This window comes from Nicotiana tomentosiformis, chromosome 1, assembly GCF_000390325.3.
Source record: "Nicotiana tomentosiformis chromosome 1, ASM39032v3, whole genome shotgun sequence".
NCBI lineage: Eukaryota > Viridiplantae > Streptophyta > Magnoliopsida > Solanales > Solanaceae > Nicotiana > Nicotiana tomentosiformis.
In genome coordinates this window covers 138,788,160-138,860,248 of record NC_090812.1, presented here as the reverse complement: position 1 = coordinate 138,860,248, position 72,089 = coordinate 138,788,160, and the positions used below count along the sequence as shown (strand labels likewise).

The 72,089-nt window shown below is 39.3% G+C and overlaps 1 protein-coding gene across 1 annotated transcript; it reads right to left on the bottom strand.

Annotated features, from left to right (window-relative positions):
* Nucleotides 1-16,082: 16,082 nt before the first annotated feature.
* On the bottom strand, nucleotides 16,083-69,588 carry LOC138910520 (uncharacterized). Its single transcript, XM_070201765.1, has 4 exons — nucleotides 69,475-69,588; nucleotides 28,018-28,677; nucleotides 19,981-20,007; nucleotides 16,083-16,226 (listed from the first exon to the last, which is right to left on the bottom strand). The coding sequence occupies exons 1-4, from the start codon at nucleotides 69,586-69,588 to the stop codon at nucleotides 16,083-16,085; spliced, it is 945 nt and encodes a 314-aa protein (XP_070057866.1).
* Nucleotides 69,589-72,089: the final 2,501 nt, after the last annotated feature.

Below are 72,089 nucleotides of genomic sequence, written 5' to 3'. Positions count from 1 at the left end.
GAACAACTGGTACTGGTTCTATAGATGGAACCTCCACACTAGAATCACTGATATAGGCCAAGTAAGATAGACACCCTTTCTCGACCATACGTCGGGCCTTCATATAAGAAATAAATCTGATGGTAGAAGGGCTAGGAGTCCCCCTCCACTCTAATCGAGGCAACCTCGACATGGCTAAGGTCACTATCTTGGCGTGACAGTCCAATATAGCGTGATAAGGTGACCAATCCATACCCAAGAAAACATCAAAATCTACCATATTAAGAAGTAGAAGGTCTATACTAGTCTCAAGACTCCCAATACTAACCACACACGAGCGATAGACACGATCTACAACAATAGAATCTCCCACAAGCATGGACACATACACATGTGCACTCAAAGAATCACGGGGAACAACAAGATATGCATTAAAATAGGATGACACATAGGAGTAAGTAGATCCCAGATCAAATAGAACTGAATCATCTCTATGGAAAATGGGAACAATACCTGTGATAACAACGTCAGATGACTCGGCCTCAGGCCTAGCTAGGAAAGCATAACATCGGGGCTGGCCCCCACCACTCTGATCTACTTCTCTGGGACGACCTCTAGCTGGCTGGCCTCTACCTCTAACGGCCTGACCTCCACCTCTAACGGCCTGACCCCTACCTCTAGTTTCCTGACCCCTGCCCTTGGCTGGCTGAGCGGGCGATGGAGCAACCGGTGCCGGAACCATGGCATGAGAACTCTGTTGTCGCATGCCGCCCAATAATCTCGGACATGACCTCCAAATGTGCCCAAAACTACCACACTCAAAACACCCATCCTACTGATGTGGCTACTGGAACTAAAGCTGACCCGAACGAGCAAGATAACCACGGTGAGAACTCTGAATCGGAGGCGCACTGATAGGAGCTGATGGTGCACTATAGGCTGGTTGCCCAGAATAAGGCACATAAGGACCACGACCCTCAGAAGCACTGCGAGATACCTGAAGCGATGAATGAAATGGCCTGGGAGGATGGCCTCTACCAAAAGCACCCCTGCCTCCAGATGAGGCATCATTGAAACTACTGGAATGATAGGGCCTCTTATTTGACACCGGCCCCCTCTCCTGAGCACGAACCAACTCGATCCATCTGGCAATATCAACGGTCGTCTAGAAGGAAATATCACTCCCTATCTCCTTGGCCATCTGAAGCCTGAAAGTGTAAGTGAGCCCATCAATAAATCACCTCACTCGCTCCTTCTAAATAGGAAGTAAGATAGTGGTATGGCGAGCTAAGTCCACAAATCGAGTCTCGTACTAGGTGACAGTCATACCACCCTGCTGAAGTCGCTCAAACTGCGTGCGATACTCCTCTCTCAGGGTGACAGGGATGAACTTCTCCAGAAATAGCTGTGAGAATTGATCCCAAGTAAGTGCAGGCGACCTAGCTGCTCTAGTCAACATATAATCCCTCCACCATCTCCAGGCGGAACCAGTCATCTGAAAAGCGGCAAAATCGACCCCACTGGTCTCAACTATACCTATGTTCCACAACACCTCATGGAAACGGTCCAGAAAATCCTGTGGGTCCTCAAAAGGTGCGCCACTGAAATGAACAGGAAAGAGATTAGTGAACTTATCCAACCTCAACATAGCCTCAGAAGACAAAGTGGGCCTATCACCGGCCTGTGCCGCAACAATTGGCTGAACTACCCCAATTGGCAGGGCTGCTGGCGTCTGTTACTCGGGAGCTACCTGCTCCGGGGTGTGTGTAGCGGGAGTCTGTGCTTCTCCCCTAGCCCAAGAGACGGTTGGTGCCACCAAAAAGGTACCAGTCTAGGCCACACTCTCCATAAGGCCCACCAAACAGACTATAGCGTCCTGAAGCACTGGAGTGGCAATGAACCCCTCCTAGACATGAACTGATCCGACGGGAACATTCTAAGATGGAACCTCCTCCTCCTCCTCAAAATCCACCTGGGTCTCCACTGCGGGTGTTGCTGCTCGAGCTCTGGACTGAGCTCTGCCTCTACCTCGGCCTATGGCGCGACCTCGGCCTCTGCCCCTAGTCGTAGCTACCACTGGGGGCTCTGGCTCCTGTCCGGCAATAGATGCAGTGCATGTTCTCGCCATCTGCGAGAGAACAAGAATAGAAGGGTTCAATTATCAATGATAGAATAAAATCACACGATAGAGTAAGAAAGAAGTGATATTTTTCATAAACTCCATAGATTCAGGAAGATAAGTACAAACGTCTCCGTATCGATCCTCCAGACCCTACTAAGCTTGATCGTGACTCGTGAGACCTAGGTAACCTAGTGCTCTAATACCAACTTATCACGACTCGGAAATCTCACCCCCGGGACCGTGATGGCGCTTGCTAGGCAAGCCAATGTTAGAACGGTTTATCCATTTTTAAAAGTTCATATTAAATAATAATAAAGAAACCAAAATAACTAAAATAAATTCTTAAGTAAAGTGCGGAAAAATTTAACAATTGAAATATCTAATACAACCCCGAATCTAGTGTCACAAGTGCACGAGCTACTAGAATACTACAAATAAAGGTTTGGATAAAAGTAAAGTTGTCTGAAAGAAAAATACACATCTAAGATATAGGAGGAGGGGACTTCACGGTTGCGAACGCCGAGCAGCTGTACCTCAAGTCTCCACACTGATAGTCAACCCAAGCAATTTACTGACCGCCGCTGGGACCGACTCCAAAATCTGTACAAGAAGTGCAGAGTGTAGTATGAGTACAACCGACCCCATGTACTCTGTAAGTGTCGAGCCTAACCTCGATGAAGTAGTGTTTTGGCTAAGGCGGGTCACTTACAATATAACCCGTATGCAGTATAATATAATGTCAGAAACGGAAAATACGAAAACAAAATAATGAAGTTAACTCATGAAAATAACTCAATCTTCAAAATGCCAGAAATACCAATCCTTAGATTCTCGTATGAAAGTACCGAAGCCAATACAACACAATAAGGGATAGAAACACATAAACTGTTGCGGCGCGCAACCTGATCCCACCATACAATGTTATCCTCCCTTATTCCACCATATATATATATATATATATATAAGTAAATATATGTTGCGGCGTACAACCTGATCCCACTATATAATCAGAATCAATATTGTAATCACCCTTCTTTCACCATATAAACCCACCCTTATTTCACCTGTTGCGGCGCTCAACCCAATCCCACCATATCAATATAAATTCACCCTTATTTAACCATATTATTCCACCCTTATTTTACCTGTTGCGCGAAATCCGATCCCACTATATCAATACAAATAAATCAATGTGTGCAAGTAATTTAACAACTCAAATCATAAGAATCTCTACGGTTAACGAATATGGAGCAGAACCAGGAAGGAAGTCTCGTGCCAAATTGAGAATTCACTATAATTACTATTAAGCAGTAAGACAAGTCAAGTAAATGATAATTACAGGGCGCAAGTAAGTCAATTAAGGCAAGTAACAATCAATCATGGAAGCATGGGAGAATCTAACATTTTTAACACTAGAATAATAATTGATGAGTAGCAAGTAAAGGTAGGGAAGCATTTAAAGCATGTAACAGTTAAGACATGGAATAAAATAATTAATGAAATACGAAAAGTAGGGAAACAAGTATTTTGGCGGCGTATATACACTTTTCACCTCGCGTATACGCTGCTACACATGAATTTCACATAGCACATAGCTCAAGGGTTCCTAATTTCCTCAAATCAAGGTTAAACCCAACGCTTACCTTGCTCCGCAAGCAAATCAAAGCTCTATCGGGGCCTTTCCATTAAAACCCGCCTCCAAACCAATTGAATCAAACCAAAATCGACTCAATAACATCAAATAATGCTAGGGAATTAAATTACAATACATAAAGTTAAGATCTTTACACTTTTCTCAAAAGTCAACACCGGGCTCGCTTGGCCAAAACTCGAGATTCAGCCCAAAACCCATTTAACCATTCACTCCCGAGCCTTATTATGTAATTAGTTTCGAAATCCGACCCCAATTTGAGGTATAAATTCAAAATTTAAAAATATTCCTAATTCTTCCCAAATCCCTAATTTTCTACCATGAAAGAACAAAGATTGAGGCTAGAAATTAATGGGTGATGATAGAAATGGAAGAAAATAAGTTAAATTATACTAACCTATGAAAGGTTAATGAATTTGCTCTTCCAAATCGCCTCTAGGCCGAGCTCTAATGAATAGATGATGAAAAATAGGTAAAATCCCGTGTTTGGAAATATTTAAGGTCTAGGCGTCAGGCCTTCTTTACGTTCGAGAGCCAGTGCTCGCGTTCGCGTAGAGCAAATCACCGATCCCCTCTCCCCAGGTCCTCAACCGTCCGCGTTCGCAAAAGGCTGCACGCATTCGCGAAGGGCAACCCCCCAAGGCTTCGCGTTCACGTACATGCCAGCACGTTCGCGATGAAGAAAAACTCCTCCAGCCCATATTACACTTCTCGATCGCGAAGAAGAAAACACCAGATGACAGCAGAAGCCAAAACCAGAAATTTTCTTAAGTTCAAAAACATTCGTAGCCCATCCGAAACTCACCCGAGCCCCTCGAACTCCAAACCAAACATGCACATAAGTCCCAAAATATTATACGAACTCGCTCACGCGATCAAAATATCAAAATAACACCTAGAACTACGAATCGGACACCAAAATAATAAAATTTTCAAAGAAGCTTAAGAACTTTCATTTTAACAACTGGACGTCTGAATAATGTCAAATCAACTTCGTTTTGCCCCAAAATTTTCATACAAGGCATAAATACAGTAATGAACTTATACCAAGTTCTGAAAATAAAATACGGATCCGGTAGCAACAAAGTCAAACTACAGTCAAACTTATTAATTCCTTAAATCTTTAAGATTCTAGTTTTCAATAAATTGTGATAATCCGGACCAGGCCTGCTGACTTTGCAATTGCGAAGGGGTAAGTCGCAATTACGACATTAGACCACCCCTTGTCACCTTCGCAATTTCGAGGTAGGTGCTCGAATTGCGATAATAGAGCACTAGCACACCAGCAATTCCATTTTCAGTTCAAAGCATTCTAAAACGCGTCCGAAACATCCGAGCCTTCGGGGCTCCAAAACAAACTTTCACACAAGTCTAAAAATATCATACGAATTCGCTCGTGCGATCAAAATAAAAAATAACATCTACAATTACAAATCGAACATCAAAATGCATGAATTTCAAAGTAAAAAGTTCAAGAACTACTAGAATTGCAACTAAGCATCTGAATCCTATGAAATCAACTCCAAATGATACCAAATTTTGCAGACAAATTCTAAATAACATAACAGACCTATTTCAAGTCCCAAAATTAAATTACGGACCTGATAGCCAAAAGTAAGCCTACGGTCAAACTTCTAAACCTCAAATTGTCAACTTTCGGCAAAACAACACAAATCAACCTACGAACTTCTGAATTTGATTCCGTGCAGACGCCCAAGTCCAAAATCACGATATGAAAGCCATCAAAATACCGTTCCGGGGTCGTTTTCACAAAAGTCAACCATTGGTAATATAAACAACTTAGGCTTCTAAACCAAGAATCAAAGGGTTCAAATCAACCCAAAATCTTTTCGGAACAAAACCAATCAACCGCGAGAGTCATAAAACCATAAACACACATGTGTGAAGTATCGAAAAAGGAAACGAGATATAATTATACAAAATGACTGGTCGGGTCGTTACTCATAAAATCAAAGAAATCTTCTTTTTGCCAATTACTTACCATAAAATGATTATTATTCTGGTAGATTTAACTAATTCATTTCACGCCATGAAAATTAAAGTCCTTTCCTTTTGGTGATATTTTTTTCTACCATATATCCTCAATCTGGTCTAACCTCTTATGCTAAAGTGAGTTGATTTTATAAAAGGGGTATTGAACACCATTCTACATTATCTATATCTTGCGGACTTGCTTTTCTCAAATCTTATTACAATGACTTGTTAGTTTCATTTTAGTGTTTATTCAGAGATTCTATCATTGTAACATGTTGCACAATTCTTTGCAAGTTTTACTAAGTTTATTTTATTTTAATAACTTATCTTCCATGTCATGTGACTCCATTAATGGTATATAATCAAAATTAATATATCTAATAACATATAAACTTCCTTAGAAAAAAATTACATTAGTAATTTCGAAAGAATTTCATTATATTAATCAAGAAATTACCTTAGTTTACATGATTTATGCCAAAGAGAACATTTGTATTGAACCTATATCTATTATAATGTCATGGATACATATATATTTCGCGTGTGTAGTAAGGTTCATGTATTAAAAGTTTTAGACATATAAATTTTTGGCAGGTATAAAAAGTCAAAGAAAATAATTAAAGATATATATAAATATGTGACTCTTTCAGAAATCTTCGTTTATGTATACGAATAAATCGATCTCAACAGTTGAAATGAATCAACTCATGATTAAGAAGTAGCCCAATATGAAAAAAAAAAAAATATATATATATATATATATATATATATATATATATATATATATATATATATATATATATATATACACATACACACATACATATATGTGTGTGTGTGTGTCACAACCCCAAATTCTCACCTAAGGTAGTCGTGATGGCACCTAGTCTCTAAGACTAGGTAAGCCTAACATTCATGAAAAACTTAACACAACTAACAAACTAAAATGATAAAATAACCCGAATAAGCTCGTAATAACCCCAAATCGGAAACATCAGTAATAAATCTCAAAACCGGTAGAACTGAATCATAAGCTCTACAAAAATAATCTAAGAATCTCTAATACAATATTGTCTGGGCAAAAGATAAATTGTAGTAAAAGTAATGACTAAAGGTGACTCCAAGACCTGCGGACGTTGAGCAGGTATACCTTGAAGTCTCCGGAAAGATAACTGAACGATCATTGGCGTCTGGCACGGGCAGATGTATCTGGATCTGCACAGAAATATGCAGAAACATAGTATGAGTACACCACAACGGTAACTAGTAAGTATTAAGCCTAACCTCGGTAGAGTAGTGATGAGGGCAGGCCAAGACACCTATTAGGATAAGAACAAGTGAACATAGTATTGTATAGTCTAATAATGAAAGTGATGAAACAATGACAATAAAGCAATACAATAAGGTAAGCTAACAACGAAAATTAAGGCGGTAAAGGCAACAAGAAGTGAATACATGATGAGAACAACAAGTAATCAAATACAGACTAATAGAAGTAAGACAAAGAAGGAAACAACAACAATCGTTCAAACAATAAGCCTTTTTAATATAAAATATACAACAAGAATCACAACCGAGGTACCACGCCTCATAGCCTCATTTTGAAATTCACAATCACAACCTTTCCTTATACCGCCGCGTGAGCCTTACATTTAGATTTTTTGAAAATATTTTCCTGAAATAGCTACACGCACTTTAGCCCCCTTATGTTATCGCATGGCTTCAAGTAATTCCCTTACTAGCAACACACACATAAATTCTCATCTTATGTCGTCGCATGCATATTTACCCATATCCTTATATCACCGCATGCACATCAATATCACAACACAATAACAACTTGCACCACAAGTGCCCATATACCACAACTTGTCAAAATCAACAATACTGAAGTTACCACATCATATAGCTCACAGCTCAACCACAATGCGATCAAGAATCTCAAAAATAATAAAATGAGTGATAATTACTCAACAAGAAAAGATATCTCAATAATCAACAACTTCAACCTCATTATGATAATAGCTTTCATAACTTCAACTTCAATTACTAAAAATGAAGGTATTTTCATGAAATGACAACTTGTTATAACAACTCCAAATAAGAATAACTCGATAATGAAGGAGGTAACATGACAATAAGAGAGATAGCAAAGACAATTAAGGCATATAAGAGCATGTATGACAATAAGGGATAGAGAAAGTGATAGCAATATCAAGTAAAACATGTAAGCAAAAGTTAACAATGGAAGATATAACATGATATTACAATTTATAATTAAATGCATGAAAGAGTCTAAGAGTCTAAACTGGTTAAAATACCACATATAAGCTCGTGTACACATCTTTCACATAATCCAAATAACACAAATCAACCCAAGTCCTAAGGGATATTTCTCTCACACAAAGTTAGGCAAGATACTTACCTCAAACAAGCTAACTAAATCCACTAATAAGATTTTTCTGCGAAAATTTAACTCTAAACGGCTCAAATCTAGCCAAAATAGCTTAATAACATAAATACAAATCATAGGAAGCGATTTCGAAAAATAAAGTTGCAATCTTCAAAGCAAATCAAAAGGTCAACTCAAAAAACCAACCCCGGGAGAGCACCTCGGAACCCAACCAAATTTAGAAAATCAGAACACCCATTCTGATACGAGTCCAACCATTCCAAAATTATATAATTTCGATCTCAAATCAACCTTCAAATCCTCAATTTGGGGTTTCGGAAAGTTTTTACAAAGTCCCCCAATTTCCCCAACTCAAATCACTAACTAAATGATAAAAACAATGATGGAATCATGAATAATAAACAAATCTGAGTCAAAAAAACTTACCACGATCCAATACTTTAAAATCCCCTCCAAAATCATCCAAAACCGAGCTCTCTAACTCAAAATATAAAAATAAGATAAAACCCTCGACTCAATCCTTTTCTGCCCAGTGATTTCCGATTTTGCGGTCAAATTGGTGCATCTGTGGAAAATTGATCGCAAATACGGCTTCCACTTAAGCCAAGTGGGCCACTTCCGCGGTGCCGCACCTGCGGCCATACCATCGCAGGTGCGATTGCATTAGAACTCAGGAGGCATTCAAAATCCTCCAAGTCCAAAATGAATCCGGATTCAATCCGACTCACATCCGGGGCCCCCGGAACCCCGTCCGAACATACCGTCAAGTCCCAAAATATAACATGAACCTACTCGATGCCTTAAATCACATCAAACAAGATCAAATCTATGAATTTCATCCAAATTCAAGCCTAATGAATCAATGAACATTCAACATCTAAAACTAATGCCGAATCATATCAAACAAACTTTGAATGAGATAAAATTTTGCATGTAAGTCCCAAATAATACAACGGACCTATACCAACTTCAGGAATCACAATCCGAGTGTGATATCAATAAATTCAACCCTCGGTCAAATCTATTAACCTTCCAAACCGTCAACTTTCCAACTTTCGCCAAAATGCCTCAAACCAATCTACGGACCTCCAAATCAATATCTGGACATACGCCTAAGGCTAAAATCACCATACAAAGCTATTGGTACCATTAAAACTCCATTCCGAATTCGTCTAGACAAAAGTCAAACTCTGGCAAATTCTTTCAACTTAAACTTCCAACCTTGGGACTAAGTGTCCCAATTCACTCTAAAACTCACCCGAACCCAAACCAACTGCCCCCGGCAAGTCACATAATCATTATTGAACATAGAGGAGGTAATAAATAGGGAAACTAGGCTAAAATACTCAAAACAACCAATTGGGTCGTTACATTCTCCCACTCTTAAAACAAACGCTGTCCTCAAACGAGTATAGAGACATACCTAAAGTGCTGAAAAGGTTAGGATATTGGCTACGCATATCATGCTCAGGTCTCCCAAGTCTCCTCCTCGAGTGGTTGACCCCTTAAGTGAACCTTCACTGAAGCAATATTATTTGACCTCAACTTTCGGACCTGCCTATCCAAGATGGCAACCGTCTCCTGAACATAAGTCAAATCCTTGTCCAATTGGACTTAGCTGTAATTTAACACATGGGACGGATCACCATAATACTTTCGGAGCATAGAGACATGGAACACCGGGTGAACCGCCGATACATTGGGTGGCAATGCAAGCTTGTAGGCCACCCTCACTCTCTCAAGGGTCTCAAAAAAACCAATATACCTAGGCTCAACTTGCCCTTTTCCCGAACCTCATCACACCCTTCTGATAGTAGGCTATAATCTCATATTTTAGTCGTTTATTGCACTCTAATTTACTATACTTTACTTGTGTTTGAGCTTTAACTGGTAGTGTTTTGCACTTATTGTATGTTTTATGTCTTGTAGGAGTGGTTTCGAGTGATGTCGATGTTGTAGAGATAATTTAAATAATTTGAAGCTTTGAAGTCTGAGTAAAAGCCCAGAAAATTAAGTCGGAATCACGTTCGGGGGTCGAGGACCAAGTCTGGATATCAAAAACTGAGAAAACAAAATTACTCTAAGAAAAATTCACTACCGCCCCGCGCCATGCGTAGCGGGGCGCTAGTGCAAAATTCCTGCAAAGTGAAAAAATCAGCTCTCTGGATTTCCCCACTAATGCCCCGCCAGTGCAATATTTACAGAGTAAATGTCCTTTTTCGGTAAGAAAAAGGTGATTTCGTCTGGGCCCGACCCTACTTGGTATAAATACATGGAAAATATTATTTTCTGGACTTTTGACACATATTCGACCTAAAGAGGCTAAGGAGGAGTTGGAAGAACATGAGCACATAGATTTCATCATTCCTTCCTCACTCAAGACCCGAGTTTGGATTGAATTTATATTTTCCATTACTTTAACTATATTTGTGATGAATTTGTCCATATCTATGGAGTAGTTCCCTTTAGGGTTTGATGGATTTGGTGTATTGATGATTGTTTGTGGATTATACTCCAGTTTTATGTATTGAAGCGTTTTTGGATGATTTAACTGTTGCATCTATATTCACTTGTTCATGTAATCGGGAGAGGCATAACTTGTGATATTTTTGCATTATATTGTTAGTTGAGTTCATTAATTCTTCTTAGTAATCGAAAGAGGCTAGTTGAATCATTGATTAACCCTAGTTTGGAGAATAATGGAAAGAGGTTTTCCTAAATACCAATCCACTACGCATTCTTGCATATCTTGACGTGCTTAAATTGGTTCATCTCGTGAGGTTAAGACGTAATCGAGAGATGAGTTTTAGCTGAATGTTTGAACTAATAATTGAGTGAATACAAGAGACTCACTTAAACATTAGAAGTGAAGTATCTAGAGTTAGATCTCAAATAACTATCTTGCACCTATCCTACCAACCCTTATTTTTCCCCACTGATAACCTTCTTTGTTTCGATTGTCATTAGTCAATAGCTCTAGAGTCTTAGTTAATTTTAGTTAGAAATCATATAAATCTCAATTGTTGATCATCATGAATAGCGATCAAGCTAGAAACTACAAGAATATTGTTTAAATCCAATCCTGTTGATACAATATTATACTATACTATATTTGACTAGCGAGCATAATTTAAGTGGTGAAGGAAAAACCAAGACTAGAGCTGTGGTAAACCCATGAGAAGGTGTAATAAAATTTGGAAAAAAATCAAGTTGAGTTCTAGGTTTATTGGTCCACTTGAAGTGTTGGAGAGAGTTGATGAGGTAGCTTATTGGCTTGCTTTGCCTCCTAGACTATCATGGCCACATTAGAGTTTTTATATGTTTCTATTCTTCGGAAGTATCATGACGATAAGTCTCATATTTTAAACATCAGGACAATACAATTAGATGAGAATTTGACCAATGAAGAAGAGTCAGTAGCTATTTTGGAAAGACAAGTTAAAAAGCTAAGGGCAAAAAAGATCGCTTCGGTGAAAGTGCTTTGAAAAGGTCAACCGAGCAACAAGGCCACTCGGGAGATAGTTAGATATGCGGAAGATATATTCACACTATTTTGACACTCCATGTACATTTTTATACACGTTCGAGGATAAACCTTTACTAAAGATGTGGACAATATAACGATCCAACCGATCGTTTTGGGCTCTAGGATCCCATTTGAGACTTTAAGTAGGTTCATTTACTATTTTATGACTTGCACAATGAGGGGTTCGGGTCACGGGAGGTTCAGGAATAATTCGAAGCACTTAGTTCCTAACTAGAGCCTTAAAGTTAAGAGAGTTGACTAAAAATATTATTTTGGGTAAACGATCTCGCTTTGTGATTTGAAAGTTCCGATAGGCTTGTATGATAAATTTGGACTTGTATATATGTTCGGTTGAGCACTTGAGGGGCTCGGGTGTGATTCAGACATATCTTGTGAAAATTTGGTACTTGAAGAACTTAAGAAAGTTTATATTTTTGTTTGGATCTTAATCCTTAGTTGTGATATTTTCAAATATATTTTGAGCCCTTTGATAAGTTTGTGTAGGATATACGAACTAGTTCGGATAATTGTACCGGGTCTTTAGGGATCGAGTGAGTTTCAAGGTGTTCGGTGGATTATTCAAAAAAGGGAAAACTATAGAAAACTTACAGCAGTAATTGAAGTTGGGTGGACGCGAGCGTCCCCCTTGTTTGTAGAAGTTAGGCGGACGCCAAGGGGAGGTGACGCGTCTACTGTGGCATCAATGCCTAAGCAAATTTTTTAAAATTTCTGCTTTCTTATTTAAGATTCCATTTTGTACATAGATTTTAATTTATTATTGTAGGAACTACATAATACAATTTTTGCAGATTTGTTTAGCAGATTTAATCTACATCATTAGGTAAGCAATCCTAACCTAGATCTATAGCTATAACTTAAATCTAACATTGATTTTGACTCCAAATCAAGGTATCTAAAAGAAGAAAAGAAGGTATTTGACTTCAAAGTTAAAAAAGTAAATTTTAAGTTTTTGAACATTGATTTGGACTAGAATTTGAAAACTAATCACACTACCCACCTCGTAGTGTCCCGCCTCCCCCCCGAATAATAGGTGCGGCGGTTAGGCATAGGTTCCGTACGATCTAGTATAAGTGAACTAGATAAAACGAAATCTTTCAATCAGACCTATATTCGCATTTGAATAATACCAATCGAGATAGATTTTTCAGGGACTGACCTTTCTGGATACCGCTCATCCAGGATATGTCTGCCGACTTCACAATGCTCGTCGGGAGGCGGAGGTGAACAACAAGGACTCTCTCTCATAGCCGATATCCCGCCCTTCTTCACATGCTCCGTGACAACGGCGGTACCCCGAAACAAGGGGCCGGTCTTCGTCATGATGGGGTATCCCGATCCGTATGCCACAAAAATTTAGGGAAGCCTTTTTCTTAAAATATTTGGATTTATGAGGTTATGGGTCAACGTGATCTGGCCCTGATCTCGAATTTTGACCGTGTTGACCTGAGGTTGACTTTTTATTTATTATTGGAATTTGACTCCTATAGCTTTATTTGACTTTATTGAGTATGTTTTGGCTATATTTTGGATATTTGGAGGCTAGAAATAGAGGAAAAGACATTTTGGAAGGTTGAACTACTTCAGATAAAATAAGTATTGTAGCTAACCTCGACTTGAGGGAATTTTCTTAAATATGACATGTGTGCTACATGCTATATTTTTTGGGACTGGCGTATATACGAGGTGATGAACGTATATCCAGGTACCATGGTTTACTTATGTCCAAGATAGTTTCTTAAGCTCTTTTATGCATTGTTTGATTGCATGCCTCTACTTGTTGTGAATTCTATCTGTTGTATGACTATTTGACCATCTTATCTATGCTAGAATAATATTATAGACATCCTTCATAAGCTAGTTTAACATTATAGTTTTCATGAGCTTGCCTTAGTCGTACACTGTCTTTTTATATGCACCATGTTAGCATATAGACCTAGTTGTTAATTTCTTATTATACCAATGAGTCTATTTGGACAGGCAGATTTATGTTCCTGTGTTGAGACTTCTGTTTGAACGTGTTGATTCACATTCATATTATGAGATATTATTCGGGTGTATGGATTTATGTATCGATTGTGTGTTGATATGCTTCCGTCCCTCTAGAGTCACTGAGCACCAGAATCCCGCCGACAGTGTGCGCACAAAGTTTGAACACCCGAATTTGTGTCGGGCACATGAATTTGTATCGGTTTAATTAGAATCTTTATCATACATAAATATTATACTCTTGTTGATACATCCCTTGTGAATGTTATTTGATGCTTATTACTTTGTTATGTTATTTCAAAGTTCCGCACATGATACCTGAAGGAACATGAATCATTTCTCATCCTTTGACTGTGCTTAGTAGATATGTTATTTATTGTTGTTCCTTCTAGTATTTTTTATGATTATGAATACATAGGTTTATGAAAAGTGAATATTCTTGTTAAAACCTCGACACTATTTTATTTGGGTTAAATTTGATACTTACTGAGCACACGATAATTTTTACACATGCTATACTTCTATATATTTTTTTATAGATTTTGACCCCGAGTACGAGCGGGACTTAAGTTTGAGTTCAGTAGCTAATCGGTCGAGAGACTCGGGGAGAGATCCTTGTCTATTTACAGCACCTTGGAGTCACTTTCTTTCATCTATTACTGTTATTCTATTCAGACATTGATGTATTTTAGAGATTTATGTATTTGTTACTCTTAGCGGTCATGGCGTTATGACACCCGTTTCAAGGAGGTGTTCATGTTTGATTCCATATTTGTTATATCAAATTTAGACTTATTTTATGATAATTGCTCTATTCATGGATTATCTTAGCTTTTACATATGTTATATCTGGGTTTATTTGTGTTGGTTCACTTAACGGGTTAAGTGAGGTGTCATCACAATCATGGTGAAATTTGGGCAGTGACACAATTCCAACATGAATATAATTGCTTTGTCTCTTGAATCAAGTATGTATCTGCAAACCGTTAAAGTACAAAAATGATCAAGTTATTAACTACCTATTGAAGCTTTCACAAAGGTTATTCAACAGCATGTCGCATTTGCCATGTGGATTGAACAATGCTCTAGCCCATGATTAAAATGGCCTTTCAGGATGATCAAACCATTTTCTTCTATCTCTATCTTCTTGTTCAAGTTATGCACCCTCGTCTCCATAAACCCATTTTAGAGCTTGCCGTTTGGCTTTTCTTACCTTATCTATGGTGATTGTTTAATTGAGGCCATCCTTCACTGTTTGAATCAACCCACTGACACTTCAAGTTGGATCAATTCTAAAAATATTAAAATACTTCTTTACAATCCATTGAGGTGTTATATGGTGATTGTCAAGTACATTTAGACCTTTAATTTATGCTCTAGATTCAAAGATTAAATTTGAATTGTAGGATCAGTACTACTTACGCGACTTGCATAAACTCTAAGGGTCGTTTGTTATGAGGTATAAGAAGGTATATTGCTGGTATAAAAATTTAATATCATCTTAATACTTTATTTGGTTAGCAAATCTGGTATAAGTTATTTCGGGATTAAACTTAGTACCGGGATAACTTATACCTTGTAGAGGGTGGGGTAATTAGTGCCGGGATAACTTATACCTTCTTCTTAGAAATTATGCAATTGCCATTTTTAATATAACATACCAAACAGTGAATAAAAAACAATCTCAGAATAACTAATCACAACATAACATATCCCGGCATAAGCCGTATTCAAATCAAACGAACCCTAAATGGACACTCAACATCTTTCAACTCGCATACACTAATATATCTTTATTGGTCATGATTTGATTTGAACTTTAACTGCCTCCTATTCTTAGTCCCCCAATTCTTACAAGCCTCCTTAAATTCCTTAAAACTACAAACCTTATTCCTAGTTCTGAACTAGGATTATTCTGGTGTTTTTCTTAATCGAACTATTCATCTACGTTGCTCGGGCTCTCCAAAAGTGTTGTCGCACCCGTATCGGATCCTTCAAAAATGCACTAACTTTAGAGGATCTGACACGCACCCAACAATATATTTGAAGAGTCCAAGTAACATAACTACTCATATGTGGCCTCTTCCTCGTTTTCTGAATTAGTACCCCCTCCGGCAGGGCAGCTCAATGCACTAAGCTCCTGCTATGCACGGGGTCCGGGGAAGGGCCGAACCACAAGGGTCTATCGTACGCAGACTTACCCTGCATTTCTGCAAGAGATTGTTTCCACGGCTCGAACCCGTGACCTCCTGGTCACATGACAGCAACTTTACCAGTTACGCCAAAACTCCCCTTCTAATACCCCTCCGGCAATTCATCAAATTCTGCGTAATCTAAATCAACATCATTATTCATCATTTTCCTCTAGGTTATAGTCAGGATCACCGAATCATCCATCGTCTACCTCACCCTCCCTAGATTCTACTACAGTACTCTCAATCACCCCTTCTACATTGTCCCCTCCTTCATCGTCACTATTACTATGAGAATCTTCACAAAGGAATCGTCCAACAGTCATTCTGCTCAAAAGGTTCTGAAATTGTAACATTAAGACACTAATTTATAAAAACAGGAATAACACACAACAAAGCAAAATTAATACTCCCTCCGTCTCGATTAATGTGAAGGTCTTTGTTATATAAAGAAAGATTTTTGAAACTTACAGTATAAAATAAATCATAAAAGATTGTGTGACTAAAAGTAATCTAATTAAGTGTAAAAAGAGAGCTTTTAAGTTGAATTGTTATTAAGTATAAAAATATATCTTTTTTCTTTTAAACTGACTAAACAGAAAGAGTTTCACGTAAATTGGGACGGAGGAAGTAATAACTTAACAAAAAATATAAAAATTTAAGCGCAACGCTTAAAAAATAGTAATCCCCAAATGAATCCTTAAAAAATCCTAATACCCCAGCAACAATAAAAGATCCTAAGATCCAATAATAATAAAAAAACTCTAACAAATATTTTTTTTTTTAAATCTTGACCCACATCTCATTTATCAGTAAAAAATATAATGAAACAGCACATACAAATAATTATATCATAACCAGACAACAAAAATTATTTATTAAAGTACCTATTTTAGTTGAATATATTCGACTTTGTAGAGTTACAAAAGAAAAGGAAACAAATATGAAAATGAATATTTATTACTACTACAGAAGTATTAATTGGAAGAACATGTGTTGGATAATAGAGTTAATTACAATTTATATTTTATTAGAAAAAAACAAAACTATGTACTGAAAAGAAAATTATGAGATAGCATGTGCGTTGTGATCAGAAAATATAAGGACAAAATACTTTGGTCTTCAGTCTGAGAGAAGAAACAGGAGACAGCTAAAAAAAACTGCTGGCTGGGGAGCTTGTCTTTTTTTTTTTCTTTTTTTTTAAATTGCAGCCAATGAATTTTATTAGTTAAAAGAAAGTTAAAGCAATATTGGGCAACTTTATTCCGTAAAAATTTTAGGGGCATCCTATTTGGTTGCCCCGTTAAATTTATACCCATTTTTAAAAAATATTAATTAGTATCCAAAGTACAGATAACTTCAAGCATTTTGCTCCTCCTCCTCTTCTTAGTCGCAATTAAAACAAAGGTGACAATGTATTTACATGATGCTTGTGAGCAGGTTTTAAGGTGGTTTATGATATTTTACAATATTAAGCTATTGTGACACTCCTTTCTTTGCTATTATTTAGGGGGTTTTCTTCTTTTTCTTCTTCTTCTTTTCTTCTTCTTCTTCTTTGTTATATTTGTTGTTATTTTGACAAATTGATGATTGAGGTTTGTTCTTTGTGATATTTGTAGGTTATGTTTTAAATTTGAATTCATTTAGAGTAGATTTAGGTGTTGAATTGTGTGTTGAATTGTTGCAGTATGAGAACAAATTTCTATTTCTAGGCAATTTGAACTTCAGATCTATTTGACCTTGCATAAAAATATTGGTTGTACTTCAGACTTATTTGACCTTAAGAGTATTTTAAGTACAATTTTTTTATTTTATACCTATTTGACCTTAAGTGCATGAAAACATCTGTTGCACTTCAAACTTATTTGGCCTTAAGTATATCTTAAGTGCAACTTTGGCACTTTAGACTTAATTGGCCTTAAGTGCATCTTAAGTGCAACTTTGGCACTTTGTACTTCAGAGTAATTTTTTTTCTTTAACTTTAACCCTGATAAGTCTGAAATTAATCATAAAGTGACTAGACCTACAATTTTTTGTGCAAAATGATTACTTTAATGGTGATTTCAAAACTGGATAGCAAATGCCCCCTTTATTCCTCATCATATCCAGGGCCAAATATGCGCAAGACCATCACATAATGCGGGGGAAGTGCACAGTTAGCTACTAATTAGAGATGCATTTACTCTTTAGCCACTGTTTAAAATGTATTTACTCTTTAGCTAGTGTTTTAATAAACTTTTACTTGCCCGGACAAAAATACCCTTGTGCTAGACATGGTGTCCTTAACTTCATGAATATTGTATAAATATTAAGGACAAAGTGTCCTGAATTAGCACCTTCTGTTTTAAACTTTAGGACATCATGTCCTTAACTTAATATGTGCAGTGTAAATGTTAAGGATATGGTGTCATTAACCTCATGAGTGTTGTGTAAATATTAAGGACACAATGTCCTTAACTTCATGAGTGTTGTATAAATATTAAGGACAAAGTGTCATATATTTTCACCTTCTGTTATTAAACTTTAGGACATCATGTCCTTAACTTCATACGTGCAGTGTAAATATTAAGGACACGGTATCCTTAAATTCATGTATACAATGTAAATGTTAAGGACATAGTGTCCTTAACTTCATGAGTGTTATATAAATATTATAGATATGGTTCGCTTAATGTCCAGAAGTTAAGGACATTTCAGAAACGTTTGTCCTCAATATTAGATTCCTAATTCAATATTTCATGACATTTAGAAAATTATATTCTAACGTTTACTTGTTTCGCTTAATGTCCAGAAGTTAAGGACATTTCAGAAACTAAATTTGATTCTCGTTTAATCCCACAAAACAAACTCAAGTAAGGAATAGAGCTTCCCAATAACAGTAAAAACAAATCTCAGTAGCTAATTTGATTCAATTTTCACGAAATCAACAAAGCCCGGAAGATCGTCTTCTCCAAAATCGGCTTCGCAAATTTTCGACAAACCCTAGAAAATTAGATCACTAAATGGTCCAAATCTGTAGAATCAATTCATAAAGGTGTTTCCCAACAAATATTTTGAACCCCCAGTTGATTTCGAATATCCAAATTTTTAGAGAAGAAACGAGAACTAATTTAGTGCTGGAGAGAAGCGAAAGTTTTGAGATTTTGATAATGAAAAATGGTTTAAAAGAAAAGAGATGAAGGAAGGGTAAAAACATCTATTCATATTAATTATAACAAAGTAGTGACTATATATGCTCCGCATTGAAATTACTGGCTAAATACTAAATAGCATCTTAAAAACTGGCCACCCCACGCCATTTCCACACATAATGTCGGATTACTGGAGCCCAATATTTAACATCGCAGTTTTATTTTTCCGCCCCTAATGTATATATATTGAATATCTGGCGTGGGAGCTACGCCGATATGTTCAATGGAAAACCCAATTCTCTTTTCTGCCCCTAACGTTATTTTTTATTCTAATGTAGTATTATTGCAAGGACGACTTGATCTATTGATTTTCTGCGACATTTTGCTGTTTTGAGCGGTTCGCCAGAGTGGATTTTTTAATTTAGGGTTCCTAATTAATCTCTGAACTAGAAATCTCATGGATCACTGCTTTTCTAGTTAATTAGTTCTCGTTATTTCGATGATTTTTTCCCATAAAGTTTGTCAGAGTTTGAAGTATCGTTGTCTATGTTCTAACATGGTATTAAAATTAGATATAGCAAATAATTAAAACACATGAAAATCTTCAAAGAAATGTATTCTAAGCAAATACTCTCTCCGATCCAAAATAAATGTTGGTGCTAAATCAATTTGGTTCAAAATAGGTGTGACTTATGAAACCAAGAAGACATTAAAAACCTTTTTTTTAATATACTCTTATTCCAATAAATGAGCTAAAAAGTCCAAAAGAATTTAAAGGATAATTTGAGGAGATAGAAGAATATCTTAGTCAAATAACATTTATAATTAATGTTATTAAATGGTTTTATGTCAAATTAAACCTTAGCCACTTAACTAAGCTCTAATAAGCTACAATTATGCGAGCGTGAAAGGGAAAAGGAAAATCCAAATAGTGCATATACACCTAATACCCTAGTTAATAAACCGGAAAAGCCCTGGTTTCTTCCTTCAACTGCAAGGAAACAAAACAAACAAAAAAAAAAGAAAGGAAACTTCCTTTAACTGCCAACATTTACTGCATACTGCAGACCAGAACATGCAATAAAACCAAATGAAATCTGCTGCTTGTGGCGTTATCGTGTCTACCTAAATCTGTGTCCCGTGACTACGCGATTCCTTTCTTGCAATCTGTATACGGGTGAAATCGGATCCATAAGCCGGCCCGGTTCCCGATAAAATAAATCGAGTAAGGAACACGATGATAAGGAACCGGAATCGAGGTAAGGGACTCATCGAGTCAGGCACCGGGAGCACGACGCCTGCCCTCAAGTATTTCGAGGTCATGACCCCGGGATCGGTCCAAATCCCAAAATGACTTCGGAGAGCATTATTGGGCAATCGAACACGATTAACGGAAGGCCGTAATATCCGTGACCAACTGGGTATCATGCACGGATTTCAGCACGTACCCACGGGAATCCAGTAATCAGTTAAACGAGAGATTTTTACCTTTTATAGAATTGTACTTAGGGTAAAACTCCCATACTATATAAAGGAGAGTGTGATTATTCATTGAACATATTGTAATACGCATCCCAAAGCAATATACTATTATTTTTCTATTATTCATAGCTCTTACGTTGTTGATTAGTGTTTCGTTATTATAAGCTCAGGATCGAAAACGGATACCTTGTTGAGGCTTCCCTCGAGTCCAGAATCATCCCCCCTTATTTTCAAGCGGTTTGATAATTACATCTCTTGCTTGTTTATTCTAGCAATCTTTACCGTTTGTATTGAATAAATCCACGTATCCTTAAAACCACTTACAAATTTAATTGTTATCCATTTTTTAAAGTAAACAGTTTGGCTCCCACCGTGGGGCTAAGGATAATAGTGGCAATTTGATACAAATTTTCATAACGCACCCTATTTTACACTTGTGCTTTGAAGTGTATTTAATTTCAAGTCAAAGTTCAAAATGTCGAACTCCCAATCTGCCCCTCTAAACGTAGATACTGAGTCCGGTCATCATGGCGAGAACAATGATATGGTACCCAGTAACGAGGTGCCCCCTGTCAATCCCAACGGAGTTCCGGCCGTAGACCCAATCGACGCTAACTCACATGTGGCCATCAATGCGAATTTGCCTATCGATCCTGAGAACAGCGTTCGCGGGAAAGTCCGATCGGTAGCCCAAAATACACACGATGGTAAAAGAGATGGGATCAACTTACGAGTGATCTTCGAAATTCTACAGGCTCAACAGGCAGCGATAGCCCAGCTGCAGAACCAGAGTCGCGCCCCCAGCAAGGTTGAGCCCGAGCCGCCCCAGGAAATCGCACGTAGAAACGAACCAGTCACGGAGAGGCCGAGTGATGCTGAACCCGGGACTAACCCCGAGATCATAAAAATGCTCGAGGAACTGACAAAACGGGTAGAATCGGGAGAAAAGAAAATCGAAACCAATGACAAAAAGGTGGAAACCTACAATTCCAGGGTCGACCAAATCCTAGGAGCACCACCGATATTGAAGGTCCTGGGTTCCAAGAAGTTTGTTCAAAAACCTTTTCCTCGAAGCGCAGCTCCGAAGCTAATCCCGAAGAAGTTTCGAATGCCCGAGATTCCTAAGTACAATAAAACAACCGACCCAAATGAGCATGTGACCTCCTACACGTGCATCATCAAAGGGAACGACTTATAGGATGATGATATCGAGTCTGTCCTGCTGAAATAATTCGGGGAAACTTTGTTGAAGGGAGCTATGATATGGTATCACAACTTACCCCATAATTCTATTGACTCGTTTGCAATGCTTGCAGACTCCTTCTTGAAAGTACACACCGGGACCATCAAGGTAGAGACCAGGAAGTCTGACCTTTTCAAAGTGAAACAGAGAGATAATGAGATGCTCAAGGAATTCGTGTCTCGGTTTCAAATGGAACGAATGGACCTGCCTCCGGTCGCGGATGATTGGGCCATTTAGGCCTTCACCCAAGGACTCAATACTCGAAGCTCATTGGCTTCACAGTAGTTGAAGCAAAATCTTGTAGAATATCCAATTGTAACTTGGGCTAACGTACATAACCGGTATCAATCAAAAATTAGGGTCGTAGATGATCAGCTTGGGGCCATTTCCGGGTCCATTTATCCCGTCAGAGCTATCGACAAACCCAAGAGAGACATTGCTCATGAACCGAGATCAAATAGGGATTGGTATCAACCATACAATGGGGACCGAATAGGTAAAGGGTCTGGACGAAACCCTGTGAGAAGTGAAAGGAGAAGCGATCGAGGTCAAAATAATCGGGGACTCATGAGCAAAAGCAGTTTCGACAGGCCCATCGGGCCTAAGGAAGCGCCAAAGTTATCGGAGTACAACTTCAACGTCGATGCTAATGCCATCGTATCTGCCATCGAACACATCAAAAACACTAAGTGGCCTCGACCTCTACAGTCCGATCCAACCCAAAGGGACTCCAACCTAATATGTAGGTATCACGGCACTCATGGCCACGGAACAGAAGATTGCTGACAATTGAGAGAGGAAGTAGCCCGGTTATTCAACAGAGAACATCTCCGAGAGTTTCTAAGCAATCGAACCAAAAACCATTTCAGGAATAGGGGACTCTAATAAGCAGATCGAGCAGGAGGAACCTCAGCACGTCATTAACATGATCTTCGGTGGTGTCGACGTCCCCCAGGGGCCGATGTTAAAGCGCACCAAAGTGTCCATCACTAGAGAAAAACAGACTCGAGATTACGTTCCAGAAGGAACCTTATCTTTCAACGACGAGAACGCTAAAGGCATCATGTAGCCACACAACGATGAACTGGTAATATCTGTACTCATAAATAAATCTCGAGTTAAGCGTGTGTTAATTGATCCAGGTAACCCGACCAATATCATCAGATCGAAAGTTGTAGAGCAGCTGGGTCTACGAGAACAAATTGTGCCTGCTGTCCGAGTTATAAACGGATTCAACATGGCATGTGAGACCACTAAAAGAGAGATAACACTACCAGTGAACACCACCGGAACTATTCAGGAAGCAAATTTCTATGTGATCGAAGGAGATATGAGATACAACGCTCTGTTCGGGAGGCCGTGGATTCACAACATGAGAGAAGTGCCCTCGACAATGCACCAGGTGTTGAAATTCCCAATGCCAGGAGGGATTAAAACAATTTACAGAGAACAACCGGTCACAAAGGAGATTTTTGCGTTCGACGAGATGGTCCCGATATCCGCACCTTCGACGCCAAAGGATCCGAGTTCGGTCGCCAAGGTAGAAACCAAATAGCAATCACCGACACCGGCTCCGACCGAACCGGAGAAGCAGAGGAAGGGTGAGGACAATGACTATGTAGTTCCCAGGTTCTTCATAGTCCCCGATATTCCGACGCCACCAAATCAACGGTCGAAGAACTAGAGCAAGTCATATTGGTCGAGCACCTGCCCGATCGTAAGGTATACCTGGGCACGGGGTTAAATCCCGAGCTCAGAAAAAAACTCATTAAATTCCTTATGGATAACATAGATTCTTTCTCTTGGTCCCACCTCGACATGACAGGGATATCGCCGGAAATAACTACTCATAAGCTGAGCCTGGATCCAAAGTTTCACCCGGTCAAACAGAAAAGGAGGCCTCAGCCCGAAGTCAAGCATGCATTCATCAAACACGAGGTATCAAAACTTCTTAAAATAGGGTCCATTCGGGAGGTTAAATACCCGGATTTGTTAGCAAACATAGTGGTAGTCCCTAAAAAAGGGAATAAATTAAGAATGTGTATAGATTACAAAGACTTGAATAAGGCATGCCCCAAGGACTCTTTCCCTTTGCCCAACATCGATCGCATGATCGATGCGACGGCCGACCATGAGATCCTCAGTTTTCTCGATGCCTATTCCGGGTACAACCAAATTCGGATGGACCCGAGCGATCAGGAAACAATGTCGTTCATCACTAAGTACATCACCTACTACTATAATGTGATGCCATTTGGACTAAAAAATACCGGTGCCACTTACCAATGCCTAGTAAATCGGATGTTCGAATAACAAATAGGAAAATCAATGGAGGTTTACATTGACAATATGTTAGTTAAGTCCTTGCGAGCAGAGGACCATTTGAAGTATTTGCAGGAAACCTTCAACATATTGAAGAAATACAATATGAAGCTGAACCTGGAGAAATGCGCATTCGGAGTCGGGTCCGGGAAATTTCTCAGATTCATGGTGTCTAACCGGGGAATCGAGATCAACCCCGAGAAAATCAAGACCATAGAGGACATTACCGTGGTGGACAATGTCAAGGCCGTTCAAAGGTTAACCAAGAGCGTAGCTGCTTTGGGCCGATTCATTTTAAGGTCCTCTGACAAGAGCCAGCGGTTATTCTCGTTATTGAAGAAGAAGAAGAATTTCTCATGGACCTCGGAGTGTCAACAAGCCTTGAAAGAACTTAAGCGGTACCTTTCGAGCCGGCCTTTACTTCATACTCCAAAGGTAGATAAATAGTTGTACCTGTACTTAGTAGTATCCGAGATAACGGTAAGTGGATTTCTAGTCCGGGAAGAAGAAGATACGCAATTTCCTATCTACTATGTTAGCAGGACTCTAGGCGAGGCCGAAACTAGGTATCCTCACCTGAAAAAATTGGCGCTCGCTTTGCTAAGCGCCTCTAGGAAGTTAAAACCGTATTTTCAATGCCATCCCATATGTGTCGTGACTACTTACCCGTTGAGGAACATAATTCATAAGCCCGAACTCTCGGGACGATTGGCCAAATGGGCCGTGGAAATCAACGGGTACGATATCGAATATCGACCCCGAACCACCATCAAATCTCAAATTTTGGCAGACTTCGTGGCCGACTTCACGCCAACACTAATACCCGAGGTTGAGAATGAATTGTTGTTGAACTCGGGGACCTCCTCCGAAATTTGGACCCTCTTTACGGATGGTGTCTCGAATGAAAAGGGGTCCAGCCTAGGCATCGTGTTGAAGCCACTGACGGGTAATGTAGTTAGGCAATCTATTAGAACTGTAAAATTGAATAACAACGAGGCCGAGTATGAGGCCATGATTACAGGTCTCGAACTGGCTAAAAGCATGGGGGCTGAGGTGATTGAAGCTAAGTGTGATTCCCTCCTTATGGTGAACCAAGTCAATGGAACATTCGAAGTCAAAGAGGAACGAATGCGAAGGTACTTGGATAAACTACATGTGATGTTACATCGATTCAAGGAATGGACTTTGCAACATGTACCTCAAGATCAAAACAACGAAGACGATGCTCTTGACAACTTAGGATCGTCGGTTGATGACGATAAATTTAACTCGGGAACAGTCGTACAACTCATGAAATCGGTAGTGGAAGAAGGCCATGCCGAGATAAACTCGACAAGCTTAACCTGGGACTGGAGAAACAAGTATATAGATTATCTAAAGACTGGAAACTGCCCTAAGATCCTAAAGAATCGATAGCTCTGCACACGAAGGTGGCTAGGTTCAGCTTGTCCGAAGACAACACCCTATTCAGGAGAACATTCGATGGCCCACTAGCCATATGTCTGATACCGGGAGATACCGAGTATATTTTGAGGGAAGTTCACGAAGGCACCTGCGGGAATCATTCAGGTGCCAAATCGTTAGTTCGTAAGATACTCAGAGCCAGATACTACTGGATCGACATGGAAAAAGACGCAAAGGAGTTCGTGCAAAAATACGGCGGATGTCAGAGACATGCACCGATGATTCATCTACCCGGGGAGCTGCTACATTCGGTCCTGTCACCATGGCCATTCATGAAATGGGGAATGGACATCGTTGGCCCCATGCCATGGGCACCCGGTAAGGCTCAATTTATATTATTTATGACAGACTATTTTTCTAAATGGGTGGAAGCCCAGACATTTGAGAAAGTCAGGGAGAAAGAAGTTATTGACTTTATTTGGGACTACATAATATGCCGCTTCAGAATGCTGGCCGAGATCATGTGCGACAGTGGGAAGCAGTTCATCGGCAGTAAAGTGAGTAAATTTTTCGAGGACCATAAGATCAAAAGGATCCTATCGACACCCTACCACCCTAGTGGGAACGGGCAGGCAGAGTCTACGAACAAAACCATAGTCCAAAATCTTAAGAAGAGGTTGGCTGACGCCAAAGGGAAATGGAAAGAAATTTTGCCTGAAGTCCTATGGGCATATCGAACGACCTCAAAATCTAGTACCGGGGCCATCCCGTTCTTGTTGGTCTATGGTGCCGAAGCGCTAATACCGGTCGAAGTAGGGGAATCGAGTCTCAGGTTCCTATACATGATCGAAGAGTCAAACGATGAGGCCATGAGAACGAGCCTGGAACTGTTGGACAAGAGGCGCGAGGCCGCCCTCGTCCGGCTGGCCGCCCAAAAACAACGGATCGAAAGGTATTACCACCGGAGAGCCCACTTCAATATCAGGGACTTGATGTTAAGAAAAGTGACACTAAACACCTGGAACCCGAACGAAGGCAAGCTAGGACCGAATTGGGAAGGTCCATATCTAATTATCGAGATCACTGGCAAAGCATCATACAAACTTGAAGCAGGGAACGGTGAGCGACTACCGATTAACTGGAACGTGACCCACTTAAAACGGTACTACTGCTAAGGTACGACCCCATTCATTCTTTTTCTTTACATATATTACAAATTGAACTAACACTTGCAGGCAACGGCCAAAGAATGATGCAGTTATTAGGACTGAAAGTACGCGTTGCACTCTTTTTTCCTTGAACCGGTTTTGTCCCAAATGGGTTTTTCGGTAAGGTTTTTAACGAGGCAACAGTAGATCGTGCTAACTTAGAATTGAAGACCGGCTATGAACCAGAGTCAAGGATCACATCAACAGTATCCGATCCCTCTCTACGATCGGCCTCGAATATTGGGGGCCATCACCCTCGCATAATGATTTTTGCAAGGAAGGAAACTTTGTACTCAACAGTCCGGGCTTAGTGGATAGGATTTATTGTAAGGGCCAAACGGTCAAATAAACCGTGCCCACATAGACCACTTAAGCCATAACACGAAGCTTGTACACATTCACAATTTTGTATGTTGCGCGCAGAAATGAAGGAAAGTTCCTACCTTGTAGATACATATTTTATCTCTTAAAAACTACTACATTTTGTTCTTTAAGGACATCGGGGCCAAGGGCCACCTCTGTCCAGATCCAAAAGATCAATCCCACTCGGGGACTGTCGTCCAAGGAAAACTCAGGTGGATCGGGCTGTCAAAGCCCGGAGGCACAAAAAACTATTAGGTAGTGCCCAAAATTTAAAAGCTGCGGCCTCCCCCACCCCGGGACGGTCGTCCTGGGCAAGCCCGGGCGGCTCGGGCATTGAAGCCCGGGGTAATAAGCCTATTGGGCAATACCCGAACTTAAAAGGCTATGGCCATCCTAGAAAAGGCTCGGAGACGTTCGAAACCCGTAACCAAAACATAAGGCCTTCAAAATTTCCAAACCGGTTCAAAGGCTACCCTCGGCAAAATTATAATCTAAAAACTTCTAAGTAAGCACTTTGGGGAAAGTTTTCGGTCATACCAAGCCCCCAAGATTTCTAAACAAAATCACATAGAGAATAAGCCTTGTTCGAACCTCCAACAAGACCTTATTACTACGTGCTAAGACATTTGAAATCTTTGCAATCGTAAAGAAAAAGCCAAAAGAAACAAACTTGAAAACTGCCAAAGGGAAAAAAGAAGAGACTTATATATATATATATATAAAGATTTTTACAAAGGCCAAACGGCCTCAACAAAATATACAAAAATACAAAAACAAAGAAAAATCTACAAGGCGCCTAAGCCTAATCTTCGCCGGAGCCCGCCTCGTCACCGGGACCGTCGGGGTCTTCTCCGCCCTCGAATATGCCAGAACCCTCAAATACTTCCTCGTCCTCGGGTTATGCTAACTTCTTGGCCTTAGCCTCGAGCCTCTTAACGTTTTTGATCTCGGTCGATAAGTCGAAACCCCGGGCATGAACTTCCTTGAGAGCCTCCCTTTGGGACTCGCACTTCACGTAATCAGCAATAACTTTCAGGCGGTCCTGGGCTGCCTCAGCGTCAGCTTTGTATTGGGCCACCATCTCTTTAGCATCGGCCCTGGTTATTTCCGCCACTGACTTGGCTGCTTTAAGCTCTTCGGCAAGGGTATCCCGTTCAGCAACGACCGAGCCTAGTTGAGACTGAAGGTTTTCGATTTTTTGGGACCGGGCCTCAGTTTTCTCCATCGCAGCTCGAAGTTGGACTTCCGCCGAGGCCAGGTTCTCCCGAGCAGTCTCATTTTCCGAAGCCAATTGGTCCATTTTGCACTTCCACTCCTCGACCATGGCCTTGACCTCGTCCATCTCGGTTCGAAGCTGGTCGACCCGATCAACCTTCTGCTGGACCTGCGGGTTTTGACCGTTAGTCGCTATGCATAACTTGCCATCACTAACTTCAAAGATCTTTACCTGTTCCATTAGGTCGGCATGTTCTTTCTGAGTCGTGTCCAACTCAGCCTGGAGATTCTTGACTTCCCCTTCACGTTGCTCGCTGAGAAGATTATACATATTCCTCTTCTTAGTAATCTCTTTGACCTCGGCCTCGAGTTGGCTAAGATCATCCCGGTACCGGAGAAAGGTTTCATAATGGAGCATCGAGGCCTGCAAAATGTGAAAAAAAGAAGGCATTAGAGTCATCAAAAACCCGAATTTGAAGATAAAAGAGTGTGATAACACCTTACCCGGTTCAGCGTCTGTTGTGCTTCGTTGAACAAGCATGGAGCATCCACCTCATTTATTTTTGCTTGGTCTTCTTCATTTACTAGGCACCGGAGGTAGCTAGCTACCCCGACAGGGGAGAAAAGAACTAGGGCATCCTTTGGGATGGTGATAACAACTGATCGCTTCCAGCCAGGATCTGTACTCGGAGCGGGGAACCGGTTGATCAACCTCGGGTACGAGTTCGGCCCACCGACCTCCGAGGATGGACTTTTCCTCCGCACCTCTAAGTCACCCAACCCGGTAAAGTCTTACAAGGCTATTGATTCAACACCATCAAAGAAGCATCGGAGGGGATCGTCCGCTCCATGAATCCATTCATTGGATCGCTCCTTCGTTGCCCGGGATTCATTAAACATAGAATTTGTGAACGAGGGCAATCCTAAAATATCTATAACACCAGGCAGAGCAGAGCCGACGTCTCGAGAGATCTCGGTCCTCACTTCGGCACCAGCCTCATGAACTTGAGGGGATTAGCCTCTGTCGTTTCCCCCTCGGCTGCCATCCGTTCCTCGGGGACAGATGGCTTCTGGGCCACAAAGAGCTCGTCCTCCTCAGGCTCGTCCCTGAGATGGAAGAGTGAGTCCAAGCCAGGCACTCGGGAGCTGGAATGTCACGACCCAAAATCCAAACCGTCATGATGGCACCTAACCCAACCCGCTAGGTAAGCTAATTAACAAAATAACATAATATAATAACACTGATGTGAATCAACGATGAGATAGCTGAATTTTATACAACTCCATAAAGACTGGTAGTATAAATCATGAGCTTTTAAAATTTAGAATTTACAATGTTGTTCTGAAATAAAGTACATCATCTGTTTGAACTATAAAGGAACATATTAAAATTCTAAAGCTACCAAGATCAAGTGGCAGCTATGACCGGAATGCAGGTACATCTTCAGATCCAACTCCCACCATGCACAGCAACATCAGTATCTAACATCTACACGCAAGGTGCAGAAGTGTAGTATGAGTACAACCGACCCCATGTACTCAATAAGTAACAAACCTAACCTTAGGTTGAAAGTAGTGACGAGTTGGGACAAGGGTCAGAGTCCAACTCCAATAACCAACAACAGCATAACAATAATAATAAAATGGTACGTGAAAATAACTCAGAGGTAAGATGCTCAACTAGTTCAAAGTTACGGAAAAATAGGCATGCTTTTCAAGTATTACAGTAAATCCCAAATCCTTCACCGAAAATATGACGAGCGCAAAACTGACACTTAAATTATGCTCGCTAGTCAAAGATAGTATAGTATAATATCGTATCCACATGGATTGGAGTTAAACAGTATTTTCATAGTTTTTAGCTTGATTGTTATCCAGAAGAATCAACAATCGAGATTTATATGATTAATAACTAAAATTAACTAAGAAATCTAAAGATATTGACTAATGACAATTGAAACAAGTATAAGAAAGGAAGTTATCAGTGGGAGAAAATAGGGATTGATAGGATAGGTATAAGATAATTGTTGGGATCTAACTCTAGACAATGCACTTCAAATGTTCAAGTGAGTCTTTTGAATTCACTCAATTATTAGTTCAAACGTTTAGCTAAAACTCCTCTTTCGATTAAGTCTTAACCTCACGAGATGAACCAATTTAAGCATGTGAAGATATGCATGAACGCGCGGTGGATTGGTCTTTAGGAAAATCTCTTTCGATTATTCTCCTAACTAGGTTTAATCAATGATTCAACTAGCCTCTTTCGATTACTTAGAAGAATTAATGAACTCAACTAACAATATAATGCAAAGATATCACAAGTTATGCCTCTCTTGATAACATGAGCAAGTGAATATAGATACAACAATTAAATCATCCAAAATGCTTCAATACATAAAACTAGAGTTATAATCCACAAACAAACCTCAATACACCATATCCATCAAACCCTAAAGATAACTACTCCATAGATATGGAGCAATTCATCACAAATAAATTTAAAGTAATGGAAAACATAAATTCAATCCAAACTCGTGTCTTGAGTGAGGAATGATGAAATCCTTGTGCTCGTGTTCTTCCAACTCCTCCTTAACCTCCTTTGGTCGAATATGTGTCAAAAGTCTAGAAAATAATATTTTTTCATGTATTTATACCAAGTAGGGTCGGGGCCAAATGAAACCACCTTCTCCTAGTCAAAATAGGACATTGGCTCTGTAACTTTGCACAGGCATGCCGCATGGGGAAACGCGCCATGCAGGGAATTAGTAGGGAAATCTAGAGCACTCAACTTCTGTCAGGCAGCCAAAAAGACATTGCTGCGTCGCACAGTGCGTCGCAGAGTGCGTCACATTAGTGCAAATTTCTCAGAGTACGGATTTTGCTTGCGTTTTGACATCCAGACTTGGTCCTCGACCCCCGAACACGATCCCGACTTAATCCCTTGGGCTTTTACTCAGACTTCAAAGCTCCAAATCACTCGAATTAATTCCATAACTTCTACATAGCTCGAAATCACTCCTACAAGGCATAAAACACACAATAAGTGCAAAACGCTATCAATTAAAGCTCAAAACAAATAAAGTCCAGTAAATTAGAGTGCAACAAGCGACTAAAATATGAGTTTATAGCCTACCATCGAAAAACCAAAAGCATATGAATAAGTATGAAAACTATGATTTTTCCCAAAAAGCCTTTCAACAATAAACAAGAAGTTTCTTTTTTTCCAGATAGCATGAGGAAAACACATCGCCATGCCTACATGTCATTAAACAGGTGAAATCATGAATGTCACCAAAATCGGGTAGCATGAGGAAATGCATCTCTATACCTATATCTCAAGTACGCATGTCAAATGCAATGCATCTCAACGATGAACTCATGTACTCACGCTCTCAGAATACTCAATCTCATTGTCTCATATTCTCACTCATCATGCTCAATACTCTGCACACTCAGTCACTTAGTACTGTACAGGGGAGATCCAACCTAAATGCATATCAACCCAGGCATATCCAGCCCAAAGATGCAAATAAACTAGGGCAAATCTAGCCCAATGCAAATGAACCCAGATGCAAATAAACCATGGCAGATCCAACCCAATGCAAATGAACCAGGGAAGATCCAGACCAAATGTAAATGATTGCCAGCAATTGCGCCAATTGTGGGTGTGCAGACTCCGGAGGGGCCGATCCAGCCCAAGCGCTATAATAAGCCAAATCCTGGCATGAATTAATAAAACCTACTGCGGCGTGCAGCCCGATCCCATAAATATCACTCACAACAGGCCCTCGACCTCACTTAGTCATCAATCTCTCCAGTCTTTCGGGCTCACAACACTCCTGCTAAGTATCCCTAATCAATGATACGAGATGTGACAATATACGATAACAAAGACTAAGATATGATATGAAATAAGGAATGCGACTGAGCACATAACTGCAATTAAGCAAATAACTCAACAGCAAAGAACAATCACTGTGGGTCCCAATAGTACCAACATATGCCCTAACATGATTTCTAGCATGAATTAGAGCTCAAGTGCTCTAACACATGGGGTACAGTAAAAATGTTCAAATAAAATAGCTACACAGTTCCATGGGATTGACTAAATCATAATTTACATGGTGCACGCCCACACGCCCGTCACCTAGCATGCGCGTCACCTCAACATCAATCACAAAACACTTAATTCGGGGATTCATACCCTCAACACCAAGTTTAGAAGTGTTACTTGCCTCGAACAATCCAAATCCAATACCAAGCAAGCCAAGCGATGCTCCAAAAATTCCATCCCGCGCGTACCGACTTCCGAAGGGCTCGAAACTAGGCAAAAGAAACTCAAATACATCAATTAATGCCAAAGGAAACAAACTCAGTCAATAAAGGTCGAATCTTTAATCAAAAGCCCAAAATCGACCCAAAAGTCCAACCCGGGCCTGCGCCTCGAAACTCAACAAAACTTATAAAATCGGACAACCCATTCAATTATGAGTCCAACCATACTAGTTTCACCCAAATCCGACTCTGAAGCGATGTTCAAAACTCAAAAACTCACTCTATGAAACTTTAGGCTAAAACCCCTAATTTCTCTTCATAATTCATAATCCAATTATCAAAAACGAAGATAGAATCACGAAATATAATCAAAAGCGGGTAGAGAATACTTACCCCAATACATGTGGTGAAAATCACACCAAAAATCGCCTCCATTCGAGCCCCAAATCTCAAAATATGATAATAGAACCAAAACCTCGATATATAGGTTCCGCCCAGTGGTTATCGCATTTGCGAACCAAATTTCTGCTTCTGCGGACCCGCAAATGCGGCCCAATCTTCGCTTCTGCAACAAACCAAACTCAGCAGCCATCGCTTCTGCGGAACACCACTTCGCACCTGCGCGCCCGCAGGTGCGGCTCTGCCATCGTACCTGTGCCATACCTCGCCCCTGCGACCAAGGCACCGCTTTCGCGTTTCCGCAGGTGCAGCCCATTTCTCGCAGTTGCGGAGCGCCTACTCCCAGTTTTGCTTCTGCTCCTACGAATCCTTTGTCTCTTCTGCGACCATCGCACCTGCGCAAACCAGCCGCATGTGCGATCACACTAGGTCCTGCCACTAGCAACTTTAGCCAAAAATGATCCAAACAATCTGAACCTCGTCTGAAACTCACTTGAGCCCTTCGGGACCTTGTCCGAATATACCAACAGGTTCCATAACACAACGCAGAGCTAATTGAGGCCTCAAATCACACATAACAACATCGAAACGACGAATCACACCTCAAATCAAACTTAAATGAACTTTAAACTTTCAACATCCAAAACTCGCGCCGAACATAGAAAATCAACTCGGAATGAATTCGAATTTTGCACACAAGTCCGAAATGACATAACGAAGCTATTCCAATTCCTGGAACCATAATCCGAACCCGATATCTAAAGTCAACTCCCGATCAAACTTATGAACTTTTCAAGCCTTCATATTTCCAACTTTCGCCAATTAGTGTCGAATCCTTCTAGAAATATCCAAATGCAAATTCGGGCATACGTCTAAGTCCAAAATTACCATCCGGACCTAACGGAACCATCAAAGCTCCATTCCGGGGTGAAATTCACAAAAGTTAAACTTAGTCAACTCTTCCAACTTAAAGTTTCAACAATAAAATTTATTCTTCCAAATCGATTCTGAATAACCCGTAAACCAAAGCCGATGATTCATACAAGTCATAATACATCATACGGAGCTACTCATGCCCTCAAACAACTGAGAGAAGTGCAAATGCTTAAAATGACCTGTCGGGTCGTTACATGGAGCTTTCCTTTGGCTTACGAACCAACCTTCTCCTTAGTTTCTTTTTCTCCGAGCTCGAGGAACTCGGGTCCCTCTTCCTTTTCTTCTCTCCTGACGTGGATCCGGGATGCCCCGAAGCAAATGAATCAGCGGGCAAGTCCTCATCCCCGACCGGAGGCCTAAGCTCGACGGTCTTAGGCAAACTTACAAAAAGGAAATAGAAGAAATAAGAACGTGATGCTAGAAGAAGAAGCCTAACATAACTTATTCGGGAAAGTATTTTTACCATGGGAACGGGCCTCCTAATGGACCTTCGAGAGTTTGCGCCACGAGTGCTCGGAGTAGGGCATCTATGAGACAATGCCTTCGATCCACTCCTTGAACCAAGGAATAGTATTTGGGACTCGAGCAACAGCTGCACCGCCGCGAATACCAATGAGGAAAAGAGAGATGAACATGAAATCAAAATTCAAAGGAAAGTTATACTTACGTGATGCATTCTACTTCTCGGGGAATGGCCTAAATTCATCCGGAATCAAGTCCGAGGTTCTCACCCGGATAAAGCATCCCTGCCAGCCTCAATCCCGGTCTTCATCTATACTTGAGAATGGGGATTTATTAGCCCGACACACAAGTTTTATCAGTCGCCCTCGGAAGATTCAGGGACTATACAGATGGAGTAGATGATCGACGGTGAGCCAACAGGAGTCGATGTTGTTCACAACAAAATCGAAGAAGGATTACGATCCTCCACAATGATGGGTGGATCTGACTGAGGAATACCTCGTACCTCTTATAGAAGTCTATAATGACCGGGTCTACCAGGCCCAGTGTGAAGGGATAAGTGTCAACACTTAGATATCCCTTAATATGGGTAATAATGGCCTCCTCGGAGTCGGGGACCACTATGTCCTTGTCGGCCCAGTTGCAGTTCTTTCGGACCGCGGGGAGGTCATCTTCATTGATTGAGAAAATATATCTCGATGCCTCCTCACGCCGACCCTACACTGAAGAGGGCTTCTCAACCTTGAAGTCGACAACGACCGAACAACCCCCGGGAATGAACATCTTCAAGGGAGGTTCAACAGCCGATTTATCGTAACTATATTAGCGGCGGACTTCTAGATATCGACCACACAGGGAGTGGTTTCATTAATTTAGACAGTCGGTTGGGAGGTAGAAGCGACCTTTTGGGGAACAAATTTGGAGGTTTTGGCCATTATTATCTGAAAAAACTTGAAAAGATAGAAAAAGGTTGAAAGTTGAAAGCTCAGATGTGTTGACTTGAGTAGAGAATGAGTAAACATTTTGCAACGTATTGAGAAATCTTGAGTAACGGAGGTAAAAATGCTAGAGTATAAAAAAGGGTAATGAAATCCTGAAGGCACGAGGGTAGAAGTTTGGACGTAAAGTAAAAAGTGAACGAAAGAAGGGATATTTATAGGGGCTCCGCGACGTTTTGCGTCCAAGGACAGCCAACCGACTGCTGACACTCATTTGAGGTCATAATGACACGACTGACGGGACGCTTCGGTTTCTTTGTCGTTTTGTGTCGTAACGTGTTGAAGAAGAGATCGAAGAACTCACGTCGTTCCTTGCCATTTCCGTAAAACTTACTCTCCGAGAAATGAGGGGACTATCTGTATACGAGTGAAACAGGACCCATAAGATGGCCTGGTTCCCGATAAAATAAATCGTGTAAGGAATACGATGACAAGGAGCCGAAATCGAGGTAAGGGACTCATCGGGTCAGGAACCGGGGGCACGACGCTCGCCCTCGAGTATATCAAGGTCATGACCCCGGGATCGTTCCAAATCCCAAAAGACTTCGGAGAGCATTATTGGGCAAACGAACACGATTAACGGAAGACCGTAATATTCATGACCAATCGGGTATCACGGCGTGGATCTTGGCACGTACCGACGGGAATCCAATAATTAGTTAAACGGGAGATTTTTACCTTTTATAGAATTGTACTTAGGGTAAAACTCCCCTACTATATAAAGGGGAGTCTGATTATTTATTGAACACAGTGTAACACGCATCCCAAAGCAATATACTATTATTTTTCTATTATTCATAGCTCTTACGTTATTGATTAGTGTTTCGTTATTATAAGCCCGAGATCGAAGACGGATACCTTATTTAGGCTGCCCTCGAGTAAAGAATCACCCCCCTTATTTTCAAGTGGTTTGATAATTATATCTCTTCCTTGTTTAATCTAGAAATCTTTACGGTTTGTATTGAATAAATCCATATATCCTTAAAACTCTTACAAATTTAATTGTTATCTGCTTTTTAGGGTAAACACAATCCTTCTTTTACAGTTCCACTTACCAAATTAGAATAGATAGTGTTTCACTTCCACAGGCATGTGGGCATGTAATCTCATTATGAACATACTTTAACAAATTAATTAATTACTCTCAACTAGGGGTGTCAAATGGGTTGGGCCGATTTTGGGTGGGTTAAAATAAGTTGAGTCAATAATTATGCGGGTCAAATGATTCGCCCAAAAGCTACTTGGGCTAAGATGAGTTGGGTCAAGATGGGTTAAACTTCGGGTCATAGCCTACCGCCCGACTCTTTTCAAACTTTACTTAATATGTGTGGTCTTCTTATAAATTGTATAATTACTAAATAAGACTTTTTTCTTTTGTTATAGTCATATATAACATATCAAATAAAAAAAATTATTTATAAGATATTTTGGCAAAATTACTCATGGATCAATTTAGACTAAAAATTGGCCCAACTTTAAATAGGTTTAGATGAGTTGGGTCAAGATGGGTTAAGTTCAATAAAAAGGTAGGTCAATAACTAGCCCAATCTAAGGTAGGTTGGGCGGGTCATTTGCGTTTGGGCCAAATTTAACAGCTCTACTCTCAGCATACTCCCCTGCGCTTTATTTTTGAGAGCTTATCTGTAGTAGGGTGCTCCCTTTTAGTTTCTTTCTCTTGTATTTTTTATATGTATTTTGGAGGCTAATTTTATGTTCCCTCTAATTTACTCTCTTGTTCAAATAATACACAAGGTAGGGTCAAGTTAAACCTTCTATCATTGCGTGAGGTGAAAGTCTGGGTAAATAAATAATTAAAAACAATACTCCTATGAACTTAAGTAAATTTAGCGCAATGGAAAAATGAACATGATTTCTTTTCATATTACTGTATAATTTTAAAAAGTACTACTCCATCTGTTCCACTTTATGAGATATTATTACTTGGGGAGTCAAACAAGGTTCTTTTTAATCGTATGTTTTACAAATACTTTTAAAAATATTTTGAAATTGTTAATTATTGTCATAACTTATGGTTGTTTGATGTATTTTTTTTTTTTTTTTTTTTACCTTTTTATGTAGTTTTTAATTATATAACTTTTATTTCAAAAAATTTAAAAATTTTATGTCCGAATGTACAACAAAAATTAGTCAGTTTGACCCTCGTACTCCAAAAACGTTCACATAAATTGGAACTAAGAGAGTATGTAATATTCTCTCTAATAATAAGTAGCATCATTTGAATGATTAGAGGTAATTTAAGTAGTAAAAGATAGAGTTAATTTTTTGGATGGTCACTAAATATTTACTTTATTATACCAAAATCATTAACCTATTTTTTTTATAACAAAGAAGTCACTTAATTTTGTTGAAATATCACGAAAGTCATTAAACAATTTTTTGTAACCAAGTAGTAACTCAACTTTGCCTAATAAAGTATCACAAAATGTTACTAGGAGAAAAAAAATAAGCCACTTCTTATAATACTAATTATTGCAAAGTTGAGTGACTTTCTTTTATAAAAAAATTATTTAGTGTCTTTTTGTGATATTTATATTTGAGTGCTCATCCGTGAAAATTACCCTTAAAATATAGTATATGATGGCTTAGCTAGCGTTTGGACGTATGTTTGGTTGAAACTTGAAAAAAGAATTTTTGAATTTGTGTTGAAAAATAACTTTTGGAAGTTGAAGTTGTGATTGAACATGCATTTTATATGAAAAAAAATTGAAGTTTCGTGAATGAAGAAAAAATTTTACCCAAAAAACTGCCCAAAACATGTTTTCGGAAACTTGAAATTTTTTTTCGAAAACTAATCATGGTATTTCATGAACAAACAATGTTTTAATTTTTTTTTTTTGAAAAACAAATGCCAAAATTTATAGCCAAACGAGAGCTTGGTGTATGCAAATTCTTTTACTGAAGCTCGAGTTGACACAGAGGCGGATCCAGAATTTCTATAATATGGGTGCATCATTAAAGAAAGGAAGGAAAAAAGTAATAAGTGGGAATTGATCTTTACCCCTCTAGGTGAATAACTTAGCATTTAATCAGATGCACGATTAAGCCTCTTTGGATCATGGGTGTCAATATATAATATTAGATCAATTTTAAAAAATATGCTTATAAAATATTTAGTTTGGCGGAAAATTCATAGGTTGACGCGCCTCATAAATTAGGCTTAAATCCGCCCTGAGTTGACAAGCTGCATATCTCAAACGCAGGCTTTGACCAAAGCAGAATTATGACATAACATGTATGTATAGTCATGTCACCGATTTAATATAGACATATAACGTATATGCATCCAAATTAATTGTCATAAAGCTTATTGTCCTGCCGCCAACGATAGAGAACTATAGCTAACATATGCATGTTCGCATCAGTGTCTTTGTTATGCGTGGAAGAAGAGGAACCAATCACTAGACTAAGCAGTGGTTGATGCCTCCACGTTTATTGCTAAGAACTTTAACTATCACATCCAGGGAGATTCAAACATGTTTACGTAATTTACCTGAGTCTCCGGTACTTCTTCTATATTCCCTCCGTTTCAAATTCAATTTAGACGAGATTGTTTGACTCGATATGAAGTTTAATAATTTTTTTTTAAAATTTATGGTATTAAAAAATTTAAGGGGTAAAAATTTTATGAAGTCATGTTATTTGTGTGGTTATAAAAACTTTTTATTAAGGGTAAAATTGATAAAATAAAGAGTTTAAAGTTAAATTATTTCTAAATTTAGAAATGTGTAATTTATTTTGAAACAAACTAAAAAGGAAAGTATCTCATCTAATTTGAAACAAAGCGTATATGCTTTGTGAGTCTGTTAGTTGTTCATCGGAGATAGTAATATTACAATATTACAATATTATTTCATCCTTTAACAGGAAAAAATAAATAAAATTATTGACCCTTTAAAATATCTCACTTTTATAGCGTGACAACGGAGATAGTAGTATTTATTGTCCATACTAAATTTAATAGAACAACTTAGCGATCAAGAGAGCATAGATCGAAAATTGATACTTTAATTTCCTCGTTAACGAGGAACATAACAGGAGTGGCTATATCAGCATAAACAAGACAGGGCATATAAAATGTTTTTATGTAGTGGTTTGATAAAGTAAAGAAAGGGACTAGGTAACTACCAATACCTAACTCATCAGTTACTTTTCGGTTGAAGATCTCTTTATCTCACATATATCCATGCATGTGCTGGTGGAGCCCCAAGCCATGTGGGTACTGGTAACTCCCGAACCCCAAAGCCCCCACCTTCTCTTTCTACTCAATATCTCTGCTGACATTTTGGACCAAACAACAATAATCACCCAATAAAATTTTACCAATAAAATGTAGGGTAAAATATATGCAGACTTTACCCTTATTTCGGCAGGGTAAAGAGGTTATTTTCGAAAGACTTTCGACGCAAGAAGAAGAAAATAAACAATAGACATTAGATCAGTGGCATCAATAAAAATTAAAAAAATAATATCGTATAAAACAGAAAATAGATATAAAAACAATAACGCATTCTCAACCAAACACTTACGAGAATTGGATAGCCGAAAATATTTTTCCCATTTAAGGTCAGCAGCATGGTTTATTGGTTTTCCATTTAACATTGGCGTACTATATTGTGAGATTTTGAGAAACCTGATCAATTACCATCAATAAAAATCATATCTATTCTCGGTTTACTTCATTTTGTTTGCCAAAGTTGTTTGATATGTTTAGTTTGAGTATTAGTTTTTAAATTTTCCTCCGTACATATGATTTATAGGCTTAAAGAACAAAAAGTAAGAGAAAAGTGGCCGTGCAAATTTATTTCTTGACCTCGTGTTTTTTATTCTCCTAATTAAAAGGTGACATTTATGGAAATAATAAGATTTATGCATAATCGTATAAATACATAGAGCAAGAAATAGGAATATGAGCTTTACTCCGACAAAGTATTGTGATTTGATGAATATTCTAACCTGTAACATAACATCTGTCTACGAGTAACCGATGCTTAACCTAAACGTATATTTTTCGTTGGATTTTAAGTAATAAGATTGTGCAAATAATTTTAACATTATTATACACAACAACAATAATAATAACAACTATGTCTTAGTCCCAAGCAAGTTGGAGTTAGTTATATGAATTCTCACTTCTTCGTTTAAGTTTGTTTACCCTTAAAAATGAGTAACAATTAAATTTGTTCGCGGTTTAAAGGATACGTGATTTGATTTAACACGAATAATATAAGAACAACAAATAATTAAATTAAACATAGATAAAACGATCAAACCAAACACAATGGAATAATCGAGCTTGGCTTTGAGTTGAACACTGAGATTGGCTCCGATTGAGCCTTTGATATATCGGCTCGGTTGTAACTAAAGAAAAGGGGAACTGAAGAACACTTTTGAGCAACGGCTAGAAGACAAAAATGAACTTTATTGATTTGATATGTGTGTCCACAATTGTTTAAAATATAAAAGTTATGCCTTTTATATAGTAGGAGAATTTCAATCCTATTACAAGTCTATATAGGTAAAAATCTTCTTTATTTGGTAAATGTCGACCTGGTGTTGTTATTGGATAGGATTTGCGCCATAATATCCGGTTGAGGATGGATATTACGGCTCTTTATCCATCGTGCTAAACTGCTTCATTCTTTCCTTGGTCCCGAAACTTCATTCTACACGGATCCGGTGTTCAACCGTACCCGATCCCGGATGTGCAGTCCGTCCTCTCCGGTTTCAGAAATGAGGAACCCTTCAGCCTTACTCGAGGTTGCGTCAGATCATGCTTCCCTCTCGTTTCTTTACCGAAAAGTCGGGGATAACATTATCCTCGATTTTACCTGTACACAGATAATCCCCTCACTTTTCGGAGAGCAGATTTATCGAAGCGACGAGACGAGATTAATTGACCTCGGCTCCTCTCTCAGTACGCCGCAATCGGGTTGATCAATGAAATATCCCATCACTCACGTCGTTCTGACTTCGGACACGTGTCAGCCGCCGGTTGACCGTCTTCGAATGCGAAACGTCACGCATTAATTACTTCTTCCCTATAAAAGCTTCGGTCCTTTTTTTATATACTTTTTTACTTTCTAATTCCAGAACTCCTTAATTTACCCCCAAACTTTTCACTTGCTCTTAACCCCTTCAAACCTTCATAGTTTGTTCTTCATATCCTTATATCTTCATCTTCCCGTCTTCAAATCCTTATACTTTATCCTTGAATCTTCAAGTTTGACTTTCAAACCTTCATCCTCATCTTCAAATCTTCATACCCGCCTTCACATATTCATATTTCCCAGAATTCAATGGCGAAGACTTCGAAATATGTTCCCCCAACCGACCGTCCCTTCAACTTCTAACCTGGCCACTGATGTTGAGGTGGCCGTACCTGAAGTGGCCCCGGAACATCCTCTAAAGAATTTTATCCCCAGAGGCTGCTCTATAGAAAATGACTTCAAGGTCGAAAAAGCTTCCAGGCAAGGGGATCGAGGCGAGGAGGTGTGGAGGTGCATATGATCCATCACTGAGGACACGCTCATTACAGTTTTGGGAGGACTACAAGTGGGAGGGCAAAGAAGTGGTCGTCCCTTAGCTTGTCCTGATGAGGACATCACCACACATGAGGAGCGGTATCTAAGTGTTTACACATACCCCTTCATACTTGGCCTGGTGGATACCATAGTCCTCAATTTTTTCAAAAGGTACGAGGTCTACCTCGGGCAGATTCACCCATCCTTTTGGAGGATCATGATCCTCCTCCGCCACTTCGTCAATAACACTGAGGCACCTCAATTTACCGTCGACCATCTGCTTCGTCTCTATAGTCCCCGAATCCTCTGAGGGGGATTAATCAAGCTCGTTCGTCAGGCAAAGAAAGCTCCATTCTCGAGCATTGACGAAGATAGGGGTTGAGGATGGCAGGGGAGATTCGTTCGGATGAAAATCGAATATCTCATTGCCCCCGAGTTCCTATTGTTCCCTAAAATGTGAAACCTAGCCCGTAAATTCTTCTTCTGTTTGAGTCTTTGGAATTCCTTTTGGATTTTTGTTCTTCTTTCTCATCGCCTAGTTCTCCCATCATGCAGCGGTTGCCCGAGTCCTAACACAGTTCCCCGCTTCAAAGAGTGGGTCGAGGGGATCTGCAAACAACTATTGTACTTCGAACGCGAATGGCGCAAACTCTCGAAGGGAAAGTGGGAGGCCCGTTCCCATGGTGAGTGTTCCACCCCGATCAAGTTTTCCTTTTATATTTAACTATCATTTTTACTAAGTCCTTCTCTTCCTTTCGTAGGTTTGCCCAAGACCACTAAGCTCCGGGCAGTGGACAAGGACGAGGCTTCATCCTCACCTACTAAATCCTTCGCTTTGGGAAAGCCTAAGGCCGCTGCGAAGAAGGAAGAGAAAAAGAGAAGAAAGAGGAAGTCTTCGGGTTCCCCGAATGCGGACGCCAAGTCCAAAAAGAAGAGGGTAGCGGTCCGGGTCCGAAAGAGTAACGAAAAGAGTACCCGGGCCAGGGTACCAGACCCCGATTCCCTTTACCGGCTTAGGGACTATCCTGAAGATGATGACGTAGAGTTCGTCGCCCATGGGACGACCATTGTATGAAGAAGAGCGGGCAGCATCGGGGGGTAGTGACCGAGAGGTCGAACTATCTTTGGCTTAGGAGCCCGAAGAAAAGCCAGTGGCCACGGCCTCCCGAGAAGCTACTCCCGCTCCGAGAGAAGCTGCCGATGTCATTGACATCACGGAGTCATCGTCTTACACAGAGTCTTTATTTGATGAGGCTCAGGCCATCAAAGAGAAACCAAACAAGACATCAGGGGCCGCAGACGAGGCCTTCAACCTGTTCTTTGAAGGTGTGGACATCGGTGCATTGGAGGACTACTCCAGGTTCGGTCAACTTGAGATCCCGAAAAAAGATGTGTTGTCGGAATCAGGGGGCCAAGCACGAGCCCGAAGCTGGTGAAGCAGTTCCCCACTATGAGCATGGATCCCGGCTGCAAAAGAACAGTCGTATTTACGATCTCGACGAATTCCCGGGTGCTGTCCGGACCGGTTAGCATGTCCAGCTATCTTCACTGCTTGCTGACCGAAAAGGATCAGGCGAAGATGAACGAGGTTAGCGCACCGAGCCTCTTCAATGAGGCACAACAAGCACTGAACGGGGTATGCTTCTCTTTCTTTGTGTCCTTCACGTAGCTCATTTAACCTTAACGTATCTTCATGATCTCATCAATTTGTTTTTCAGGCCTCGGTGCTTCATCATGAAAGCTTCCATCGCTCTAGGATGGAAGTGAGTCAGGTTGAGTTCACGCTCAAGGAGCAAATCCGATAGAAGGACATGTACAAAGCTCTCAGCGAGCAAACAGACGAGGCACTCAAGGACCACCCCATTCTCCAAGCTGAGATTGTAAAAGCTCAATATTAGGCCTCGTCGGTGAAACGGGAGCATGTCGTACTGGGCGGGAAGGTAAGGATATTTGAGATTAATAATGAGAGGTTAAGCAAAGTAGCTAACGCCGCAACCTCGTAGGTCCAAGAGAAGATATACTTGATCGACCAGCTCCGAGCCGAGTTGAACGAGCTCAAAGCTTTGGCTGAGACGTTGAGGAGCATGATGGACCTTCTGGCCTCGGAAAAGGAGGCTACCAAAGAGGATTTGGCATCAGTCAAGGACCAGCTCAGGGTGATGAAGGATAAGGCTGACAAGGGGTCTCGGCTGAATGATGAGCTCCGAGCACAACTGGGTTCGACCATTTCGGAACGGGGCGACTTCGGTCGGGAGTATACCGCATTGAAGTCCAAGTTAGAGGCAGCTTCGACCGAATCCTCCGAGGTATAGGATATGCTGGCCCAATACAAGAACGACTTGGAAATAGCCAAGGCCTGCTTAATAGCAAAGGCCGAATATATAAAGTGGTTATCTCGGAGGAGACCCTCGAAGAGATTCACGCTCGGGGGTTCGATCTATCGGCCGAGATTGAAGAGGCGAAGGACTAGAGGCCGAGGCTAAAGAGATATATGAGCCCGAGGGTTCTGATAGTGAATCGAGCTCTGGTAAAGAATAGGCCGAGATTCCTTAGTTTATTTTTCGTTTTCTTTTGTACATTTTTGTTGTTTATTGAGTACGTTTTACCATGCCTTAGTAAATATTTTTGGAATATATATAAAATTTTCCCTTTGTTTATACTGTGTCTTTTACTTTTCAGTATCTGTTTGCAACTTTTTATTTGAAGAATGTCATTAATGCCTAGCATAAAATTGGACATAATTTAGAGTGCTCGTTCCCCAAAGCCCGAATAAGGCCTGGTTTCGATAACAACTCTGAGTTTCTTAAGCTTCAGAATATCTGATAAAAACAAAAACTTTAAGATACTTGAATGTTTCAATCGGACACAATGGTGTTTTGCCGAGGGTGACCTTTTTTAGTAGGTTTTAATCATATGTAAGGACCTTACTTTCTAAGTACGAATTTGGACGTCTCCGAGCCATTTTAAATTGGTCGTAGCCTTTTATTTTTGGGCCCTACCTAATAGGCTTGGTGCCTCCGGGATTCGATAGCTCGAGCTATCTGATCTTATTATCGGACAACAGTCCCCGACTAGGGAAAGCCCGTGGGCTCTAGGATTTTGGATCCATTATTTGTTCTAAATAACTCAATGAATATATCGATGGTGCAAATGGGAAGTGATGAAATATAGAGGGAAAATTTCTTTCATTACTTTGCATATAGAGTACATGATCAAAGGTGCAGAAGCTTTCTGCTATGGCAAGAATGAGATACACGGGTACGGTTCGTTTGATCTTTTGACCCTTAAAAATGAATTCTAATAATCAAGCCTTGTCTTTTAATATCAAATAAGAATGCCTTCTAAGGATCCTAACATAGGGCGTAATGGCTCCCCCAGATTTGGGACTGAGCTCGTGAGGGCTCGAATACTATCGGTCTAGTATGGGTGGTTAGCAATTCCGACCTAAGGCCGATCTTCAAAACTAAGGTAGCACGTTTTACGCTTTCCTCGTTAAAAACTTTCCCGTAAAACCACTTTGGGAAAAACCGGTCCAAGAAAAAAAGAGTACAATACGTACTTTCAGACCTAATTGTCAAATTTATCCTCGACCGAATACCTACATGAGTTAGTCCAAAGCATAACAAATTTCAAAGGAAATTGTGTTCGTAGCTTAGGAGTAGTAAAACTTTAAGTGTTTCACATTCCAATTGTTCGGTAGCTGTACACCGTTCTCTGACTCGAGCTTATATGAACCTTTCCCGGTTATACTAGCAACTCTATACGGACCTTCCCAATTCAGGTCTAGTTTACCGTCATTTGGGTTCTTGGTGTGTAGCGTAACCTTCCTTAATACCAAGTCCCCAACTTGGAAATGTCGAAGGTGAGCCCTTCGGTTGTAGTACCTCCCCATTCGCTGCTTTTGGGTAGCTAACCGGACTAGGGCGACTTCTCCGATAAGTCTAAGCTCATGGCTATGGCCTCGCCATTTGACACCTCGGTAGCGTACTAGAACCTTAGTCTTAGTTCCCCCACTTCGACCAGAATTAGAGCTTCCGCGCCGTAGACTAAAGAGTACGGGGTCGCACCGGTGCTTGACTTTGAAGTCGTTCGATATGCCCACAAGACTTCGGGCAAGATTTCTTTCCACATTCCCTCCGAATCGGTCAATCTCTTCTTCAAGTTTTGGATTATAGTTTTGTTTGTTGACTCCGCTTGACCGTTCCCACTAGGGTGGTAAGATGTTGATAAGATATTTTTAATTTTTTGGTCTTCGAGAAACTTACTTACCTTGCTACCGATGAACTGCTTCCCGTTGTCGCAAGCGATATCAGCCGGTATCACGAATCAACATATTATATGATCCTAGATAAAGTCGATGACCTCTTTCTCTCAAACCTTTTCGAACGCCTGAGCTTCGACCCACCTGGAGAAATAATCGGTCATGAGTATTATGTATTAGGCTTTACCGGGCGCCCATGGCAAGGGACCAATGATGTTCATCCTACATTTCATAAACAGCCACGGCGATAGGATCGAGTGAAACATTTCCCCTGGTTGATAAATCATCGGGGCGTGCCTTTGGCATTCGTTACCTTTACGAACGAAGTTTTTCGCATCCTTCTCCATCTTGTTCCAGTAATAACCGGATCTGATCAATATTCTTACCAAGGATTCCGCTCCCGAATGGTTTCCATAAGTACCCTCGTGTACTTCTCTCACGGCATAGTCGGTCTCCCTCGGACCCAAGCACCTAGCTAGTGGCCCGAAAAAGGATCTTATATACAATTTTCCCTCGACCAAGCCGAACCTGGCAGCTTTAGTACGTAGGGACCCTCACTCCTTGGGATCCGATGGCAATTTTTCCTTTCTCCAGGTAGTCTATGTATTATTTTCTCCAGCCCCAAGTTAAGCTTGTCGAGTTTACCTCGGCGTGACCTTCTTCTACCACCAAGTTCATCAACTGTACTACTACTTCGGAGTCGAATTAATCAGAGTCGATTGACGACCCCAAATTGGCCAATGCATCAGCCTTATTATTTGATCCCGAGGTACGTGCTGTAGAGTCCATTCCTTGAATTGGTGTAATGTCACCTGCAACATATCCTAGTATCTTCGCATATGTTCCTCTTTTACTTCAAACGTCTCGTTGGCTTGGTTGACGACAAGGAGGGAGTCACATTTAGCCTCGATCACTTCGGCCCCCAGGCTCTTAGCCAGTTCTAGACCTACAATCATAGCCTCATATTCGGCTTTGTTGTTAGTCAATTTTACAGTACTAATAGACTGTCTTATTACGTTACCCGCAGGTGGTTTTAATACGATGCCCAATCCATACCCTTTCACGTTGGAAGCACCGTCCATGAATAGGGTCCAGATCCCCGAGCTAGTCCTCGAAGTGAGCAGTAATTCCTTCTCAACCTCGGGGATCAAAGCCGACATAAAGTCGGCCAAGAAGTCCACAAAAATCTTAGATTTTATGGCAGTTCAGGGTTTGTACTCCATATCGTACCCGCTAATTTCTACGGCCCATTTGGTCAACCGACCCGAGAGCTCGAGTTTATGCATAACATTCCTCAGCAGGTACCAGGTCACAACACATATGGGGTGATATTGAAAGTACGATTCTTATTTCCTAGAAGCGCCTAATAAGGCGAGGGCTAATTTTTCTAAGTGTGGATACCTTGTTTCGGCATCTTCTAAGGTTTTACTAATATAATAAATAGGAAATTGCGTACCTTTTTCTTCCCAGACCAGGGCAACACTTACCGCCACCTTGGAAATCGCCAAGTAGAGGTATAGCTATTCGTCCGCCTTTGAAGTGTGCAACAAGGAAGGGCTCGATACGTATCACTTGAGTTCTTCTAAAGCTCGTTGTCACTCCGGGGTCCAAGAGAAGTCGTTCTTCCTTTTCACTAAAGAGAAAAACCGGTGGCTCTTATCTGACGATCTCGAAATAAACTCGGCCAATGCGGCTATCCGCCCGGTCAGTCTTTGTACTGCCTTAACGTTGTCAACTACGGTGATATCTTTTATTTTGTCCGGGTTGATCTCTATTCCATTGTTAGATGCCATGAACCCGTGGAACTTTCTTGAGCTAACCCCGAATGCACACTTCTTCGGGTTTAGCTTCATGTTGTACTCCCTCAATATGTCAAAGTTTTCCTGCAAATATTTCAAATGGTCCTCTGCTCACAGGCACTTAACCAACATATCGTCAATATAAACCTCCATTGATTTCCCTATTTGTTCTTCGAACATCCGGTTAACTAAGCGTTGGTATGTGGCACCAGTGTTCTTTAGCCCAAACGACATCAGACATCACGTTATGAAGGAAGTCTTTTCTTGATCGTCGGGGTCTATCTGAATTTGGTTGTACCCGGAATAAGCGTCGAGAAAACTCAGTATCTCATGTCCGGCCACCGCATCGATCATTGGATTGATGTTAGGCAAAGGGAATGAATCCTTCAGACACGCCTTGTTTAGATCCTTATAATCTACATATATTCTAAGTTTGTTTCATTTTTTAGGTATTACTACTACTTTAGCTAACCAATCCGGGTAATTAACTTCCCGGATGGAACCTATTTTCAAAAGTTTGGATACCCCGTCTTTGATGAACGCGTGTTTGATCTCTGACCGCGGTCTTCTCTTTTATTTGAACGGATGGAACTTTGAATCTAGGCTCAATTTGTGAGTTGTTACCTCCAGTGGGATCCCTATCATATCTAAATGGGACCAGGCGAAAAAATTGGCATTAGCTTTAAGAAAATCAGTAAGGTTTTTCGTGAGCTCGGGAGTTAGTCCCATGCCCAGGTATACCTTTCGATCCGGTAGGTGCTCAATCAGTATAACCTGCTCCAATTCCTCGATTGTTGACTTTGTGGCATCGGTGTGATCGGGTGCTGTAAAATATCTCAGGATTACGTAATCATCCTCTTCGTCCGCTATGTGCTCCTCCTATTATTCCGGCCCAGTTGAGGTCGGGATCATTGATTGCTATTTGGTTTCCTTTTTTTCAGCCAGCTCCTTGCTTTTTGATGTCGAAACCGCGGACATCAGGATTACTTCATCGACAACAAACATCTCCTTTGCGCCTGGCTGTTCCCTGCAGACTATTTTGACTCCCCCTGGAGTGGGAAATTTGAATGCCTGATGTAAGGTTGAAGGCAAGCTCTCATGCTGTCAACCCATGGCCTTCCGAACAAGGCGTTGCACCTCATATCCCACTCGATCACATAGAAATTTATTTCTTGGGTGGTCCCGACAGTGTTTACCGGTAAAGTTTCCTCACCCTTCGTTGTCTCGCACTCCATGTTGAATCTGTTCAATACCCGGATCGCCTGTACGATTTGGTCCAACAATCCCAGTTGTTCTATGATCCTTCATCAGTTGATGTTGGCGAGCTACCTGGATTAATCAACACACATTTAACTCGATATTTATTGATAAGTCTGAATATTACCAGTGTATCGTTGTGAGGCTGGATGATACCCTCGGCATTTTCATCACTAAACGAGATGGCCCCTTTCGGGACATAATCCCGGGGTGCATTTTTTCCTTATGATATAAACTTTAGTATGTTTATTATTGGCCCTTGGGGGACATACACTCCCCCAATGATCATGTTGATCACGTGTTGGGGCTCCTCTTGTTCGACCTAATTGTTGGTGTCCCTATTTCTGAAATAAATTTTGGCTCGTTCGCTTAGGAATTCTCGAAGGTGCCCATTGTTGAATAATTGAGCTGCTTCTTCCCTTAGCTGTCGACAATCTTCGGTTATATGACCGTGAGTACCATGGTACTTACACACCAAGCTGTGATCTCTCCGGGCGGGATCAGACTGTAGTGGTCTAGGCCACTTTGTCTCTTTGATGCTTCCTATGGACGACGCTATACTTGCAGCATCCACATTGAAGTTGTACTCCAATAATCTCGGCGCTTCCTTCCCCTCGAGCGACTTTCAAAACTGTTTTTGCTCATCAAGCCTTAATTGCTCGGTCCTTGATCATTTCTCTTGTTTCCCCTCCGATCCGAGCCGTATGGCTGGTACCAATCTCGGACCAGCCTTTGCTCTTGGTCTATGATTCTCTTAGACCTGTCATTCACTCTGTTGGGGGTAAACAGACCCTGAGGAGGCCCCTAGTTGGTCGTTCTCGACTCTAATCTTTGATTGATACCTGTTATGGATGTCAGCCCAATTGACCGCCGGGTACTACACCAAGTTTTGCTTCAATTGTTGAGAAGTCACGGAACTTCCGGGGTTGAGCCCTTGAGTAAATTCCTGAATGGCCCAATCATCCCCGACTGGAGGCAGGTCCATTCGTTCCATCTGGAACCTCGACACGAACTCCCTATGTATCTCATTATCTTTTTGCTTGAATTTGAAAAGGTCCGACTTCCTCGTCTCGACCTCTATGGTGCCAGCGTGGGTGTTTACAATAGCATCCGTGAGCATAGCAAAATGAATCAATAGAATTAGGAGGCAGGTTGTGATACCACATCATCGCCCCTTTGGAAACATTTCCCCAAATTTCTTCAATAACATCGATTCGATCTCGTCGTCTTCTAGGTCGTTCCCCTTGATTGCGCATGTATAGGAGGTTACATGATCTTTTGGATCTGTGGTCCCATTATACTTGGGAATGTCGGGCGTTCCGAATCGGCTTCGGTGCCGCTTTGGGGGGAAAGGCTTTTGAATGAATTTTTTGGAATACGACCCCTTCAATATTGGAGGCGCTCCCGGGATCTGATCGACCCTGGAATTATAAGTTTTCACCTTCTTGTCATTGGCCTCTATCTTTTTCTCACCGGACTCCACCCGCTTTGTCAATGCTTCGAGCATCCTCATCACCTTGGAAATTTCCCCAAGTCCGAATTCGTCCGGTTCCACGGCAATTTGTTCATCCCTTCGAGTGTTTTCCCTGACTCGCTTGGGCTCGATCCTGTTAGGGACGTGACTTTGGGTCTGCAACTGTGCTATTACATCTTGCTAAGCTTGCAACTTTTCGAAAATCAATAACAAGCTGACCCCATCACCTTCCCCTTCGGGTGCTTCTCGAGTCGATAGTCGGGGTGCTCCGCGAATGCTGTTTTTTGGGGTCAGTTGGCAGATTGATGTTGATGGCAACATGTGACTTAGCGTCGACCGGGTCAGCGACTGGGGCACCATTGGGATCAACAGGGGGCACGCCATTACTAGGTACCGCATTAGTGGTTTCACCATGGTGGCCCGACTCGGCGTCAACGTTCAAGTGAGCGGACTGAGGATTTGATATCCTTAGGTTAACCTGAAATCAAACTTGAAAGTACAAGTGTAATATAGGGTGCGTTATGGAGATTCTTATTAATCACCACCATTATCCTTGGCCCCACGATGAGAGCCAAACCGTTTACCCTTAAAAATGAGTAATAATTAAATTTGTTCGCGGCATAAAAAATATGTGATTTAATTTAATACGAATGATATAAGAACCTCAAATAATTAAATTAAATATAGATAAAATGATCAAACAAATGCAATGGAATAATTGAGCATGGCTTTAAGTTGAACATTGAGATTGGCTCTGATTGAGCCCTCGATATTGGCTCGGTTGTAACTAAAAAAAAGGGAACTGAAGAACATTTTTGAAAAACAACTAGAAGACAAAATTGAACTTTATTGCTTTGATATGTGTGTACACAATTATTTAAAATATAAAAGTTCTGCCCTTTATATAGTAGAGAAATTTCAATCCTTGTACAAGTCTAAATAAGGTAAAAATCTTCTTTTTTCGGTCAATGTCGATCTGCCATTATTATTGAATGGGATTTGCGCCGTAATATCTGGCTGAGGGCGGATATTACATCTCCCTACCCATCGTGCTAAACCATTTCATTCTTTCCTTGGTCCCGGAACTTCATTCTACTCGGATTTGATATTTAATCGTACCCGATTCTGGGTGCGCAATCCATCCTCTCCAATTCCAGAAACGAGGAACCCTTCGGCCTTACTCGAGGTTACGCAGATCATGCTTCTCTCTCGTTTCTTTACCAGAAAGTCATGAATAACATTATCCCCGATTTTACCCGTACACAATGTTCAATTCATATCATTATAACAACAAATAAAAAATAAAATAAAAGTGAAGGTGAAAATTATGTTTTTTTATATATAATAACAATAATAATAATTGAAGTTCTCTAACAAATCTAATCACATTTTCAACTAGTATATATCACATATATAAACAACACTTCAAAATTGGTACAATCAAAGAAACTCTTCATTCTCTCTCATCGCTCATGCCTTCGGCATAGGTTAGTATAATGTGCGTCGATCGAGTTTTTCCATGGCTGGAGGAGGTCAAGGTCATGGGAGGAGAAGGAAGAATCCTATAGTGACTATTGTAAGCTCAATTAGCTCTAGGGTTCAATTTAAGAGTCGTAAGGCAGGAGAAATAAAATAGGAGATGATAACACCAGCGGTGACCACTCAATCAACTCGTGTAACAACCAACAGACTGCAATAATCAAATAATGCAGTTATACAACGGTTGCATATAACAATCCGATAGGTCTTTTTGAGTTCTATCCTTCTGTTTCGTAATTTGAGGCCTTGAATAGTTTCCTTTGATTTTTTATGACTTATATGCGTGCTTCATTTTAATTTTCGAAATGTTTAGATCCTTAATATTGTTGGAGTGGACCATAGTCAACATTCTTGGTAAACAACTTCGAATAGGTATTTTGACGATTCTGGTAGGTTCGTATGAATATTCTGGAATTGTACGTATGTTTGGTTTGGGTTTCGAATGACCGAGGCGCTTATAGTTGAAAGTTGAAAATTAAGTTATGAACATTTGAAATCCATGAGTTTTGATGCTTGATTCTTAGTTTTTGATGTTGTTTTAGATGTTTTGAGCCTACGATCGAGTTCGTGTGAGATTTGTATACTTATTTGTATGTTTGGACTGGAGCCCCGGGGGCTCGGATGAGTTTCGTATTGGTTTCAGTCTATTTTGACAAGTTTTTCCATAGCTGGTGTTGTTGTTGTCGTAATTGCGATAACATGTTTGCAAATGCAAGGTCCACATTTTCGAATGTTGGCTTACATTTGCGAGACTAGGGAGAGCTTAGGCTGTATCGCAATCGCATTTGCGAATGCAGGCTCTCCTTTGCGAAGGAGCTAAGCCTAGGGGGAGGATCACAATTGCGAGGACAACAATTGGCCGCAATTGTGATGATCGCATTTGGAAAGGCCAGGTTACAAATGCGATTTCTGCTCCGATGCTTGTTCGCAAATGTGAACCAAGTTATCGCATTTGTGATGTTGCATTTGCATACAATAATTCGTAATTACGACATTTGCAGTTGGGTAAAAGGGAATGACTTCGAGATTAGCTCATTTTATTCTATTTTTGAGACCTAGACTACGTAAGGAGAACATTTTTGAGAGGATTTTCTTTTCAATTTTAAAGGTTAGTAATCTTAACTTAGTTTTGATTTATTTTCTTAAATTTTTATATATTTGTATCCCTAAATCTAGGATTTCAAAGAGTAGAAATAGGAGAATATGATATTATATGCCTTCTAAGTATTGGTGTTGTGTGAATCCAGAAGAGAAAACCATGACACATGTCTTCTTCAGGTCATATGCGCCTCTAGGGTATGGTCTTACTTCTTCTCTTTGGAAGGATTATCTTTGGATGGTCTAAGCTTGCATCAACCAGTAGTTAAATGCTGGACTTCTAGTCTTAAACCAATCTTTCAAGCTTTAACTTCTATTATTGTTTGAAAATTGTGAAAGAGAAAAAATAGTCAGAAGCATGGGGATGTGTATATATTAGTAGAGTTATTTATCAAATTTCTTCTACAATTCAAGCACTTGTTAAAGTTAGAAAGCCAGGCATTTAAAATGTACCTCATAGGTGGATGGATTTGTTGCATATAATGAAGCACTATACTCCAAGATTGATGATCAACAAGGTGTTATGGGAACTACCTATGGACGGATGGATTAAAGTCAATACTGATGATGCTTCTAGGGGGAATTCAGGTAGAAGTGCTATTGGCTTTTGTTCGAGAGATGAGCATGGAATGCGAAATATGCATATAGAAAGGAGATACATGAGGCTAAGACTATTGCAATTCTGGAGGCTTTAAGGTTGCATAAATCATCACTTTACTCACATTTGGTTGGAAAATGATTCGATGTTACTTTAGAATGTGATTGAGGGTACTTGGAGTGCACCATGGTTAATTACTGAACATGCGAAGGAGATAAAGAAGCTGTTGAATGAATTACAACGCTAGGGTCTCACATATATTTTGAGAGGGAAACAAATTGGATGATCACCTGGCCAACTGTGCTCTTGACATTGGTCCAATTGAGTGTGAATGTTTTGCTCAATTGGATGCACAAGGGAGAAGAATTATGAATAATGATAAACTTCAATGTCCTTTCTTGAGGATAAGAGTTGCAAGCAGCTAGGAGGTGAGGAGGGAAAGAGTAGAATCTTGATGGAGGATAATTAGCGGGCATGACCATCATGCTCAAATCCTTGTGAAGGAGAGATGGCCTTTTTTATTACTAGCATTGTGTTCTTTTCTTACAGGAATCATTACTGTGTACATGCCATACTTATTGGCTCTTTTTCAATGTATAGTATTACCACCTGGTGCTCATTCCATTGGGGGAGTGTCAATGGAAGGCATAAGCGGCATAAGCATGGATTTGAATTACCAAATGAGCTGCTAGGTTTTTGCATTGGTGGACTTGACTTCATGTCCAATTTTGATCATGTGATGCTGCTCAAACAAGAAGTCCAGTGTCCCGTTATGTTTCACACCTTTTTGGAAGCAGGAATGAATACTACTCTACTAGGGACGACATCCAGATCTGCCCGCTTGAAGATTTCATTGCACAGAAATTTGATAAAGTCTAAAACTCAATGTGTTGGCATTTGGAGGGTGTTTTTGGTTTCACCAGTGGCCATGCGATTGGAATGCTCACCTTACACATTTTTCGGACTACCTAAGGAAGTATATCATGATTGGAGTCCATGGAAATTCACATGGATGACACACAAAATGTTAATGACAAATCACTTGCCCAGAATTGCACCACTATACTAGACAGTGGTATTGGCTACTGTTGCGCATGGTTTGGGCTGTTACAATGGCAACATTGTAATACCCCGGAAAATTTCGAAGTACTTAAGCGCTATTAAGAAAGTCGATGTGCGCTAATTATATTATTTTATGAGCAGACGAAGACTATTAATATGATAGATATCAATTGGATATGATAATACGTGTACGGGGCATATTATAAGTGATGTGGGGTCTAAGGAGAGCCCTAAGTCCAAGTCAAGTTGGAAATTTCATGATAGACTAAAGTTTTAAATGGGTACGCACAAGACTAAACTTTGAACGAGCATATCTACAAATATATAAGGAGTTATATGATGGACAACCTATCAAATGAAAGCTCTTCGAGTCGAGTTTCTAACTCTTCAAACCGTTCGTCATTTGGACACTCCTACAAGAGGTTATAAACTAATTCCCAAAGGCTGGATCTGCGGTCAATTTCGCGACCACAAAACGGTTCCGCGGACCGCATACGTATCGCAAAGTGGAGCAGAGACGGACAAATTTTGAAAAAACTATTATGCTGCCGCATAATTGATTATGCTGCCACATAATTGATTATGCTGCCGCATAATTGATTATGCTATAGCACAATTGATTATGTTGCCCACATAATCAATTCTGTTGCCCACAAAACGATTATGCTATGGCACAATTGCACCACATAATTGACTTCGGGTATCATTTTTGGAAATTTTCATATCCGATCCAATTTTGATATAAGGCTTTAGGGGTCATTTTAGAAGGTAAAATGTGATTTTTTTAGAGAGAAGAGAGAGAGCTATCTTAGAGAGAGAAAGAGAAGACCTAGCTATTTTATTCATCAATTCTTTCTCAAGGCTTGAAGATTTCACAAGATCTTCATCTAATAGATAAGATTCTACTACCTAGCCTTAAATTTCAGGATTTAGATTAAAAGTAGGTCATGAGAAGTATGATTCTTGGGTGTGAGAGTATTATGTATGCATGTATGTACCAATAAGATTTGTGGAAAGATTGTTGAGCTTAAATATGTAAAGATTGGGTTGTGGAATGAAGAAAATCTTGTAGAAGAACCTTGTATCCAAATTTGCACACCTAGTGTTTGATAAAATGCTCAAATGAGCTGAAACCATGAATATCTTCCTAATTTATGTTCAATTTTGTTATGTCTCAAAATAGATTGGGATTGCTAGAATTTTCAGAATGTTGTAGTAATTAAAGGAAAGCTCAAAGCGAGGTATATTGGCTAAACTACTCTCTTAGAATTGAATTCCATGATATTCCCATAAGTTTCAAGTATGGTTGTACCAAGTTCCTTATTCTATGTTTCGAGATGTTCCCAATAAATTTGATTATCCCGAATAAGCAAAGAGTCGAGAATTCTGTATTCAAAACATATTATGAATGTTCCTATCACATTATGTTATCCTTTGGGAGTGTGTTCAAGAATGATATGTGCATTAAAATGCTATGTCTTTGAGTCATGTTTCAAATGAAGGTTATGATGCCAAATTGTGTGAGAAAATCCCAATATACTTAAGACTCTTAATTGCTCATATGTGTACCTAAAGTCTTGATTGGAAATGTCTTATTATTGATAATCTATAAAGATGGTTGGAAGTGAAATAAGTGAATTGGGGATATAAAGTGTGGTCAATGTGCCAAGAGTAAAAGTTATACTTGTGGCCAATGGTGCCAATGAAATAAGATGATGCGAGAAAGATTATGAAATGAGCTTTAATTCAACTATTCCGAATTGACTTCGAAAATAGATTTGCCTAAAAGCTTATGTACTCAAGTCATGCCCAAATGTGTCTATCCTAATTAATGCTATGCTTTGGGAGTATTTTCAATGTGTTTTGCGTTCTTACATATTTGTGGGTGAAAATTGTGTATTGCCCTTTTTTTGGGGAAAAGTATTTCAAAAATAAATTGTGTGTTACTTGTTGATGATTTTAACTTGCGCATCAATTGCCAATTATTTTACTCGATTTCTCGGAAAGAAATCTATTGTGCTTAAATTGTTCATTTCTAATGAACTTAAAGTTGAGATTTTCGGAATATTATATATGTTGATATTTATGATGGTAATACATGAGAGGGAAGAAACAAAAGTGTGGAATATCAAATACGGCCACCGTGCCTTGAATAAAGAATCTTGTGAATGGCAAAAAGAGTCAGAGAATATTGTTGTTGTTATTCGTTGAAAATACTAGTGGAGATTCATACAATGTGAAAGATGATGAAGTAAATACATTTGTACCTATGTTATTTTTTTGTGAATTATTCCCCTTATTTGGGATGAGATTGGTATGATAAAATTATTCCCCTTATTTGGGATGAGATTGATGTGATAAAATTATTCCACCTTATTTGGGATGAGATTGATGTGATAAAATTATTCCCTTTATTTGGGATGAAATTGATGTGATAAATTATTCTCCTTAATTGGGATGATATTGATTGATAGAAAAGGATGATGTCGATCCACACGACATTGTGGCAAGACGGCCTAGCTGATCGGGTCGTGATCGGACGCCATGTCGCACGCATGGTGGTGATTGTGCTGGAAATTATAATTAAAATTGTGATTGTGGTTGATGTCTCTAATGAGATGGCCTAGCCGATCGGGTCGTGATCGGACTCCGTGTTAAAAGTACGGTGGTATTTGTATTGAGAGTGATTGTGATTGATGTCTCTAATGAGATGGCCTAGCCGATCGGGTCGTGATCAGACTACGTGCTAAAAGTACGGTGTTATTGGTATTGTGAATATTAGTATTGTAAAAGGTGATATTGTGAACAGTGATATTTCGATGCTAATGATCTCCCAACCAAAAATATGTATTATCATCATATTTTGATTATCCCTTCACAGTGTTATCTTCATATTTTGAAAATTATTATGTTTTAAGTTGGAAATTGGATATCATTGATTGTTGATTGTTGTTTCCATGATTTTTCCCTTTTATTTTGGCATTCTATTTTGAAAGAGGACAGTTGGCTTTACATACGAGTACTATTGTATATGTACTAACGTCCCTTTTGCCGGGGGCGCTGCATCTTTAATGGATGCAGGTGGTTTATGAGCGGGCAGCTTTGGTCCCCGTTAGCAGACTCTCTCTATTCAGCAGGTTTTGGTGAGCTCTACTCTATTCCGGGCCTGATGTCATTCGAGTTGTAAATTATGTTTTGAGTTATAGTGGGGGCCTTATTGCCGGCACTTCCATACTACTCTTGTGTTTTACTTAGAGGCTCCGTAGACAGGTTGTGGGTGATAGTCGATGTTGGGAATTGAACTAGAAAGGTTGGTATTTGGCAAACATATTTTTTATCATATTTATAAACTTGTAATATTTTGGAAGTTATGAATGAAACTGCTAATGGAAGTGAAATGGGAGTTGTTAGTGGAATCTTCTCAATGTTTGATTAATGGAGCATCTCCTCTTTATTCATGGATAAGTTTGGGTAGAAGAAAATATAACAGGCTTGCTCGGTCGGGTTCACTCGGTTGAGCACCGGTCGCGCTCTCCGAGTTTGGGGCGTGACAAACTTGGTATCAGAGCCTAAGGTTTTAAAGTGTCGTAGGATGTCTCGGAGCCTTGTCTAGTAGAGTCCTTCTTATCGGTGTGTTGTTGACCAGATCTATAATGAGGAGGCTACTTGGACATTTAGGAATTTCTCACTTCTTTGATACTCCAGATCGTGCGATAGAGCTCAAGATAGGAAGCCAAATTCCTCTTCATGCCTCATTTTCCATATGAGTAACCCACGGGTTCGAGGCATCGAGGAGGGAATGAAAGAACCAATTGCTAGGGGAAGTGTTTAATTTCACCACGCCACCAGATTATGTGGTGAGAGCACCTAAGAAATGAAAGAGGATTATTGGTATCAATAAGCCGGAATGTTTGATATGAAAGAAGAGCCACTCGGGTTTATGTTAGATGATTCTTGAAACATGTTATGCTTGTGGAAAGAGGGGGCACAAGAAGAAAAAATGCCCTTAGGTTAGATACACCTATCCTGGTCTGCCCGATATACGGGCGAAAATATTTTGCGTCATGTTGTGAGTATGCTCAGAAGCGTGTTAGGGGTGGTAGATCTAGGCAATTCCAAAAGTCCATACAATGAGCTGTTGTAGAGATTGTTACTCCCGCCATGAAGTCTTGGAGGAAGACTAAGGAGAATGCTTATGATGTATGCAAAAAGGGTAAATATCAGGTAAGTGGGGCGAGTCAGTTTACCGGACCCCATCCTCATTGTGTGAAGTGTATGAGATGTCATTCGGGGGTATGTCACTATGGTACTAATGTATGATTTGATGTGGAGTAGAGGGGCATCAATTAAGGTACTGGCCTGTCAATCTAAAGTTATTAAGTAAGCCACTCCTAAGTACATCATTATGAACACCACATTATTTTTCTTGTTGTATATGTACATCCATATTGAAGAGCCTACACAAATATGGTCTTAACCAAAACGTTGAATCTCAAAACATTGCATGTACTTACTTTCTGAACAAACGCATTATTCGTGAAGCCACTCTATCACAAATTCTCTTATTTACAACCTCCTGTGGATTTGAGCTCTATAATTATGTCCTTGAATTGAGTTATAACTCTAGGATTAATACTTTCCACTTTCTTTCCTAAATTCTCAACAAGGGACTATACCTGATGAATTTCTTACAGAACCTTTTGATTTGAATGAATAACATTTACACACTTGTGCTTATACATGCACAATCATAAAAGTTTCTGGGAAATTTGAGATTTTCACAAATCCGTCGCAGGAAGATCTTTTTGTTTTCCCATCTCAGTATGACTTTCATGTCCACCTAGATCATGCCTCAGTGAATAACTCACTTTGTTCCTAGTATTGTAGTTGCCCATGAAGTGGCATTGTATTGCAACTTGATAGTTATTATGGCAAAAACATGTCTATCTCATAGCAAAGCATTCATTCTCTCTAACCAATACATGATTTCATCCCAAAAATAAGATGTCCTAGCTACATGATCTCACTTGTTTGTTGTATCTCTAGTCCTCTCATATAGGATTAGCTATTGTGAAGGTTAAGCCATCAGAATGATAAAATCTCACAAGTGTTCAACTTCCTTTTCATCCTCATGGGCTTGTAGCATAGATCCCCTGTGCTAGCTTCCGTTAGGAGCATAATGTAATTTCATGTATTTTGAAACCCATATCACATTCAGGGTGTCAGAATATTCTCATTTCGAGTTAAACTGATTTTTCCTACATTGTTAATGCCTACTAGGCAAGTCTATGCTTCACTTGTTGAATCGATGATTTTGTCATAATGATTAATCGTGGCAGCACTATTGGTGGTCACCCTTATGTCTCTTAAAATATAACCTCTTAAATACCCTTCTCGGCACGTTGGTGGAGTCTTGAATAATTCCAGCCAAATCTCGAACCTCATTGTTCTTATTGGTAGTAACCTATGGGGATTGAAGAATTCAAACATGTCAAAGAAGAAGCGTCATCCTGTGATCAAATATATTGGATAGGAAATTTTATGGTCATATTCAAGCTAGCACATCTTAGACTAATTGTTGCAGGTCGCTAATCGTTTAGTTTGGATGTTCGGCGTAGATATTTAGAGTTGAAGAAAGTGAACGGGTTATTCTCAATATTTTCTCCATGAGAATGCTATGTGAATTGTTAATAAAGGTAAAGTATGTGTCGTTACATTAGGCCTTATGAAATCTTGAAGGAAATAGGCCAAACTATGAGTATGATGTTTTTCTATTATTGTTCTCTGTGTACCCAGTGTTTCATATGTCTACGTCTAAGAAGGCGAAGTTAATGGATAATTGGATTATGAGGAGCAACTATTTGCTATCCTTGTTGGATAAGTCCGAGAGTTGAGATTTCCTCCGTTAATGTGTTATGGCGAAGTCTGTAGGTCGAGGAGGCCACCTTGAGGGCCAAAAGTGTTAAGGAAATAAAATATTCTCTCTTGAGTGTATAGTCAAATAACTGTGATTTGAAAGGTACTTTCTATGTGTTATGATTTAAAATGTGCAGTTCATGTCCAGATATCACTCTTGATAATATAATGCCTGTAATGATGAGATTAGTGATATTGATATACACTGTGATGCTTTGTTGAGTTGTGGATGTGTTAATATGGTGATTTTGTTGATTCTCTGACAGGTGGATAGGCCCAGTTACAGGGAAAACTCTGTCAAAATTTTTTTGAATTTGTAAAGATAGCCAAATTTTAAGGGTCATAAGTTTAAATTTTGGAAAGGAAGTATAAGACCCATGTAGTCATAAGTGCCTATGCATAATGGTTGGAGTTAAAAGGATGGTAACTCTATTATTATAAGTGACTTTTAAAATATTTGAGAACGAATGTTCTTAAGTAGGGGAAAATGTAACACCCCGGAAAATTTCGAAGTACTTAAGCGCTATTAAGAAAGTCGATGTGCGCTAATTATATTATTTTATGTACAGACGAAGACTATTGAGATGATGGATATCAAATGGATATGATAATTAGTGTACGAGGCACATTATAAGTGATGTGGTGTCTAAGGAAAGCCCTAAGTCCAAGTCAAGTTGAAAATTTCATGATAGACTAAAGTTTCAAATGGGTACGCACAAGACTAAACTTTGAATGGGTATATATACAAATATATAAGGTGTTATGTGATGGAAAACTTATCAAATGAAATCTCTTTGAGTCTAGTTTCTAACGCTTCAAACCGTTCATCATTTGGACACTCCTACAAGAAGTTATGAACTAATTTCCAAAGGCTGGATCTGCGATCAATTTTGCGACCGCAAAATAGTTCTGCGGACCGCATAAGTATCGCAAAGTGGAGCAGAGACAGACAAATTTTGCAAAAACTATTGTGCTGCTGCATAATTGATTATGCTATAGAATAATTGATTATGCTGCCCACATAATCAATTCTGCTACCCACAAAATGATTATGCTATAACACAATTACACCACATAATTGACTACGGGGGTCATTTTTGGAAATTTTCATATCCGATCCAATTTTGATATAAGGCCTTAGGGGGTCATTTTAGAAGGTAAAATGTGATTTTTTAGATAGAAGAGAGAGCTATCTTAGAGAGAGAAAGAGAAGATCTAGCTATTTTATTCATCAATTCTTGCTCAAGGCTTGAAGATTTCACAAGATCTTTATCTAATAGGTAAGATTCTACTCCCTACCCTTAAATTTTGGGATTTGGATTAAAAGTAGGTTATGAGAAGTATGATTCTTGGGTGTGAGAGTATTATATATATATATATATATATATATATATATATATATATATATATATATATATATATATATATATATATATATATATATATATATATATATATATATATATATACCAATAAAGTTTGTGCGAAGATTGTTGAGCTTAAATAAGTAAAGATTAGGTTGTGAAATGAAAGAAATCTTGTAGCCAAATATGCACACCTAGTGTTTGATAAAATGCTCAAATGAGCTGAAACCATGAATATCTTCCTAATTTGTGTTCGATTTTGTTATGTCTCAAAATAGATTGGGATTGCTAGAATTTTTGGAACGCTGTAGTAATTAAAGAAAAGCTCAAAGCGAGGTATGTTGGCTAAACTACTCTCTTAGAATTGAATTCCATGATGTTCCTATAAGTTTCAAGTATGGTTGTATCAAGTTCCTTATTCTATGTTTCGAGAGGTTCCGAATAAATTCGATTGTCCCGAATAAGCAAAGAGTCGAGAATTATGTATTCAAAACGTGTTATGAATGTTCCTATCACATTATGTTATTCTTTGGAAATGTGTTCAAGAATGATATGTGCATTAAAATACTATGTCTTTGAGTCGTGTTTCAAATGAAGGTTATGATGCCAAATTGTATGAGAAAATCCCAATATGCGTAAGATTCTTAATTGCTCATATGTGTAATTAAAGTCTTGATTGAAAATGTCTTATGGTTGATAATCTATAAAGATGATTAGAAGTGGAATTAATGAATTGGGGATATAAAGTGTGTCCAACGTGCCAAGAGTGAAAGTTATACTTGTGGTCAATGGTGCTAATGAAATAAGATGATGTGAGAAAGATTATGAAATGAGCTTTAATTCAACTATTCCGAATTGACTTTTTAAAATAGATTTGCTTAAAAGCTTATGTATTCAAGTCATGCCCAAATGTGTCTATCCTAACTAATGCTATGCTTTAGGAGTGTTTTTAATATGTTTTGCGTTCTTACATATTTGTGTGTGAAAATTGTGTATTGCCCTTTTCTTTTTGGGGAAAAGTATTTCAAGAATAAATTGTGTGTTACTTGTTGATGATTTTAATTTGCGCATCAATTGCCAATTATTTTACTCTATTTCTCGGAAAGAAATCTATTGTGCTTAAATTTTTCATTTCTAATGAACTTAAAGTTGTGATTTCCGGAATATTATATATGTTGATATTTATGATGATGATACATAAGAGGGAAGAAATAAAAGTGTGGAATATCAAATACGACCACTGTGCCTTGAATAAAGAATCTTGTGAATGGCCAAAAGAACCAAGGGAATATTGTTGTTGTTATTGGTTGAAAATACTAGTGGAGATTCATACAATGTGAAAGATGATGAGGTAAATATATTTGTACCTATGTAATTTTTTTTTATGAATTATTCCTCTTATTTGGGATGAGATTGATGTGATAAAATTATTTCCCTTATTTGGGATGAGATTGATGTGATAAAATTATTCCCTTTATTTGGGATGAAATTGATGTGATAAATTATTCTCCTTAATTGGGATGATATTGATTGATAAAATTATTCCCCTTAATTGGGATGAGATTGATTCATAGAAAGTGGGATAAAATTATTCCCCTTGATCGGACGCCATGCCGCACACATGGTGGTGATTTTGCTTGAAATTGTAATTGAAATTGTGATTGTGGTTGATGTCTCTAATGAGATGGCCTAACCGATCGGATCGTGATCTGACTCCGTGTTAAAAGTACGATAGTATTGGTATTGAGAGTGATTATGGTTGATGTGTCTAATAAGATGGCCTAGCCGATCGGGTCGTGATCAGACTACGTGCTAAAAGTATGGTGGTATGGGTATTGTGAATATTGATATTGTAAAAGGTGATATTGTGAACAGTGATATTTCGATGCTAAAGATCTCCCAACCAAAAATATATATTATCATCATATTTTGATTATCACTTCAGAGTGTTATCTTCATATTTTGGAAATTATTATGTTTTAAGTTGGAAATTAGATATCATTGATTGTTGATTGTTGTTTCCATGGTTTTCCTCTTTTATGTTGGCATTCTATTTTGAAAGATCACATTTAGCTTTACATACTAGTACTATTCCATATGTACTAACGTTCATTTTGCCGGGGGCGTTGTATTTTTAATGGATGCAGGTTGTTTATCAACGGGCAGCTTTGGTCCTCGTTACCAGTCGCTCTCTATTCAGCAGGTTTTGGTGAGCCTTACTTTATTCCGGGCATGATGTCATTCGAGTTGTTCATTGTGTTTTGAGGTATAGCCGGGGCCTTATTGTCGACACTTCCATACTACTCTTGTGTTGTACTTAGAGGCTCCGTAGACAGGTTGTGAGTGGTAGTCGATGTTGGGAATTGAACTAGAAAGGTTGGTATTTGGCAAACATATTTATCATCATATTTATAAACTTGTAATATTTTGGAAGTTATGAATGAAGCTGCTAATGGAAGTGAAATGGGAGTTGTTAATGAAATCTTTTCAATGTTTGATTAATGGAGTACATCTCCTCTTTATTCATGGATGAGTTTGGGTAAAAGAAAATCTAACAGGCTTGCTCGGTCGGGTTCACTCGGTTGAGCGCCGGTCGCGCTCCCCGAATTTGAAGCGAGACAAACTTGTACTAATACATCTTGTACACAACATAAGGAACCGTTTGGTAAAGGGGACAAGGCATGGACATGTCCAGGCTCACGTGCTTTGGAGGGAAGACAACAGTCGAAGATTGCTTTCTTATTCATTTTGTTGGACATACTCAATGCAGCCATTTGGCTAGTTTGTTCATCATTTATCTAATTATGCTCTAGTTCAAATTGTAATACCAAGGTTGAGCACCACATGATCTATTTTGGTAATAGGAAGTATGTATTTTTCATATTTTATGCGCCTACATTTTTGTGGGACTTCATACTTCTTTGTTTTGGTTTTGGATATATATAAAAACTAGTCGTAGGCACAATGCATATTTGCTTTTTTAAAAAAGGAGTAGAAATAGGATTTTAGGTAAAAACTTAAGATAGTTAATGTTGGAGATTTAGACCTCGATTTGAGGTCGGATCTCTAAACAAATTATATATTTGGACTCGAAAAAGAATGGATAATCGGGAATTGGTCTTGATTATTTTAGGTAAAAATTTAAGATAGTTAATGTTGGAGGTTTAAACCTCGATTTGAGATCAGATCTTGAAATAAATTACATATTTGGACTCGGGAAAGAATGGATAATCGGGATTTGGTCTTGATTTAGGATTTTGACCACATGGGCGGGGATTGAATTTTTGTTGACGTTTTTCGAATATGATGAATGTCAAACCTTTTTAGTATTAGGAGGGTTCTTTAAGCTTATTTTGACTTATTTAAGTATTATTTGACTAAATTCAAGTTGTTTGGAGGCTTGTTCTAAAGGAAATTGAAAAGTTAATTTGTTCCAAAAAGAGGTAAGTATCATGATTGACCTTGATTTGAGGGAATTAGGTTGTACTTGGGTCTATTTTCTACGTGCTAATTATGTTGGTGGCGGCACATATACATAGTGATGAGTGTATATGCGTTTGCCATGGCTAAAGCATACGGGTAGATAACCTTATTCATATCTTGTTTGCTTCATTCATTATTTCTCATATGCTTTAAATAGTTCATGGAACATCTTGATTATTCACATATATTATAATAACTATGTTTAAGTTTTATTGAGATAATTGAACATTATGGTTCTTGATACGTTGGCGCGCCTATTGGTACAAAGTTATGATTATCTCTCACATGGTGTGTTATGTTTAATTACTCTTTTTGATGTTATTTATGCTTCCTACCAGGCTTGGTATTTTATTTTTGTATATGCTTGATGAGGAAGAATAAATTGTACGAAGGGCGATTCCGTGCTTGAGAGGAAGAGTAATTATGCACGAAGGGTGTTTGTGTGCTTCTTGACTTCATTATTATTGAACGAAGGATATTTCACATTTGATGAGGAAGAGTGATATGTATATATATGCACGAAGGGTGTTTCCCTGCCGGTGAGGATGAGAGGTAAACGTACCAAGGGTATTGTCGTACTATTTGATATGATATCCTTTGCTCCTTGCTTTTATTATGCGGATGGACTTGGCTATGTTGATTCATGGTTACTGTTTCGTTCTCTTGAATTTGAGTTGTTATGAAAGGCTTGGTTGTGTTATTAAAGAAAACATGGTCGTTATTTATCTTATTTGATTTTTTCACTATTCCTCATACTTCTTCTAGCTATTTCTTCTTATTATTTTTCTTGTTATTTCTCTAGTTATTTGTCGTGTTTATTAACTGCACATATTTATATAGTAGGTGTCTTGTCTTAGCTTCGTCATTTCCTTGTTGGGGTTAGACTCGATACTTACTGAGTATATTGTGTCTGTTATACTCATACTACAATTCTACACTTATTGTGCAACTTCAGGCGTTGATCTTAGCGAAGTCCCAAGGTTTGATTAGCTTGGATATCTGGTAGACTTAAGGTAGTGTTGCATACCCGTTCGTAGACTCTGGAATCACCTTCCGTATCTTTGTTACTATTTATTGTATCAGACATTATTGCACTTTATTTCAGACTTTGTATTTAGTATTATTAATAAGCTCATGTACCCAGTGATACTAGTCTTGGGAGGTGTTTATGACAGTTGTATTGGCTTTAGACTTATCATGTTGATTTAGGAGTTTTTTACTCTTTATTTATGATATTATGCTGTTAAATATTTAATTCAACTTCTATTATTATTGTTAAACGTTAATTTTCCTAGCAAGTGGGGTTATGCACCATCACAACCAGTTAGTTGGGGATTTTGAGCTGTGACATTGCAATTGAGTGTTTCACCATTGAAGATGCAGGAATTGGGAGAAATTTGACCTGAGGCAAGGGCAATTCGGTAGGAAGAGAAAGTAATCTAGTGAACATAGAGAAAATGGGTTAAGCAAATCCTAAGAATGCTAAGCAAACCTAAATTGATGTAGGAGAAGAAGACCTAATAGAAGCCTCAAGGGCTATGTAGGTAACTATGTAGTAAGTAATGGGACATCCTTAACGTATATTACTCCAAAATTGACAGATGGTAACATAGTTGTTCAATGATGTTAACAAAGAAGCAGAGAAATGAGATTGTGCATTAATTGCGGATGTCATCGGAGAATTGCACCCCCCCCCGAATTTTGTGAAAATTGCTTCACAATAGGGCATGACTGGTAAACTATAGGAAGCCAAGCAGTTTGAATAACCAAGAAGAAAGAGAAGGGCAAAGCAAGTGACACAACAAAATAAATTGCCCAGAAATGGAAAACATTAATGAAGCTGAGCGAGCTGAGCATTCTATGCAAGGTACTAAGGTAGTAGAAGCTGCTAAAACCTCAATAGATGTTTAGAAGATAATGGGACCTTACCAAGGGAATATACACAAAGAAGATGAAATCGATGTACAAAATGCTGCTGATCCACAAATAAATAGAGGGAAATCAATATTGGATTCCCCCGAGAGACATCTATAAGAGTTATCTGGAAGTAGCCTCTGTTTCCACTAAAAAAAGTTTTGTAGTTTTTCAATTCTGATATTAAATAGCTACGGAGTTCGTACCTCTTGATCCTAGGGGTACTCTAACAATATAATAATGAGTTGGTTAGTCTGTAACCATAAAAAACACATATGCACTCGTCACCTTGCATATACGCCATCCCAACAAAATTAGCACGTAGCAACTAAACCAAATACGACCTATTCAATCAAAGGTTAACCAAGATACTTACCTTTTTTCAGATCAAGTTCAACACTCCAATACCTTTTTCTTTAAAACAAGACTCCAAACCATTCGAATCTAGTCAACAACACTTAAATAAGTCAAAACAAACCTTAGGAATCATCCTCATGTAAAAAAGGTTCAATCTTTATCCAATTAGGAAAAGTTAACAAAAAGTCAATCGGGCCCACGTGATCGAAATTTGAAATCAAGACCAATTCCGGCTACCCATTTTTTCTCGAATCCAAATATGTGATTAGTTTCAAGATCTGACCTTAAATTGAGGTTTTGGATCTCCATGTTTTCCGGCATTCACGAAGGCTGTATTGTGTTCGCAAAGGTCAGTCCCTCCAAGCTTTCGCATTCGTGGCCCCACCACCGCGTTCGCGATTTACAAAATTCCCTTGCCCAAAATACACTCCACGAATGCGAGTTTAGCTCCGCATTCCCCAAAGGTCTGCTGCACATTAGCAGACCATATTTTGTAATAAGAGCAAAAATTGGCGGAAAACACCCCTACACCAGGCCCCCCAGACTCCGTACAATAATCCTAACTAGTCTATATAGTCTATACAGACTTGTTCAAGGTGTCAAAATATCAAAATCAAGAATCAACCATCAAACCCAAATTTTAATGTTCATAAGTTTAAATTTTTTCAACTTTCAACTAAAGTGTTGAAACAGCCTCGGGTCACTAGGGACCCAAACAAAACATATGTACAAGTGCAAAATCATCATACAAACATACACGAATTGTCAAAACACTGATTCGAATAAGATTTTCTCTTCCAAAACACATCTAAACCTTTTTAAAAATTGAAACAAATTATGCACACAAGTCATAGAATATCAAATGAAGCTATTCAAAATCTCAAATCACGAAATGGAGCGCTAGCACTAAAAATAACCTATCGGGTCGTTACATTTTCTACCTCTAAAAGAAACATTCGTTCTTGAATGGAAATATAAATGAGACTAAACTAGCAAAAAGATGCAGATATCTACTCCTCATATCAGACTCGGACTCCCAAGTATCTTCCTCAGTCGATTGCCCTTTCAAAAGCACTTTCACGGAAGAAATCTCCTTAGATCTCAACTTCCGAACCTGCCTATTTAAAATAGCTACTGGTTCTTCTTCATAAGTCAAATTTTCATGTACTGTGCTGAAGTTCAAAACATGTGACTTATCTTCATGATACTTCCGAAGCCTCAAAATGTGAAATACTGAATATACCCTTACTAGGCTCGGAGGCAATACAAACATATAAGCAACCTCATCAACCCTCTCTAGCAATTCGAACGAACCAATGAACCCGGGCTCAAATTTTCCTTCTTCCCAAATATTATCTCAACCGTCATAGGAGAAAGTTTCAAAAGTACCTTTTCACCCTCCATAAATGCTATATCACGGACCTTCGTGTCCGCATAACTCTTCTTCTTATCCCGCATTGTCCAAAGACGATCCTAATCAACTTCACCTTCTTCAACGCATCACGAACCAATTTCATGTCCAACATCCTAGCCTCACCAGGCTCAAACAAACCAATTGTAGAACGACACCGCCTACCATATATGGCGTCATATGGTGCCATCTTAATGTTGAGCTGATAGCTATTGTTGTAAGCAAATGCTGCCAATGGTAGGAACTAATCCAAATAGGCTCAAAAATCAATAATATAGGCTCTCAACATATCCTCCACAACTGAATAGTCCACTCAGACTGACCATCCGTTTGTAGGTGAAATGCCATACTAACCTCCACCTGCGTACCCAACTCATACTAATAAGTCATCCAAAAGTGAGATGTGAACTGAGTTACTCAATCCAAAATGATAGAAATAGGCCTACCATGCAAACGAACAATATTCTTAATGTAGATCTGTGCCAACTTCTCAAAAGTGTATATGGTCAACACCAGTATAAAATGCGCGAACTTGGTTAGTCTATCAATAATGGCCCAAATGGCATCAAATTTCTTCATAGATCTATAATGACCCGACCGATTATTTTGGGTATTTTAGCCTGTTTCCCCTATTTGATGCTTTACTTATGTGTATTTTTGGTTACAAGACTTTCTGGGGTAGTTGGTTTGGTTTCGGGAATGCTGTGGAGTGAATTAGGACATTTAGTACTAAGGTTGGAAGCTTAAGTTGGAAGAGTAAACCGGAGTTTGACTTTTATACAGACAACTTCGTAAAGGAGTTTTGATGGTTCCAATAGCTTTGTATTATAATTTTTGACATATGAGTATGTCCGGATGTGAATTTAGAAGTCTGTAGGTTAGTTTGGTATTTTTTTGGCAAAAGTTAGAAAGTTGAAGTTTTGGCAGATTGATAAATTTGATCAGGACTTTGTTGATATCGTATTCATATTATAGTTCCGGGAGTTATAAGAGGTCCGTGTGTCATTTGGGACTTGCGTGCAAAATTGGCGGTCATTTCGGGTTGGTTTGGTGTCATTCAATATCAGTTGTGGAAGTTTGAAGTTCATTAGTTCCTTAGGCTTGATTCGTGGTGTGATTCATGATTTTGATATTGTTTTATGTGATTTGAGGCTTCGAGTAAGTTCGTTTTATGTTTTGGGATTGGATCGTGTGATTGGAGGGGGTCCGGGGGCCTCGGGTGTGTTTAAGATGGGGTTCATACTATTTCTTCATGTTTTAGCCTTGCTGATTTCTGGTGTCTGATGTCCTTCTTCGCGATCGCAAGAAGGAGGTCATGATCTCGTATAGTATTTTGGTTAGGCAGGGTGGTTATTCATTGCGTTCACATAAAGGAGCTCGCATTTGTGAAGCTTTGGGTGGCAGTGGCCATCGCGATCGTGGGCAGGCAGATGCGTTCACGTAGAAGGGGGTGGCACACATTCACGTAGAAGGGGGATGAGGTTGCGTTTGCGTAGGACCTAGAAGTTTGTGCATCATGTTCGCGACCTTGGTCCTGCGATCGTGAAGGGTATGCCCGGGCAGACCATAAGTACTCTATTTTTGAGGGTTTTAGTCATTTTGATATATTTTGAGTTGTAGAGCTCGAATTTGGGCGATTTTGGAAGAAAGTTTCACGATTTGGATTGGGAAAGTATTTTTGACACAGATTTGTTCATTATTCATCATTCCATCTTCATTTTTAGTATTTAATTGATGAATCTAAGTGAAGAATTTGAGATTTTAGTAAAAACTTTCTTAAAGTAATAATTGAGGATTTGAAGGTCGATTTGTGGTCGGATTGGATGAAATTTGTATGGTTAAACTCGTATTCGAATGGGTGTTTGTAATTTGTGGGTTTGTCCGAGTTCTTAGTTGTGGGCCCGGGGTTGATATTTTGTGTTGACTTTTAGATTTTGGTTAAAGATCTTAGCTTTATCATTTGGAATCAATTCTTATGGCTTTTATTGATGATATTTAGTTATTCTTGCTAGATTCGAGCCATCCAGAGGTTGATACATGCGAGAAGGGCTTATTAGAGGATTGGACTTGCTTGAGTTAAGTATCTTACCTAAACTTGGTTGAGGCACTAGCTGGCTAAGTTATTTGTGATATCTACGTGCTATGGGTGTGCATATTTGTAGGGTTTGAGCCCATGTGCGAGCGCCGAGGTATTTACCCATGTTTGGGGTAGTGCTTAGGCTGTGACATGTCTTGAATTGATTATTAAGCTTTATGCTGTGATGTTTCTCAAATTTATAACCTTGTCGTGAACTATATGATCCATGTTTGAGGTTACATAGAGGCTAATCCCATGAATGAACTTGATAATTGCTATTTCCGTGATGAAATTGTCGATTTGAGCTATGATAACACACTTTACAAATACATACACCTTATCATGTCATTTATATCAGTCCAGAAGTATGAAATCTGATGATCAATGATCATATACATCTATTCTTATATATTTGCTTATGTTTGATATGATCTTGACGGGATGCCTGTGACCAGGCCGGCGGATTGTGTTGTTATGCCTGTGACCATGCCGAGCGGATTGTATTGTTATGCATGTGACCACACCCAGCGGATTATGATATTATACCTATGACCACGCTGGGCGGATCCTTGATATTGAGCGTGTGACCATGCTGGACGAAGTATGATTATTGC

Excerpts from the sequence above, each read along its gene's own strand:
- LOC138910520 (XM_070201765.1), bottom strand. The coding sequence starts at position 69,588 with ATGGCACCATATGACGCCATATATGGTAGGCGGTGTCGTTCTACAATT. Across the intron at positions 28,678-69,474 it reads TTCGTGATGCGTTGAAGAAG|GCCTCGATGCTCCATTATGA; the intron begins GTGAAGTTGATT and ends CACATTTTGCAG. Across the intron at positions 16,227-19,980 it reads AAGAAACCAGGGCTTTTCCG|AACCTTTTGAGCAGAATGAC; the intron begins GTTTATTAACTA and ends TTACAATTTCAG.